The sequence below is a fragment of the Benincasa hispida genome, chromosome 6, assembly GCF_009727055.1.
Source record: "Benincasa hispida cultivar B227 chromosome 6, ASM972705v1, whole genome shotgun sequence".
NCBI classification, from domain to species: Eukaryota; Viridiplantae; Streptophyta; class Magnoliopsida; order Cucurbitales; family Cucurbitaceae; genus Benincasa; species Benincasa hispida.
The window spans coordinates 8061661-8133749 of NC_052354.1; the positions used below are offsets into that span (position 1 = coordinate 8061661).

At 32.3% G+C, this 72089-nt stretch overlaps 4 protein-coding genes across 5 annotated transcripts; 1 reads left to right on the forward strand and 3 right to left on the reverse strand.

The window, feature by feature from the left end:
* Positions 1–8054: 8054 nt before the first annotated feature.
* On the reverse strand, positions 8055–9528 carry LOC120080556. Its single transcript, XM_039035254.1, has 5 exons — positions 9266–9528; positions 9103–9186; positions 8725–8874; positions 8389–8586; positions 8055–8274 (listed from the first exon to the last, which is right to left on the reverse strand). Exons 1-5 carry the CDS (start codon positions 9494–9496, stop codon positions 8170–8172), a joined length of 768 nt encoding a protein of 255 aa, XP_038891182.1. The 5' UTR covers positions 9497–9528; the 3' UTR covers positions 8055–8169.
* Positions 9529–13586: 4058 nt separating this feature from the next.
* LOC120080578 (pectinesterase 31) lies at positions 13587–17143 on the reverse strand. The gene is made up of 6 exons (XM_039035296.1): positions 16665–17143; positions 16465–16569; positions 16212–16289; positions 15259–15446; positions 14242–14415; positions 13587–14123 (listed from the first exon to the last, which is right to left on the reverse strand). Exons 1-6 carry the CDS (start codon positions 16911–16913, stop codon positions 13961–13963), a joined length of 957 nt encoding a protein of 318 aa, XP_038891224.1. The 5' UTR covers positions 16914–17143; the 3' UTR covers positions 13587–13960.
* Positions 17144–25070: 7927 nt separating this feature from the next.
* Positions 25071–28005, reverse strand: LOC120080220 (transmembrane emp24 domain-containing protein p24delta9-like). The gene is made up of 4 exons (XM_039034800.1): positions 27715–28005; positions 27328–27537; positions 25776–25852; positions 25071–25464 (listed from the first exon to the last, which is right to left on the reverse strand). The coding sequence occupies exons 1-4, from the start codon at positions 27922–27924 to the stop codon at positions 25320–25322; spliced, it is 642 nt and encodes a 213-aa protein (XP_038890728.1). The 5' UTR covers positions 27925–28005; the 3' UTR covers positions 25071–25319.
* A 20485-nt stretch (positions 28006–48490) lies between these two features.
* LOC120079028 (phosphate transporter PHO1 homolog 9-like) lies at positions 48491–53514 on the forward strand. 2 transcript variants are annotated; one of them, XM_039033210.1, is made up of 13 exons: positions 48491–49200; positions 49614–49935; positions 50032–50080; positions 50161–50232; positions 50360–50489; positions 50739–50859; positions 50938–51196; positions 51271–51375; positions 51473–51517; positions 51659–51808; positions 52059–52337; positions 52433–52572; positions 53120–53514. In XM_039033210.1, the coding sequence occupies exons 1-13, from the start codon at positions 48696–48698 to the stop codon at positions 53220–53222; spliced, it is 2280 nt and encodes a 759-aa protein (XP_038889138.1). In that variant the 5' UTR covers positions 48491–48695; the 3' UTR covers positions 53223–53514. The 2 variants fall into 2 exon arrangements, with proteins under 2 accessions (XP_038889138.1, XP_038889137.1); XM_039033209.1 differs by having other exon boundaries at positions 48493–49260.
* Positions 53515–72089: the final 18575 nt, after the last annotated feature.

Genomic DNA, 72089 nt, shown 5'->3' on the forward strand with positions numbered 1-72089 from the left:
CAGGGTTGTGGAGAAAATCATTCGATCATTGACAAATGATTTTGAGAATGTGGTATGTGTTATCAAGGAATCAAAGAATTTGGAAGAAATGACTATTGATGATCTTGCAGGTTTCTTTGAAGCACATGAACAAAGAAAGAAGAAAAGGAAACAAGAGGTCTTGGAGGAGGCCTTACAAACAAAGATGACCATCAAAGAAGATAAGACAATGTATGTGCAACACAACCGAGGAAGAGGACGTGGTCGTGGTGGTCGTAGTTTCGGTCGCGATAGAGGTCGCAATCGTGGAAACAACAATGAAGACAAAGAAGAAACAAGCCAACTAAATTGGCGTGGACGAGGCAGAGGTCGTGGAAGAGGTGGTCGCTCAAATTGTCCAAATGTCGAGTGTTACAATTGTAGAAAATATGGACACTACGCAAAAGATTACTATGCCGAGAAGAAGGTGGAAGAAAACGCGAACTTAGTTGCAGAAGATGAGACCAAAGATGATGGTGTTCTCATGATGGCCCATGAAGGTATCACTCCGGACAGTGACATGGTGTGGTATCTTGACACCGGTGCAAGCAACCATATGTGTGGGCACAAACATCTTTTTGTTGATATGCAAGAGATAGAAGATGGATATGTGTCTTTTGAAGATGAATCAAAGGTTTAAGTTAAAGGTCGAGGAAAAATACGTTTTTCCCAAAGGAATGGAAATGAAGATACTATGGAGGAGGTTTACTATGTACTTGACTTGAAGAGTAATATTCTATGGGGTAGTTATTGGAGAAAGGATGTTCAATCTTCATGAAAGATTGAATGTTGCACTTGAAGGACAGAAATGATCGGGTGCTCACACACGTTGAGATGGGGAAGAATCGGATGTTCAAACTCAACTCGAAGAATGTACAAGAGAGGTGTTTACAAGTCAACATGGAGAAAAAAGAATTCTTATGGCACTTACGGTTTGGACACTTACACTACGACGAACTAAAAGAGTTAGCAAAGAAGGACACGGTCCATGGGCTACCAAAAATGGATTACACCAAGAAATTTTGTGAAGGTTGTGTACTTGGCTAACTAGCAAGGACGACTTTCCAAAAGAAAGTAGAATATTGTTGAAAGGGACCTCTTGAGTTGATACACATAGACATATGTGGCCTAATCACTCCAAAATCTTTCTGTGAGAAAAGGTATTTTATTGCCTTTTTTTATGACTATACAAGAAAGACTTGGGTTTATTTTTTGGAGGAAAAATCAAAATCATTTGGAGTATTCAAGAAGTTCAAGGTGATGGTAGAAAAGACAGCCAATCTTTACATCAAGACTTTATGGTCAGATAGAGGTGGAGAATACATATCAACTGCTTTCACAAATTATTGTAAGAAACAAGGTATCAAAAGATTTTTTACTGCACCATATTCACCTCAGCAAAATGGCGTTGTAGAAAGGAAAAATCGAACGATTCTTGATATGGTTCGATCAATGTTGAAGAGTAAAGACATGCCAAAAAATTATGGGCAAAAGCAGTATAATGTGCTGTGTATGTGCAAAACCGATGTCTATATACAAAATTGGCGAATCAAACACTACAAGAGGCTTGGAGTGGTCATAAACCAACCGTCTTACACCTTAAAGTGTTTGGTAGTGTGGTCTATGCGCAAGTACCAGACCAAAGAAGAACCAAACTCAATGATAAGAGTAAGGAATATGTGTTTATTAGGTATGACGAGAAGACGAAGGCTTATAAATTATTCGATCCAATTAAAAAGAAGGTGAATGTAAGTCGCGACGTTCAAGTGAATGAAGAAAGCACATAAGACTGGAAGAATCAAAAGAAGGCATTACAAGGAGAGTCATTGAGAATTGCACCAATAAACACTCCAATGACTTCTCAAATATCTGACGAAGTGGAAGAGCCAAGTCAACCTAGGATGCAGAGTCTACGAGATCTATATGACTCAATCGATGAAATACACCTAGTTTGCTTAAGCAAACTCGGAGAACATTGTTTTTGAAGAAGCCATAAGAGACAAGAAGTGGAAAGTCGCAATGGATGAAGAGATAGAAGCAATCGAAAGAAACAAAACTTGGGATTTAGTGGAATTGAGTGATGGATATAGACCCATTGGTGTAAAATGGGTATACAAGAAGAAGAATGCCCAAGGTGAGATTAAAAGGTACAAGGCACGTTTAGTTGCAAAAGGTTACAGACAAAAAATAGGAATCGATTATGACGAAGTTTTTTTCTCCAGTTGCAACAATGGAGACAATTCGACTTTTTTTATCTCTAGCTGTACAATTCAAGTGGACTATCTATCAAATGGATGTAAAATCAGAATTTTCAAATGGAGTTCTTGAAGAAGAAGTTTATATGGAGCAACCCCTTGGATACATGAAATTTGGAAAGGAAAATAAAGTATTGAAACTAAAGAAGGCGCTCTATGGGTTAAAGCAAGTACCTCGAGTAGGAACACTTGAAATGATACTTACTTCAAGAAGAACAAGTTCATATAATGCCTATATGAGTATGCATTATACGTAAAGAAAAAAAGAAGGTAATCTACTTATCGTTGCCATTTATGTTGATGATCTTATTTTCATGGGGAGCAATAAAAACTTGGTTGTGGACTTTAAAGATGCTATGATGCGGGAGTTTGAAATGATAGACTTAGGATTGGTGAAATACTTTCTTGGTCTTGAAATTAGACAAGAAAACTTTGGAATTTTTGTTTCACAGGAAGCATATACGAAGGTCATGCAGAAAAGAAATAAGATGGAAGAAGCAAGCCTGTAGCAACACCAATGGAGCTTGGCACAAAACTCTCTAGATTTGAGGGAAGAGATCAAGTAAATGCATGTGAATACCATAGTTTGGTAGGGAGTCTACGATATCTCACATGCACAAGATCGGATATTGCATATAATTTGGTGTAGTAAGTCGATACATGGAGGATCCAAGGCTCTCGCACCTCAAGGCCATTAAACGAATTCTTCGGTACATTCGAGGGATGGAATCACTTGGGCTTCTCTACACAAGGACGAGTGAATAAAAGTTGATAGGATACTCTAACAGTGATTGGTACAGAGATATAGATGATAGAAAAAGCACTGGAGGATATGTGTTCTACATGAGGAATACAACATTCACATGGCTCTTAAAAAAGCAGCCAATCGTAACTTTGACAACATGTGAAGCAGAATATATGGCAGCATCTTGGTGTGTGTGTGTCACACAATTTGGCTAAGAAACTTACTGTGTGAATTAAATCTATAATAGTATGAGGCAATCAAAATACAAGTTGCCAATAAATCAGCCATTGAGTTAGCAAAGAATCCAATCCATCATGAAAGGAGTAAGCACATTGACGCTCGGTTCATTTTATTAGAGAACATGTAAAGAATGGAGAAGTGAAAATGATTCACGTTTGAAGTCATGACCAAGTAGCTGATATTTTTACAAAGCCTACCAACAGCTTTATTTGAAAATTTGAAAAAGATGATCGGAATGAAGGACTTGAAAGATTTGAGTTTAAAGGAGGAGTTTGTTGAGCATTAAACTCAAATTGTCAGGTTTTTGGACGGTTTTTAGAAGGCATTTGGAAGGTCAAACAAAGTTCAAATTAAGTGTGTGACCTATAGATTTTGATGCCCCGGATGTGTTCTTTCTGATGGTTTAAGTTTCAAGTGTTTGGTATTTTCTATGAAAAGTTATGGCAGTTTGAGTAGTGAAGGGTCAAGAATTACTGCAACTTTTGAAATTTTGTCTTAGTTATTGTAATCTCTTTCATTTTCTTTTATTAGTTATTTATTGAATGAATTTAGGGAGACATTTTGTGAGACTATATATAGCGGTATTCTAATCTTTTCCAAAAAAAAAGGTTGAGAAAGAAATCAATAGAAGATCGAGTATTAGTGTCCATACTTTATTCTTTCTCTCTTCAATAAAAAGTTCCATCACTCAAATAGTTTTACTTTCTTTCTGTCACACCCCCTCTCAAATTACCCTTTTATTCTGAAACATGATATGGCCGTGGTAGTTACTAGCCCTACTGCCAGCACTCATCACCCAAGCCTTCTAATTTAAATACCAACCTATTCATCTCATTAGTAATATACGCAAACAGCTAACCTCCCTTAAGGTTCTACAAAGATTACATAAATACATCCATACTGCCAAGACATTACTTTTATAGAAAAAAAAATATATATTCAAAGGTGGCCCAAACATTCCTACAGAAGCCCTAGTCCCTCACAAAATATGTGTACATAAATAGATCATCAACCTAAGTCTTTTAATAAGTCGAGTCTTTTGGTGGCAAGCAGCAGCAGGATCAACCTTGAGGAAACTGACCTCTACCTGAAAAGGGAAAACATAGAAATTCTGTGAGCTAAAAGCTCAGTGAGTGACTATAGAATCGTAAAGCAACAAGCATAGCATCACTATAAACATGTAAATATACCAATAAGTAAACTCAAGCAATTGTCTCTATATGTAACTGTAAACCATTCTTAGACATCATTAAACATTATTATTCCCTAGTTGAGAACGAGCCTAAACGCTCTAGCTCCCAAATGTTTATTACCGACCAAGAGACCCATACTTCGGTCTTTCATTCATAATCGCCTACGTGCACATGGCCACACCAAGTACCATCATATTTTAGGTACTTCCGCTCAAATACCTTCTCAAATTTGTCCTTCAGTATCGAGCTACTATGATACCTTCTCATATGTTCTTCGGTATTAAATTGGCCAGATACCTTCTTAAATGTCCTTCAGTATCAAATTGGCCAGGTACCTTCTCAAATGTCCTTCGGTACCTAATTGGTTAGATAACTTCTCAACGTCCTTCGGTATCAAATGCGTATCTTGTAACATCAAATTAAGTTCCATTGCCTAGTATTTACACAAGAGTTGTTCCATTGCCACTAATTTACACAAGAATTCATTCTCTCATAGCCTTCCTCTAAGAAGCATATATCAAAATCAGAAATATAGCTTTTGTAATAGTTACATGACATACCTTGGCATGTGTTACACACATACAAGCCGGGAAACATGCATTAAGTTATTCTCCAACCATTTGTTGCTTGAGGAAGTATAAATACATCATTAATGTCACTGTGCTTTACTTAATCATATATGCATGAGTATTGGAAACCTTAAGTTTACTTAGTCACTCACCATTCGTCAGGCACTTATTGGTTTATACGTTTCCCCTAGCTCTTCTTGGCCTGAAAAGATATAATTCCCGATTAAACTCAAATAATTCATTTATTAAAGGAACTTCCATCAATACAGACAGCTTTACTAGCGAGATCCCCCAGAGCGAGGTCAGCGAGATCCCTCTAAGCAATGCTAGCGAGATCCTCTAGAGTGATGCAAGCGAGATCCTCTAGAGCGATACCAGCGAGATCCTCTAGAGCGAGATCAAGCTTTTCCTGTGAAATTCTTAGCGACATTCACCTCAATTCCTAGCAAAATTTCCCTCTAGAGCGAGATCCTCCTAACAAAATCAGTGAGATTTCCTTTATAAGCGAGATCCTCATGCCCAAATCTCGCTATAATTCTCCACAATGAACTGCTTGTTGTTCTTCACACGCAGCTGTCTGCTTATGCACCAATTCCCTATTATAACTTCAAAAATTCATAACTCAAAATCCAGAGCTCTTTTCAAGAAACTTCCTTCTACAAACTTATTTATATTCGAGTTAACTTCCTTATCTTAAAATTTCAGCTAGAATTCCTTATAGTTTAGCTTGGAACTTCCAAACTTCACCTCAGGCCCTGATTAATTAGTGGTTCTGCCTCTTCTGCAAATTCTCCACTTTTGTTCTTCTCCTCTTGCAATCTTTCTCCAGCAGGACAACCTTGAAAACTAGATTTTCCCAGCTCTCAAATGGCACCGACTTCGCTAAATTTTCTCTTGTCAATTGCCGAAACTATACTTTTGAAGTTTTACTTTCCTTTTAATCTTTATGTCGTTTCCTAAGTTCAAAGAGTAGATTGCCACGTCACCCCACACTTAGTGCCTCCAGCCAAACTAATGATTGAGTTTCTTCATTTAATATATTTCCTTCCCTTCCTTCATAATCCCTATAAACAACATGAATTTCTACTTAATAAATATGTAATATAACATCCCTTGGCTAAACATGCTTATCTAGGGAATCTAAGTTCGGGGTTTACACTTTCATATTAGCCGAATTTTCATATTATCACGTTTGTAGCTTATGCTTCTCTTGTTTTCGTTGTTTGAAGACGAAGTCGTCGTCCATTGTCGTAGTTGCAGCAAGTGTGGGTACTAGGAAGAAGCACGCGAGAGAGGCTGAATCATGATGAAAAGCTCAAATTTAGGGCTTTTTCTACCGAGGGGCAATTTCGACCTTTCATAACCTCATTTGTCCAAAAAGTCACTAAATTTAAAACTCATCCCATAACTCTTTTTAGCCCCCAAACTTTGTTTTATTTTTGGCAATTTCCTGAATTTCTTCCATAAGTTGTCTATTTTAGTTAAATACCTCCAAATCCATTTGCTAAGGAGAGATATGTATGTAATCTTTATCATTTGGGTGCCAAGACCACCTTTGTCTTTAGGTAATGAAACAATATCTCATCTGACAAGGTGTAGATCACCACCTTTCTCAGTGCATTTCCACAGAAAGTCTTTCATTAACTTCTCAACAGCTTCAAGGACATCGGTGCAAGAAATTAGGTTGATAAATAGTAAGTGGGAAGATTACTAAGTAATGCTCAAGTCAATCGGCCACCCAAAAAATGTGCTTTGGAGCCAATATATTAAGTTGTAATATATTGAAGGAAAAAAGAAGCTAAGTTTAGATTATATCATTTTGATCCACAAACTTTTCATTTTTTTTCTTTTTGTTTTTGTCCATATAATTTCAAAAGGTTCGTTCTTTCAAAATATCATTTTTGTTCATGTAATTTTAAAAAATTGGTAATTTTGATCATTATGCGTAATTTTTTTCTCTATAATACAAATTCATAGTTACATTTTCTAATATTAGTGAATGAAGTTTCATGCTAAAGCTTTTGGGACGATTCCATCAATATTGTCATAATTATCATCATTTATATAATATGGATGTTTTTCATTCCCTAACGAATGCATTTGCACTAAGATAATATGAAGTCTCACTTGGGTGGCCAGCGATATGAGGAAGAAGTTGATGGAAAGCAATAGGGAAAGGGAAGAGAGGGAAAGAGGAAAAAAAAGGTTAAGTTTAAGAATAATGTATTTTTAAAAAGAAATTACAAGTATAGGGTAGTTTTGAAAAAATGATTTTAATAATGTTGAAAAAATAAATAAATTTGCAATTCGAGGCAGGTAGCAGAAAAATCGACGATGGCATGTAGTAGAAAAACTTGACAACGGTGCGGCTGCATGCCCCTCTATTTTTGTTATTATTTATTAAAATAATATTATTTAAGAAAATTGAAAAAAAAAAGTTTTTTTTAAGTTCATTTTAAAATTTATATTTTTCTTTTAAAATTTTAGAAAAAAAATATATTTTTAATAAAGATAGACACCACGTGAGCTTTCCATTCAAAATTAATAGCAAACTTGACAGAAGGACCAAAGGTCTAACAAGGCTTTGCTAAGAGGAGGAAGATATGACCCTTCAAACATTCAACGTTAAAAAAAGAAATAAATGTTAATTATCACCGAGTTATGCGAACATGACGAAAAATTAGGACTTTTACATTAAGAAGACAATTATGTCTATAAATTTTGTTTGTCCAAAATTTGTAAGCACAATTGTATAGTTGTGCAAAGATATTGGTTACTTTTAGTACATGAACTATCGGCTAACGTTTAAAATGTAGATGTTGATGAAAATAACAAACAGAAATATAAATAAAAAATTAATAAATACAAAAAAGAAAAAAGATATTTAAATTAGTAAACAAACGTGGTATGTTTTTTTAAATAAATTAACATGTTTATTATTAATAATATATTTATACCACCGATGTTTTATTGTTTATTTTTATGTTTTATTGATTCGACATAAACATGTAGAAATATTATTGAAAATATCGACCTGTTGACGAAAATTTAATATCATATTATAAAGTATATCCCTTATGATATTCTTGACCAAGGAGAGAAGCCCAAACTTTTTCACTGAACAAAGCAATTGAATCATTTTGATGTGCTCAATATATATAATTAGTTTTGTTCTCTTTCCTAAACTCATTATAATCCTCAACTAATTTATGTATAGATTTATGCTTCAAGTCCTCAATCATTGCCTTCAAAGCCTGTTCATTAGGAAACCTTTTATCAAACTTATATATGTATAAAATCAATGAAGAGTAATTTTAACTTAATTTTCGGTTGAAAAAAGATAACAATAATTTCCATGGCGTGTTTACCGTTTTGACGATGCTCTGTAAAACGTCATTCGAAACGAAATTCAGAACGTATGGAACAAGAAAACTGAGGTTGATTAGGAGTTTAAACTTAAGATGGCTTCTTGTTCCAATCTTTTCACTGTAAATAGCTCCTCTAGAACAAACATTGGCGTAAGATGGCCTGTAGTCTTTATGGATTCCATTGATCTCCCAGTTTGTCTATCCAAAAAAAAAAAACATTGGAGTAATAATCCTCAGTTTGTGTTTGAAAGTGATGTTCAAAAGGATTAAAATCACATTGAAACAAAAGGCATGTTTTTGTGAGTGGTTTTGAACAAGAGAAAAGGTTAAATTTACCATTTCAAGTAGAAGAACTTTAGTTATATAATGGGGAACATCAGATGGATAAGCTTCTCCATTGGTTTTGCATGTTATTTTTATATCAACAGTTGGCCATATCTTGAGGAACAACAACTCAATTTTTGGCATCTCAATTCTCCATTCTTCCTGATTCAAAATATAGAAGAAAAAAAAAAATTAAAACTACACGTGTTTATTAACAAAAAAATCAGCCCAAAAAGCTTAATGGAATTAATTAGAACAAAAAATAAGAGTCTTTGAATTGAATGGAATTAATTAGAACAAAACACCAAATGGGAAATGAAAAGTCTTTGAATTGAATGGGAATGAAGTAGTAGAAGTTGAAGAAAGATGATGAAAAAGATCAAAATAAACCTGGTTGAGCTGTTGAATTTTTCCAGGAAATGTTGCTTTGACCAATCTGGGTTTATCTTCCAAGTATTCATCAAATGAAGCTTTCTAGGTCAAAGAAATTATATCAATTTTCTTTTGAAAAAATTTGATCAGAGGAGGGTAAAATGAAAGAAAGAATTATTACCCCTGGAGAGTCATAAAGTGGTAAATCACTGAAAAATGTCAAAGAAACAGATAACAAATTATGATGATGATGATGATATACTTTTTGTGTTTTGGACACTGCAAAGCACTTCCACCTCTTAATTTTCTGCTTCTTCAAATTCAAACTGCTTCTGCTGCTTTCTCTTTGCAAAAGAACACCATTTTCAACTTGCAAATTACATAATGCCAGTGTTCTTAAACACAGCATCATGCCTCTCTTTCAAAACTACTTATCTCTTCAACTTTTGTGTTATTTTTAAAAGCCTCTGTTAAGACAAGTTTGGCATTAAATACAAAAATGTGCGTGCTAGTTGTCCATAGAAATAATAATGATGCCATTTATATTTAATTTCTTGTTAATTTAATTTTAAAATCCTGAATGTTGAAGTTGAAGGGAATATAAAAAGTTCACGTTTTTTGTTTTTAATTATAGTTTGATAAACAAAGTCACATCTCTAATAACATGAGGTTACTTGCATTAATTAACTTAACGGTACTTGTAAATTTAGTCTTTATGATTTGAAGAAGGTTAGAATTTAGTCCTTTTGATTTTTAAAAGTTAGAATTTAATTCTTATGATATTTTATATGACCCTCATAAATATTTCATACTATACGATTGAGAATTTTATTAAGGAAATTGAATTTTAATTATAAATTATAGAGACTAAATTTAACTTTTTCTTTTTTTTAATAAATATATTCATTATTTGATGACTAATATTTGTCCATGTGTACTTACGTTATCTCCAAGATATCTAACGGTGGTTAACAAATTTACAACCGTCACGGAATAAAACAAAAATTTAATTTTTTATAATAGGACTCTACTTGTAATTTCCTACTGAGTTTTAAATTGATAAATAGAATAAAAAAAAATTTCATATTTATGATTTATTAGACATTTTTTTAAGTTTTCATCCATCAAGTAGACATCATTCTAAAGAGTTTAAGGACTAAATTTGTAATAATTAACTAATATAAATATATTAAAGGAAAAATATCTTTTTGTCCAAATGTTTTAAAGTCTAGTTTCTATTTGGTAGTTAAGTTTTTAAATGTTATACATGTAGTCCCTTAGTTTTAAGTTTGGTTTTTTCAAAATATTACGATTTTATTCTTGATTTTCATGTGCAACTAAACACATTAATATTTTATTTTCAACAAATTTATTATTAAAAATCATTTATTATCATTTATTAACTATTAAACCTAACATGAAACATCCTAAAATTGTCAAAATGAGGATAGTCAAGGTTTAAAATGTCAATTTTGATAGAAATATCGAGGTCTTAATTTTATAGAAATTTTGAAGAAAATATCGATAAAATGTTGATTTCGATAGAAATATCGATAAAATTGTTGATTTCAATGGATAAAAATTATAAAAATAAAAAAATAATAAATAATAATTTGAATTAGTAAATAAAAATTTTATGATTTTTAAATAAGTTAACATGTCTATTTATATTATATTTACATTTTGAGATTTTGTTGCTTATTTTTTAAGTTTCATTGATTTTCCTACGATACAATGAAAATATCAATTCACCTCTCATATCAATATCGAGACAACGGAAATGTGGAACTATTGATGAAAATAGTGACATGTCTAAGAAATTTTGTTAAAGCCACTTTTACGTTTTCTAGTATTTGGTAAAAAAAAATTAAGAACTTTCAATATTGCAAGGAGGAAGTTTGAATATAATTGAAAATAAAATAAATTAGTAATTAGTAATTAAGAAAAAAATGTAAAATTAAACCATCATGTATTGACTTAATGGTAAAAAGGAGACATAATCTCAATAAATAACTAAGAAATTAGGGTTCAATCCATGATATCCACCTAAGCTGTGCATAAGCTAGTTTGAACACTTACAAATATATAATAACAAACCAATTTTTTTAAAAGAAAAAAAAAAGTGTTGGACAGGTTATCATGGTTGATACATTATTTTCTATTTCAAATTTGTTTCAATTAACAATTAAGTATGGATTTATAAATTTAAAAAATTAAGAAGAAAAAGTTTGGTGTTAGATTATTGCAAGAAGAAGATGTAGAAGAAGGAAGTGGGAGAAGAGAAGAAGAAGGAAAAGATAAGGGAGGATAAAGTACTACAAAAATAAAATAGAATAAAAGGTAAATAAATGGCATTTGTGGGTGAAAAAGGATATGTCCCAATCGGAATTTTAGTATAGGCTGCCATGGAATTACTTTGACTTAAGATTAAGCATGTACTTATAGTCAATTAAATATAATCTTAGTTTTATTTTATAAAATATTTTATTATTAGTTATTTATTATGAGATTTCATGAAATTTATGATTATGTATGATTTAAAAATTGATCTTATTTTAATTTTAAAAATTTTTATTAAATCTCATAACAATTGATCTTATTTTATTAAAAATTAAATCTCATAACAATTGATCTTATTTTATTTTAAAAATTTTTATTTAATCATCTTTTAAAATACTTTTTTTTTTCAAAAAAAAAAAAAATGATTGCTAGGGACCTCTCGTCCGTCGCTCGCTAGCGATATAAATATATAAATATATATATATATATTTTCATTTTTCTCTTACTTTTGTCTTCTTGCTCATATTCGAAACCAAAAGCAAACACCCAATATGCATCATTCCAAATCTAGGAACGGGAAAGATAGAAGAAGGAGAAACAAAAATCGAAAAAAAATTAAAGTCAGTCTCCAGCAAATGAGGAAGAAGATGAAGTTGAACAATCGGAAATGGAAGAGATGAAGGGGATGGGTAGTAAGGGTGTTCATAGGTTGGGCTGAGTTTGATTGAAAAACTTTTTTTTTACTCAACCCAATTCTTCGGGTTGTAAAACTATGAAATATTTGAGTTGGATTAGTTCGGATTGATCGGTCATTTATTTAAAATTTTGTTCTAAACAATAAAAATGTAATTTAATTATTTTTATATATTGAATTAAGATTAACAACTCAACTTCTGGGAAAATTTTCTTTCTAAAATGCAGAAAAACTACATTAAAAATTGTTGACAAATAAATTATTCTTAAAATATTGAAATTAAATAAAATTAAAATCAATATATGTATAAATAATTATGTTATAAGTAACAAAATAAAATATTTTAAAGTTAATAATAAATTCGAGTTGGTTCTGATTAGGTTGGGTTTTTTGAACACCCTTAATGGGTAGGGAGGGAAAAAGGAGGAAAAAAAAGTTCGAATTTTTTTATTTTAAATAATTATAAAAATATTTTTTATTCTAAAAATTAAAAAAAATCTTTTTTTTTAAAGTAAAATAGGTGTTACATCAACTTGTTGTTAGAAATTCATGGAAAACTTGATAAACTCGAGAATTCAAATGCAACCATAATGTATTTTTCCTTTTACTTTCAATTGGAGGTATAGGTTCCACCATTTAGCCTTTATGACAAATGTTCAATGTATAAATTGTGTTATAAAAATGTATACATCTAAACTTTTAAAACAAATATTTAATGCGTTAACTAAGTGAGATGTAATACTTAACCTAGCTTGAAATATTCTATTTTATTTGATCCCTCAACATTCAAAATAATTTCTCACTTCCTTAAAAAAAAAAAATTAATAAGAGGTCTCGACCAAAAAATGATCGTATTTGACCGCTATACATTATTAGCATTAGAAAATGGAATAATCGAGAATCTCGAGTAATTACAAGGGGCATTCAAGGGATAGGGATAAGAATGATTTCTTTATCTCCATTTGTCTGCTTACAAAGATTATTTTCTCCTACTCCCTCTTTCATTGGAAAATAAACATCCCCAAATCTTTTATAATAATCAAACTCAAAATATTAACAAATGTAACCCAACGTAAAAGAATTTACAAATATATTAAAATTTAGATCAACTCTCACCATATTACTAAGAGTCTATCAGTGATAGAATTTATTATTTATGGATTTTGTTCTTTTCAATTCATTAAAAATATTACTCAATTATTAACTCTAAAAGTGGTACCCACTATAATTACTCTCATTGGTTAAACTATGATTTGATGACTATTTTTTTATTTTTTATTTTTTAAAAAAAAAATAAACTTCGAAATACAACTTTTACAGTTTTACTCATAAGTTTTTTTAGTGTCTTCCAAAATCCAAACTAGAATTTTAAAACATCAATTATCAAAAACAAAAAAAAATAAAAAATAATAAGTAAATAAATAATCGTTATCAAACTAACCTCTGAGTTCTAAGTTAAACTAGATGCAATACATTTAGTTTAAAACAAGCGTTGAGTTTCTCAAAAGTATATACAATAGGTATGAGATATTCGAACCACATAATACATACGTCTTCTATGTCTTCTATGTCTTCTTAGTTGTCAAAAACATACAGTTGATTTAAGCTCACTTTCTATCCAAGAAATACTTAACCATACTGAAAATGAAATTTCATGTTAAACACTGAGATTAAAATACAAATTTGATAATATAAATAAAGATAAATATAGTGCTGTGAAAAACTAGTGGATAGAAGAAGGAAACCCTATGCCACCATATAGTATCGGTTTTCCTTTCTCTAAGCCACCAGCAACCAACAAAATGTTCAGGATTTCGAGACTACTTTTCTACTGGTGGATTACTTCCAAACCTTTAGATTTTTTCTGATTTTTATTTTGAAAGCTTCAACATGATCCCATTCTCAAGCAGAAAATGGAAGCCTCAGTGCCATCCTCAGGCATAGCCAAGGCTTCTCGATGTCAGGATCGATAAATCGATGCAGAATGAACTCATCAGCTTCTTCATCTACTAATTCTCTTGCCCAACACACCCGTTTCATTGAGCAACTCCCTGGCCCAAAACACCTGCATCGGAAAACACACGTCTCCTATCACATGATCAAGGCTCTCAGCGATGTTCCCATTCATCACATAATTAATCGTTGTCGTTAATTAAGACGAAAAGGCATTAAACGCAACATACTTGTACTCGTAGAAGCAAGCAGTTCTCTCGTTTTCAGTTTTCCCCCAGTTGTCCCAGCCTGTTGGTTTGATACATGCATCCATGTATGTGTAAGCAAAGACCACCCTTGCAAACGGTCCCCATGGTCGCCCGAGATTAACATACGAAGTCTCGCCACTGCCTGTGATCACACACCTACATTAATCGAGAAAAAACAAGTCAAACATTTCCAGAGAAAAGGATATGATGAAGATGTAGCATGTCAGACAAAATTTTAAGATATCCCCAGAAAGCCTTTCAGAATGGACACTTATCATAAGGTATTGACTTTCTTTGGAACTCTAACCAATACAGTAGATTGCAATAACTCATACAAAAGCATATCTTGGTTTTTGGTGTAAAGATTGCAATTATCTCGGAGTCAGATTCATAGCAGCAAAGAACCATAAATAGGAGACTACAAGATCCAGTAATTCTAAACATTTCTCTTTATATATATATAACATGAATTGGTAATTCCTACCTAGACGGGCAACATAGAGTTTGAATCATAATCCCATTGTCACTTTATATTTCCTAATAACCTAATAAAGATACAAAATTTACAAAGTGAAAAAAAATATCTGTACTCATCCTAAGCTTCTAACATGTAAAGGCATATATAATCACAATATTCGATTGTTAAAATAACTTATGGGATTTTAATATCCGACTTACACAGTGATTACAGAGTTTGAATCTTCGAAACATAATCCCAAAGTCACTTTATATTCCTAATAATAACACAAAATTTTGTAAGAGGGCAAAAAAAAAAAAAAAAACTACCCTCGTCCTTAGCTTCTAAAATCAAAATGATATAGTTGCAACTATGAATTATCACTAAAATTAACCACACAAAAGGATAAAAGAAGTTAACCAGAAAGTTATTGTCCAAAAAGAGATGATCGATGATGCAGAGCCAAACACAAATCATTGTTTAAGTAATCTATGAGACACCAGATATTTTAAACAAGAGGAACATATTTTCCACCAACGCACCTCAAGAACACATAACCTGTCGTCTCTTGAGAAGATTTCCTGCTCTGTGCAGTAATAAAGCCTTGCGACTTGCAGTGGATATGACAATGCTCCAACAGAGCAGTGCTGTTGCCAAATATGAAGTCCACACTTCCTTCAATATAGCAATCCTTCAAATACTGTCTTCCATGATGTAGGTAAAGAGTATCCTGCATGAAATTATACGGGGAAAATGAAAATGTTCAAAGCTTTTCCAGAACATCCAAAAATATTTCAGATGAAGAAACAATAGGAGGCAATAGAAGTACATTAAAAACTATCTACTGTAATCGCAAACGGCATTGGCTGATGAACTAGCTAAAGGATAGAGCTATTGGATGACAACAATAGCATCAAACTGTAGATCCTAATAGTGTGTTATAGATAGCAAAAGCAAAGAAAACTTGACGGTATTGAGCCAATTTCACTAAAAGTTGAACACTATATATAGCTGCAAACTGCTAAGAGAGGAAATTTAGGACCACTCTCGAACTTAGCCCGAGAACAGGACCAGCTCCATAGAAGATGGTAGGGCCGAGTAAATCAAGCCGAACAACCGAAACCGGTCGAACTGATGGCGGTCGGTTGGTTTTGCTATTCAACACACCAACCGTTCACTTATTTGAATTATGAAAACCGATCAAAACCAACCGATCGGTACAGTGGTCAGTCGTTCGGCATGCCAACTTCTTGTGAGACCGATAGACACCGACTGCCAGAAACCGACTAGTAGGCGATTGGCATCGGTTTAAGCCCAAAACCAACGTCAACCTACCAATGGTTACCCCTAGATGATGGCACTCTTTAGCTTGGGAAATACCTCTTCGAATAAATATGGTGTCTTAAACATCCAACATAATAGCCCACAAGGGTCTATGGTAAAAGGCCTTTAATATTGTTTGACATCTTGAACTAACTGGACACTATAGGAATACCTGCCAGCCGAGAAACCTGCAATTGTAAAAGGCACAACGATCTGCTGTAACTCTGATAGCCACAGCTTGCCCAGAACCCTGTAGAGAAAACAAAGAAGCCACAACATAACTAAAACAATAGCAACAGAAAAACACAGGAAAGTAGATTGCACAAAGACCCTCATTGTACAATTTCAAAACTAAACTCAAACATTGAACTTAAAAGTAAAGTAAAGATAAGATTATGAAAGAGGTCCTAAAAGTAAAAGGGTACTTGAGGGGAAGAATTCTCAAACGTGATATTCTCAGCAATAAAATCCTCTCCTTCCACAATTGTAGTCCCACAACCAAAAGTCCCAGTTCCAATAACACGAGAAGCCTGATCAAAGACAGATAAATGAAAGAACATTACAATTTCCGGAAATTAAAAGCAAACCCAGATACGAAATCGATGAAATCAGATGAGAAACGGACTTGGTGGTGGCTAATTTTGGTGGCAGTATTGTCCCAAGTGAGAATAGTAGTCTCAGGGTTCAAACCGGCGAAAGTGATGAAATTCTTGGTCTTGGGAACATACAGAGGCTGCCTGTAAATCCCAGGAGACACACGGATTATAGTGCGGCAAGTATTGCTGAATGGAACCGCGTCTATTGCTTCCTGAACAGTGCGGAAATCTGCACAGCCGTCGTGCGCCACTGTGAGCAACCTGGGCGGGGCCGCCATGAAACCCTCTTCTCGAAGCTCGTGCCGGTTGGTTGTTGGGAAACGGGTTGAAGACGAAGATCAAACCAAATGTAGTAATAAAACGGAAAGGAATGGGAGAACACCCAATGACATCGGATCCATTACATTTCATGATCATCGGCACAGCTGCAACTTTTTTTTTTCCATTATTTTATTTTTTTTTTCATGTTCTGCTTTCATTGAGGTGGCATTGGGCGAGATTACGAAGTAGACGGAATCCTCTAATTAAAAAAATTAAAATAATAATAAAATGAAAAAATCCCTTTTAATTCTTAGCTTTAGAAAATATATGTGTTTGGTTTCGAGTTTTTAAAACATATTTCTTTTAGTCTCGAATTCTTTAGAATATAGCATTTAGTCTAAAAAAAAAAGAATTTTTTAGTCACTGATTTTTAGAATAGTCTTAAAATATCTCTATAATAGTATTTTTTTATTATTTTAAATTAAAAAATTAGTTTTAAAAAATGTCTTTTCTTACTAAAATTATTCTTATACTTATTTTTTAATTCAAAATGTCATATAATTATATAAAATATTATTTAAGGGACTTTTTAAACCTATAAATATAGGTATTCTAACATTTTAGTAAATTTAGAGACCAAAAATATCTATTCTTCAAAATTAGAGGTTTTTCTTAAAAAAGAAACAAAAAAAAAAAGATAAAATGATGGTTTTAATTTTTCAGTTGTCCAAAAATGTTAATTTAAGAATAGGAATTTTGGAATGAGATCCTTGCATCATTTTCTTTTCTCCTTCCTTTTTAGTAAAATTTTCTTTTAACTTTTTGGAAAATATGATTTTTTTAACTTTTTTTAAAGACATTTTCTTTGAACGTAAAACATGGTAATCTATAAGTATCGACAGAGCCACATAGGAATCAGGGGCACGTACCCTCCTTGACCTACGAAATCTTTTGAGTGTGGTGCAGTAGTAGAGAGCATAGTTCTGATAGTCAGGGTGTGGGTCTGAATCTTGCTTATGTAATTTTAATTTATAATTTATTTTAAAATCAAATTTTGGTAGTGTTGTTACCTATTGTTGTAGTACTTGTCTAAAAAATGAATTTAGTATAAAAAAATCTTTTAAGACAACATTCTATTGAAAATGTATTGTTAAGTTTTTTTTACTTAATTTTCATTTTGTATTACTTATTATATATTTATTTTAATTAATTTCAGAGTTAAATTACAAGATAATTTTCTCATTACTCATCAGGATATACGTGTCATACCATCCATAAATAACTTTCAAATTTTTCTAAATCTTTTTAATTTTCATACTTTAAAATCTATGTAATAAATCATAATACTTTTATTGATAATACTTTTGAAGGGTCTATATCAATATAAAGATATATTTTAAAAGAAAAATAACAATAGAAACCACATGGTCATCATCTTAAAAAAAAAAAAAAAAACTTACTTCTGATTCTAATATATCTTATATAGAAATCAATTTAGTAGAACTATTTGCAGATCCTGGTCTAAGAACTAAAATTTATGAACATAATGATAATATTTAAGATCAAGTTTGTAGAGCATATTTACAATAATGTCTTTATCAGTCTCATAATCATATTTTTCAATTAAAAAAAATTGGATCGATTTTAAACTTGAAAATTTGTAGAGTGGACCTTTAATATTAATATTGTTGTTTTCAAAACTTATGAGAGAAATATTGTTATTTTGAAACTTATTAGAGAAATATTGTTGTTTTGGGAGTTCGAGGGTAGAAGTCGAGGGTTGAGGATTCAATTAATGTAGAAGTCGAGGGTTGAGAACTCGACAAACAAAAAAAAACTTGGAAACAATATGTATATTAGGGTTGTCGTGTCGAAACTTCAACCTCGACAAGGAAAAGGAAATCTCGCTAATTTTGTGATGAGGATCTCACTCTAGAAGAAAATCTCGCTAATTTTATATATTAGGTTGTCGAAAGTTGAAGTTTTGACATACATATGTCGAAACTTTAACCCTCGACAAGGAAGATAAGTGGGTGAAGCTAATTTTGTGATGAGGATCTCGCTCTAGAAGGGAATCTCGCTAATTTTGTGATGGGGATCTTGCTCTAGAAGGGAATCTCGCTAGAAATGTGAGCTGAATCTCGTGAGCATCGCTAGGAAGACAGTTTGTTAAAAAATGCTTGAGGATCTCGCTCTAGAAAGAAATCTCGCTAATTTTGTGATAGGGATCTCGCTCTAGAAGGGAATCTTGCTAGAAATGTAGGCTGAATCTCGTGAGCATCGCTAGGAAGACAGTTTGTTAAAGAAATGCTTGAGGATCTCGCTCATGAGGAGGATCTCACTCATAATTGTCTTTACTTTATTTACTTTCTATAGAAATATATATATATATATATATATCATATACATGACCAATGAGAAAAAAAAGCTAATAATCATTAAAGAAAAAATAACAACAATAACAGAATTTTGAATTGTAAGAGAGAACGAGATTCTGAACGAGATTGAAAGAGCGAGATTGCGAGAGAGAACGAGATTGTAAGAGAGAGCGAGATTGAGAGTGAGATTGTAAGAGAGAGCGAGATTGAGAGGAGATTGTAAGAGAGAGCAAGATTGTGAGCGAGAGCGAGATTGAGTCTGCCACATGGATTAAACGGTCAACCAGTCAGTTGACGTGGTCTGCCACATGGAAATCACTTTCACTTTATTTACTTTCCATAGAAATATATATGTGTATATATATAATATATATATATATATATATATATATATATATATATATATATATATTGTGAGGCTCATTACTTCAATTGAGATAATGAGAAATCATTTTGGCCTTTTTAGTTGGAACTTTAGGTGGTTCGCGAAAAAAGATAGCGAAAAAAATTATTCCTAGAGTCGAGACTAAGAGGAATGTATAAACCAATGCTTCCATAGATTTGATTTTGGTTCAGCAATAGTATATTGTTCCATGGTACTAAGGTCCAAAATATGGAAGAAACTGGTATTTTTATGACTCTATCACCCAGTTAATTCTGTTCCACTTAATCCCTATTTCATGGCCACATATTTTTCCAGCTATGGAATGGGAAACCTTTCTCTTGTTACATGAATCTAATTTGCATTTCATCCGGAAAAAGCCATCTTTTTCTCAACAATGTCTTTGTCATGACCAATTAATGTTTGGATAAAAATTCTTTCCGGAATCATCCTATTTCCAAGACTCACTGAAATCCCCCGGATGGTTCCACAATCGGTTCTACGTACAACAATGTGTTGAACGTCGAAGTTTTTGGTTGTCGTCGGAAAAAGTAGAAGTCTCACTCCTATTAAGATAGGAATTAGAAGTGAGATGAACGGTATGATCCATGAATATTGATACGTATATTCCATAAAAAAAGTATATTTAATTCCTAATTAATTTTTCTGATTCACCAGCTCTTATCTCTTTTCAAAAGGATCAGTTAATACAATAAGCATATCTTGAGTTGGTACAAAAATGGGATCCCCAATAGCTGAAGACAAGAGATTCATATGAGAAAACATAAATAAACGCGCCTCATATATATATACAATAAGCATATCTTGAGTTGGTACAGAAATGGGATCCCCAATAGCTGAAGACAAGAGATTTATATGAGAAAACATAAGTAAACGCGCCTCATATATATATATACATGACCAATGAGAAAAAAAGCTAATAATCATTAATGAAAAAATAACAACAATAACAGAATTTTGTTACAACTAATAACTATAATTGAGTAAGTTTAATGAAAGTGCATATATTAAAATTGACTATAATTGAATAAGTCTGAAAAAAGGTGTGAGGTCCTATCACCATGTTGTCCCTACTCTGATTCCCTTGAACAAGTATGTAGAGACATGCATTGACCGCCTCATATTTATATTTAATTACATGAATCTCATTCATATAATTGGTATTTGAATCATATTTAAATTCCTCTCATATATAATGTATCAAATACATTATAATTAATTATAACATATATAATTAATTTGAACACTTCTAATTAATCCAAAGATTAAATCCCTGTTGAGCTACAATCGGAACCTTATGGACCTGTAGATTGAAGCTCCAACGGTACTTGGATAATTAATTAAACTCTTTAATTAAATTACCCAACATCCGTTAATTGTCGGTCACTCCACTAAAGACCGACAGTTGCATTCTTCGCACTATAGATAAATTTCTGTGTCTATAGGATATAACCAATCAACAATACGATGACCCTTCACAAATTGCTCGTAAGTACAGCTGGGCCAAAATACCATTTTGCCTCTTTAGTTACATCTAAGTTCTTAAGTGCCACTGATTCCTTTAATGAACAATAAGTCATAGTCCCACTATGACCAAGTCCTCTCGAGCCAGGAGAAGGTGTGGCTATTATGTTCAAGACCCAAAATTAGCCCTTAGGGGAACAATTTATCTATTTGCCCCTGCATCGGAGAATGAGTGAATTTCGTCTTATGCAATTGAGTTCCCAACTCCCCAGTCAGACGAATCCCCAAAATGGTAGGCTTATTGAGTTGGCAATCTGGCCACTCTCACACATAAAAATCAAAGGACCGCCTTCATGAGCAGGAGTTCACAACTCAATTAGGATTCAGGTCATGTCACATATGGTCATCCTAGTGAAATGTAAGTCTCTATTATTAACGGCGTTATATAAAGAGACTAATAATTTCGTGGTTCGGTCTTATACAAACTCTTTTTATAGGATACCCGCTCGCATGTCTCCACATGAATGATCACTATCATATCATTTGTAACACTTTACAACACTTGTAACACCTATAAAGCAAGTCGTATCCGTAGTCTCAGCAGGATAAGGTATCCAGCCTTATCCATCTACTACAAACCGTTTAGGTTATTATTTAAACAAGATTCACTTGCATGTCTCTACATACTTGTTTAAATTATATGAAATAACATCGAATCTTAGTTTAGTAGATTAAGTATATGCTTATAAAATAACACTTATTTTATTGACAACAATATGTTTATACAAAGTTTACAAACTACGATATTACAAGGAGATTTAGGACACCATTTCTAATAATTTGAACTTGATTAAGTGTCCAACAACCCAACTCTAAGCTTGTCAATTTTTACCACTATTTATTTCAAGTGCGCATGTATGTATGCTTGGATATTTCATTACCTTAAAGGAATCACTTCCTACCATTTTTTTCCATGGACCCGCCACTTACATTCCTCCACTAAACATACAGTTAACAAGCTCTTTGTCGACTTCTTTACATGATTGTCAAAATTCTTTCTTATCGCAAGCCTTGACAAGTTAACAGACAAGTCATACTTGGAAAAGAAAATCTGACTAACATTTATATTCTCATTAGACATTCGTGAGGCATTGAGATAAGTTCATCATCAGATAGGTCATCAGATGCTTTAGGTACATCTACGAATGGTTGGTATGAATACTTGGTTGTATTGGATCTAAGGGCATCACCATTGGTGAGATTAGAGTAGGTGGAATTGAACATGAATGAAAATTATTGGAAATGGTTATGGACCTAGAAATTGTCTGTATCCATAGTCAGTATAATTTACGAGGTGCATCTCATTTGGACGTTGTGACCCATCCAAGTTTCATTTTTTTCATCCCCCAAGTTACATAGTTCGATGTTCTCATCTAGTGACGACGTAGTGGGAATTTTATTTCTTGATGTAGTTGGAATGCCAAAGTTCTAACTAGTTGGAATGGTTGGAATGATCGGATTGCCCTAATGGTACATGTTCTTGGTGTACATTCTATAAATGTCATTCAGTTTAAATAGAGGCATCCGATATGCATCACTGCTTTCCAAAAAAAAAAAAAAAAAAAAAAACTAAGGTCTTCATTATCGACTATATTGAATTGGGGAAGCTTCGACCAATAGATTGTAACAACATTTGATATGTATGTCAAATTTATCCATGTCGATATTCAGTCGTTAGTGTAGAAGTCTCACTAGTTCACTACACGATATATCGTGCCTAATCTTTAGACCTTTTATGTGACTGCCAATATAGTTACTTCGGTCTGGTCCACTCCCACCATACCGTACAAAGATGCAAAGTAACGTCATTGATATGCAATACGCCAATTATAATAATAGATCAAACCTTGAAATTACATAAATAAAAAATGTGTGTGACAAACGACCGCTTACAAAAGGGTATAAGGTCGTATATATATTGGTATGCGATCGTATACCACCACATATATGATCGTATACACGATGATATACGATCTAATATCTAATAATACATAATCGTATATGTTGTGGTATACGATTATGTATCTCATGATATACGATCACATATATAATGGTACTTGGTCGAAAATATAATAGTGAACGAACTTCTAAAACTTTCGGTTAACACTTACAGTATTTGTTTCTGGGTGTGTAGAATTATCTTCTTCGAATAATGCGTGCTCTAGACCCACAACATAAATTGAATGAAGTTGAAAGTGATTTGTATTCGACTGAAAGTGATAGAGCAATGGGGAAAGTGATGGTGTTCGAGTGAAATTGAAGAGTTGAAAATGAAATTCCATTACTTGTCCCATGGTTAAGATCCAAGAGCATTGAATTCTAATGGTACAATGTTGGTTGAGAATAAATGGTTGCATTGGATTATGGTGGGTTATTCGATGGTTGGAAGAAAAGATTAAAGGATGAAGAAGAGTAGCATTTAAAATCGAGGGTAAAAATGGTATTTCACGTGTGAAAAAGGTCAATCAAAATAAAGTTTTTAGAAGTAGGTCAGTCATAGAAAAGTTTTTTATTTTTGGGTCATTTTGTACAATTTTCCACAATTTATGACCGTTAATTATCTTATGACTTAATGATAAACAATTAGAGTTCCATTAAGAGCCTATTTGTTTCATAGATATTGTCATGATTTCAGAGAGACATTTAATATCTATGTTTATTTCACAGATTTCACTTTTTAAAACCAAAATAATATTATCTAGGAAACTTTAAAATTCATCTGACAAGGGTTTTTTAATACCCTCCGTACTTCTGAGATTTTTATACCTAGGATATGGATAGAGTTTGATTAATCAATAAATTAATATAAATTAATTAGTATTATTAATTTTAATTCATTAATAAATATAAATATATTATTTAGACTTAATAAATTTCTTCTGATATATTTACCGTCTAAGAAACACAGACACAGATACGGATATGATACGACGATACGTTAATTTCTAAAAAATTAAGATACTAATATGTTAAAGATACGTTTATATATATATATATATATAATTAAAATAGATTTAAAAAGAGAATGAAAACTTGAAAAAAAAAATCCAATAACGTCGAGTCATTGTTGAGCGACTAGAGTAGACTGTAGGAAAGAAGTAGAAGATGAATATTGAAGAATGAAGTTGAAGATGAAGGAATGTGAATCATGATTTTAAAATCACTCCTAAACATGCACTAAAATAAATCTGAAAGCAAATACGCATATCTGAAAATTAAAAATAAAAATAGAAAAATCAGATATTTCAAATCACCTATCAAACACGCATCTGCACAATCAGACACGTATCTGCACAATTAGAAGTATTTGTACTTCCTAGTTTACCGTTGATATTTTATATTATGTTAACTATTTAATATTAATTATTAATTATTAATATTCTAATTAATTTATATTTATTTAATTTTTTTATTAATTAAATAAAAAATTTAAATAATATTTAAGTTTAAAATATTCACTTAAAAGATATTTTAATTGATTAAATAATTAATCAATATAACAATATATTAAATAGTTAAATTTAATTATGATTACATTACTTCCTTTGGTATTAATTATCTTATTTATCCAAACGTAGACATTAATTATCCCAACATCTAAAATCTAGCCATTTAATATTCATACTTATGAAATAATATTTATGATCCAAACGACCCCTAAAAAAAATAATTTTTAAACATAGCAGAAAATAAATATTAATAAAGTTTTATGTAAAAATAAATAATCATTCACAGAAAACCAAAAAATAATATATAAAAAAAAAAAAGGGAAATGTTATATCATCAAACAGTGGGTTTTTTTTCCCTACAAATCCTCACAAATTTAGAACAATTTTCATAACTCGAAACTTATTTAAAAGAAACACGGATTTCTAGATGGGTAGTTTATTGTGATTAATAAAACAAATTCGTCCATAAACAGTAGAAGGTAACATCATATATTTCAAAATATCATGTGAATATATTTCCCTTCAATTAGCTTGAGAACTCGCAACTGCTCTGTAAATTCAAGTCCAACATAAACTGATGCATCTAATAAAAAATAAAAAATTTAACATGGAAAAGAAAAAGACAAGGAATTTTTTTAAAAAAAAGAATATATCAGAATGTAAAAAAAGTCACAGCAATTTCTTGCGTTCAAAGAATGTCTTGAGATGCCATAACTGTAAACTAGCCACAGACAAGCAAACTCCAAGTGATAAGAGACTAAAAGTGGCCATCTTTGCATTTGTTGATCTATTCAGTTTCTGCATTTCCTCCTCTCTGAAAAACCAAAAAGATAAGACAAACAATAATAAAGAATCAATCATCAGATTCATCACAGCATCAACTCATACAGAATAAATCTACAAAGTACAGAGCCCACCAAAGATACAAAAGGCCAATGAACTAAGTTCTCTCGAGGAATATCATCACATTGTAGCAGAATAAATCATTTTAGTATATCTTTTTTATCAAATTCTGTATGGTTATGATGAATGCCATGTAAAAGAGATCATATTCCCATAAGGCAGGAGAGATTATGCAATTTCTTTATGGGCTCTTCAGAAACTCAATTCATTGTAATGTTGTACCTTTCACGGAGATAAAACATCTCATCGTGTATGGAGATGACTGTGTCGTACAACTTCTTCAACTCAAGTTCCATTACCTAGCATAAGAGATGATGAGCAATTTCATCACATGACCATCTGAAAGATTCTTCTATCAAACGAAAAAAATAAACCATTTTTACATTTAAGTAGAGAAGAGTTCGGAACAGAATCTCAAAAGATCTCTTATTTATAAATGGGCCTCTTAACATATTATTATGGGGGAAAACCTCAATGAAAAATAATATCTATGAAGAAATAATAAATACCAAAGAAATGTGGACATGGACCACAAGAAGAATAATGAGATGCACATGCAGTTTAGACAATGACACATTGGTAAAATTATACATTATTATATTTCAATCATGCCATACATTATGAGAACTACTAATGACCAGAGTAGCATATTGAGACCATATGATGAAAATATCAACATAAACTTCATAAATCAGGAGCCACTCAAACCCATAAAGAATCATTGTATATGAAAAACTTAAATTCCTTTTTTCTTTTGTCCTTTTATTTTTCTCTCTCTAATCCAGCTACTTTCATCCACAAGCATGGTCCGCTTAGTTTTGGTGGCATTGACTGAACTTTTTCCATTAAGATTTCCCTTCATTTATTTTCAGTTTCAATAGGAATTAAAATGATAATCCTGCCTCCATCATAAAATTTTATTTTACAAGAAACATTTCATTGTTTGATGAAATAGGGAAAACCTCAACGCCAATAGGCGAATTACAAGAAACATGTCCAATTAAAGAAAATAATCTCCATCGTTAAGGTAGTCCTTACTTCTAGATAAAAAGATCTGGACTTTGCATTCCTCCAGAATTTTATGGCTTGTTGGCATTTTTTGCTTGAAGGGTCCACTTCAATTTTAGCTTTCAAAAGGAATTTAAATGATGATCCACTTTCAACCAGTGGGGTAGTCCTAGTGCTACTCTTCAGAATAAAAGGATTTTGATCCTCTATTTTTTTGGTGTTTTCCTAGCGGCATCTTTCTTCTCTCTCTCTCTCTCTCTCTCTCTCTTTGTTCTTTCTTGTTTTTCCTTTATACACTTCATCTTCTCGCTTTATGGGGGCCGGTTCTTTTTGGCCAAACTCTAGAAGGTGATCCCAAAGAAAGTTAAAAAGTTCTTCACTTGGTTGTGCAAGAGAGATGATATCATTGACACTGATTCGATGTCGGTCTTCCCTTGCTTGATTCTATAGTGGTAAGTTCTTTACAAGAAAGAAAGAAGATTCTTGTTGAAAACATAATTGTTTTAATAATATTGTAAGGAAGCAAAAGGAGATAAAACCTATTATAGAAACTGAATGCATATCAAATCAAATTATGATCTAACATGAACACTTATTTCACCATGCAGCCACCACAATGCCCACAAGTTCAACACAATTATTCAAAGAATAACATAATATCATGCAAGATGAATTGTTCCAAGGATAATTAGGAAAAAGTTCCAAACATTAAGCAAATGCATATCCATGTCTAAGCCAGAAACAATTGAGAAATTTCAGTACTTACTTCAACCTGGCCTTTCTTAGCAACCTTGGACCAATCCTTAGAAGAAACACCAGACCTCCAATCAAATTCCACAGTAACCGAACCAAGGGGCTTTTGTTCGGGAGCCCAAAAGCAAGTAGTATAATCACCAGACTCGGCTGCAGTGAACGCGAAATGTCCAGATTCCACATGATCCGCATTATGATACGTGTTGCCGTGAGGCGAACTAACCTAATAAGAACCTCCACTACACAAATTACTCATCTAAACAAATAACCCAGAGAGAGAAATCAATTTGAAAACACAAATGCAGGCAAACAGAATCATAAAGATGATCATGATACAGTCCAAATGCAGATTGGAGAAGATAGATAAGCATTGAATCGGAAAAGGAAAAGTGAATGATACCCTAACAGTGAGCTTGTGGGAATCAGGGATGGGAAAACCTTCGTTGAGATTAACCACCGAATATTTCCCGACGGTCATGGCGTTGGTCTTGATGTCATCGGAAATGCATTTGGTGGCGCCGGATTGAAGATCGAACCGCATTGAATCAGCGACGGTGGAGATGAAGCCCAAAAGAACGAAAACCAAGAAACTCCATTTCGGCATCTTCATTGATATCTGGCAGATTAGGTTGAAGAGATCATCAAATTGAAAGCCAAGGGAAAAAAAAAATAGATGTTTTATTTGTAATATTTAAAATTGTAAACGGTTTGATTAAATTCTTTAGATTTATTATAAATGTATTTAAGTGATTAAATTGAATTATTATAAGAACAATTACAAATATAGTATTCAAACTCAAAAGCATTAATAGATATAATATGATACAAAAAAAAAAAGAAATTATAAATATGGCAAAAACTTAGATAGTCTATTAGTGATAAATCATATTGTCGGTAAGAGCCCATCAACAATAGAAATTTATCAAAGTTTGCTATATTTATAATTTTTTTAAAATGATGTTATACATTTGATTATTATCTCTAAAAATGCTATTAATTATCATTATCTCCATTAATATAATATTTTGTGCTAGTGCTACCATGACAGACCATATAAAATTAGAATTTGCAGCCCTTGACATTAATGGAAATTATTATTTTTCATGGGTACTCGATGACGAAATTCACCTGGATGCTATGAACTGGGAGAAACATTAAAGAAGGAAATAAAACATCTAGTCAGGACAAAACAAGAGCTATGATTTTGCTTCGTCATCATCTCCACAAGGGATTAAAAATGGGATATCTTACAATAAAAGATCTTTGTATCTTATGAAAAAATTTGAAAGAAATGTATGATCATCAAAACACGGTTATTTTAGAGTCTAGAACGTGTATGGAAAGTACAACGGATCAATAAGCACTCTAATTCATTAATTTCAGCTTTAAATTAAGCATACTCATAAACTAATAAGAGGATTTCATGACATACCTTTGTAGAACCACTTGAATCTCGATTCCAGCTACAAATCTTCTCCCAACTTGTGAGTCACCTCAAGGTCTTCCCTATCGTTCTCTTGGTGCTTTAGATTGAGTTATGGTACTCAAAATAAGCTTGAACAAAGAGAATTTAGAGAAGAAAATATTGTTGCACCAAGGAAGAAGACCTTATTCAACCTCAAGTTCTTCAGCAAAAACTTATCAAATGCATGCTTGATTCTCAGCCCAATTTTCTCCATTTATTGCAAGACCATCATGCAAAGAGGATTGCTGCTTGAAATGTACCTCATGCTTAGAAGATTGAGTCAAGAAATTGGTGGGAAATGAGTGAGCCACTATAAATGGAAAGTGGATAAATCCAACTCTTTCCATTTTCCATATTTTCTTCAATTTTGTTTTTCTAAATTGATTTCCAAAATAAATTTTATTTTCAAAATTGAAATCTTTATTAATTTTACAAAATTAATTCATTAATTAGTTTTCTAATAAAATTAATATTAATTAATTAATTCAATATCAAATATTAAATTAATTTGACACTAATTACACCATGAATCTCTATTCATGAATTTAATATTTAAATCATATTTAAATATTAATTGATTCTCCAATTTCGTTTAATTCCAAAATTAAACACGTAATTATATCACATATAATTACTAATTCCCTTAATTCTAATTTGAACGTTTTAAATTAACTTATCACGCTACTCTAAGACTAATCCATTTATGAGCTAGTAGGGGACCTCGTGGACCTACAGATCATGGGCTCCAACAATCCGAGATTAATCGGCTAAACACTTTATACCGAATTTGTTCCCATTCGTTAACTATTGGGTCACTCCACTAAAGCCCAGAGTTGCACTCTCTTCACTATAGATATATTATGTCCACTCGAAGTTAATCCTTCACAGGTTGTTCGTAATAATGCTTGGATCAAATGACTATTTTACCCCTAAGATTACCTCTTGTTCCTTAAGTCCCACTTATCCTCTAATAAACAATTGGTTTGTGATCCAATCAACAAAACAAACTGAGTTCCTCTTGAGCCAATGAGAGGGTGGGGCCCGTGTCCAAGACCTGGAATCAACACTTAAAGGAACAACCTCTCTACTATCCTTGAAAGCGGATAAGAATGATTTCCATCTTGCACCCTATGTCCCTAGCTATCTACCCGTTCTTACCCCTGAAATGGAGGTTGATTGAGCAACATTGTTGAGCCAACCCTCACCTATGCAAAACTAAGGATAATCCTAAATAAATAGGAGTTCATAGTTAGCTTAGGATTAAGGTCAATTACATAGGTAATCGCTTTGAAATAGTCAGTCTTAAACAGTAAACAAGCGTTATAAAGTAAGAGTGACTGATTTCGTGGTCCAATCTTGTACAAACCCATTGCATAGAATGCTCCCACTCCTCATGTCATAACATATACGAATTAGGATCACATCGTCTATAGCACTTTATAACTCCTTGTAACAATAACAGAGTGAGCCACATTCGATAGTGTTACCAGAATAAGGCACCCAACCTTATTCATATACTATAGATCATTTTGATTATTTACTCAAACCTAATCCACTTTTATTTCTCCACATAAAGTTCAAGTACTCCTGTAATAGTCATCGATCTTTTAGTTTATTGGATTTATTTCTAAAACGAAATAAGCAATTCATATTCAATAAAAACTTATTGAATTTTCAGAATAAGTTTTATTGTATACAAACCACGAGTTTTAGGACATAAAACCCAACAGACTCCTACTTGGACTAAAACTCCAGTGGTAACATAGATATCTGAATATATAATACTGGGTTTTTTAGCTTTGCAGAGAAATACAATAAACTAGGACATCACATATCCATGGTTTATCTTTTGGTATCCCATACCCGATTTTTCTCCCACTTACCCTAGGTTATATTCCTGGTATTCCAAGTCTTACTAGGAGATTCTCATACACTTTAGCCGAGAGAATTGTTGTAAACATACTAGTATACAATAGAATTCTTATTAAACTATATGGGGAATGCATCTTATTGTCATAACTCCTGTTTCTCAATAATGGCTAGGAAGTCATACATTCCTCCCACTACATCGAGGTACTCTCAACTCTTTGAGTAAGATGCATCTGACTTGTATAAACAACCTCTTGTTTACAGTGTCAGTTTTAATCAATAAATTTTATTGATGTATGCAAGCTTTTATGGAAACAAATAATACACGGTGATCTCGAACAATATTCCAACACTTAAGGGTTTGATATTAACACTTATATCGATCTTTTCAGATTTTTGAACTATATAAACAACTTTTACATATCATAAACAGCTTTCATAAGTTCTCTATATCTCATATAGAAGTTCAAAAATACATTAAAATTGGAATGATGTTAAAAAAACTAATTAAGGCAACTAGGTGTAGAAAGCTTTTAGTGGATTTCATGTTCTATCAAATAGTCCTAGAAATCTAAAACTTTTTATACTTTGATCCAATCAAAGTATTTCAATTTTATTTTACCTAATAAGTTCTGTACACTTTGAATTTTTCAAGTGTTTTAAACTTATCACTTAGGTTAAATAATTACTTGCCTTTATCGATTTTTAGCTGTTTTAAATATTTAAATATTTGTAAATGGCTTTTAACTAGGTTGGTTCTAACAAAAGTTGCTTTGCAATAGAACAAACATAACTTTCGCTAATGAACATTTCATTTACAAAAATATATACAATTTGTTCTTTTACAACAAGATAAACTAACTCTTATTACAATAACAAAAGTAAATAAGATCATCTTCAGACAGCAACATCTCCCACTGGTCATCATGAAAACAACAAGCAATCTTCAAGAACTAGTTTGCACTGTTTTGCTTTCTTTACTCTCTTCTCAGTAAGGTACTGCGGGCAGTTTCTCTTCCAGTGCACTTCTTCGTTGCAATGGAAATATTTTCCTTTATCTGCAACTTAGTCTTGTGAAGAGGAAGCAATATCAGGCTTTTTGGAGGACGTTTCTTTCTTCTCAGCAATAGCAACATTTACTTCTGGTTTCAGACCTTTAGCCCTTATCATAGTCTAGTAAGCTTGTAGCTCATTGAGTAGAGTAGTCAAGTTATACTCTATTTTATTCATGAGCGCGTTCGTACAGAACTGCAGAAAACTCTTCGGAAGAGATTTTAGAATAAAACAACTTGACTTTTCTCGTCAACGACAACCCCATTTACTTCTGCCACATTGAAATGGACCACCATATCCAGGACAGGTTCTCTAACAAAGGTCCCTTCTTTCATACAGTAGTTGTAAACGTATTTAATAGCCATGCCTCAAGGAGAAGAACGATTGTCCAAATATCCCACAGAGAGATTCCATAATCTCTTTGACAATACCTATACTCCCGTGTTTCTTTGCTAAGACATCAAATATGCTGGCAAGGATATAGGTACAGGCTTTGTCATTAGCCCTAATTCATTCTGTTGTATGTATCCCGAATAGTTCGGTTGCATTTGATCTAGGAATGGGAGGATACTCCTCTATTAAAACGAACCATAGATCATCTATCACCAATATAGTATTCAGGTTTGTTTTTCAAGTGGCATAATTATTCCCAATAAGTTTATCAAACGCCAACAATTGTACTAATGAACTCGTCATTCTAAAAAATATAAACAAATTTTATCAGTGAACTGCTTTTTAAACTCAATCAAGTTTTGACAAAGTAACAATATACCCAATATTATTTTTTTACAACGATATTACAACAAGACATTCTTGACTAGTACTATATCCAGAATAACTCATATTCTGATAGTCATTCAGCTACCGATTTTTGTCAGAGATTAATAACTCTTTAGTAATTCTGTAAGTGTAACCCTCTGTTTTCAGACCCCAGAAGTCAGCCTCAACAATGCTCCCGAATTGGAAAGTCAAAGTTGAAAACGACTTTAGAAATCCTATCCATTTCTGGAGTTTGATTTGTTCTGAATCCTATATTAAAACCCTCCAAGGGGATAGTAGTCGTTAAATGACTAACGAGGCCGACTTAAAGACAACAAGCAAGCACAACATAGGAATTTCATGGTCCAAACCAACAGAAGAGACCATAGGATATGTTGACACATATCCTTCACCCACTTACTATGAACCACTTCCCCTATTCGCTTTGATCTTGATCTCATAACGAACACTTTTTGAGGTCACTCCCAGGGTGACACGAAGTGTTGTACGAATCTCACGATGGGAATTATCTAGGGACATGAGAATTGAAATCAATATATCATATATTTGATTTTCTATTGAACAACTTCCCCTCATTCACCTCGATTAATTCTCGCAAACACTTTCCGAATGGAGGTCACTCCCAGGATGACACGAAGTGCCGCATGAACCTCTCGGTGTGAACATCTTGAGAACGTGAAAATTAAAATCAAAACATCACATTTGATTTTAAGGTGAACAATTTTCCCCATTCACCAAAATCTTGATTCATGTAAACATTTTCGAATGGAGCTCACTCCCAGGGTGACATGAAGTGAAACATGAATTTCGATCATGAACTCTTAGGGAGTGAGAGCTAAAAATAATCATATCATATATGTTTATTAATCTCCACTGAAGTGTTCTAACATATCATATATGTTATTTATTTTCACTGAAGTGTTCTAATAGTATATCATATATGTTATTAAACTTCCACTGAAGTGTTCTAACATTGAACAAGGTATACATTTCCTTAGGCTTATTCCGGCTAATTAAAAAACCTAAGTCTAGGTGTTTATCCAAGTATAATGTTTATATTTGGATTTAACCTATGATATCTATGTGATAAACTAGTTTTTAAACCTCACATCGCTCACGTATTGCTCATAAACTGGTTAACAATGCTCAATTATTCGACCATAATTCCCAGGTATGAGGTATTCCCTAGACCGTCAACTTAAATACCTCCAGCCTTAGACAAGATTATATATCGGTTGAATTTGTAACCCTAGTTTTACAAGTTTAACTACCTATTTTAATTATTAAAACAAGTGGTTAACCTACGTGAGCATGCAACTATTCTTTGTTATGGATTTTAAATGTAACCCAATTTTATAACAACTTACAAAATTTTTAGACATGCTAAACATCCACAATATACATCAAAGGCATTTAATATTTAATATAACACTTATATTAGATAAAAGAAACCTTAAACATGCATACTACATATTATAACACTTTATAACATACTTTCAAGGTGAGATTTTAAATCTACATGGCATACTTTATGTATAAATAATTAAACACGTACTGATATGGTTTTAATTTTGGCATTTTCAATCAAACAAAGGACTAATTATTACAAAAAAAGCAAGAAACAGCTCGAAAATACTTTCGGACTGCTCGAACCGCCCCAAACGGAACTCGAACAGCTTGAACCAAACCAGAATTGATTGAATTGGACAAGTCAAAACCCATTTGAGGCTGAATCGGACCAGACAATAAGAAAACTGGTAAAAAAAAGTCAAAGCTCACTCATCCTCGCCTGGTCAAATCGGTTCAAACTCGATTCTTCGTTCAATCAATGGTTCAAACTCGATCGCTCGGTCAAAACTGGTTCAAACTCGATCCTTGTTGCTGGTTGGTTGAAAACTCGCTCCTCATTCCTCGATGAAACTCGATTCTCGCTCGAATATGAACAACGTAGCAATGCTCAAGGGCAGCATTGCAATGCTGCCTGGACAGAAGCTCACGAATAGTTTTCTACAACTCGACCTTCTTCACTTATTTCTTCAATTACAACTTAATTTCAACACTAATGACTCCAAATAAATTACAGACTCTTGAGCACACATATAAGCTCATCAATCAAGAGCCAATTACAAATTTAACAAAGGAATAAAAAAGAATTTAAATGCCAAATCTCAGAAAACCATATCAGTGCACCATTTTCATATAACTCATGAAAAAACATCCACAAGCCAAAATTAAACCAGGATATGGATCTTGTATAAACCTATTGCATAAGACGCTTCCACTCCTCATGTCATAACATGTACGAATTAGAATCACATCGTCTATAGCACTTTACAACTCCTTGTAACAATTACAGAATGGGTCACATCCGATAGTATTACCAGAATAAGGCACCCAATCTTATCCATATAGTTTAGATCATTTTGGCTATTTACTCGAACATAATCCACTTTTATGTCTTCACATAAAGTTCAAGCACTCATGTAATAGTCATGGATATTTTAGTTTATTGGATTTATTTCTAAAACAAAATAAGCAATTCATATATTCAATAACAACTTATTGAATTTTCAGAATAAGTTTTATTGTTTACAAACCACAAATTTTAAGACATAAAATCTTACAAGTTATTCTTCCTAAAGCCCGTTATGAGTGGATGCATTTGAGGCTACAATATTTTAGATCAGTAAATGATTACAATTCCGCATTATTTAAAATCAATTCAAAATTGTTGTTATGCGAAGAAAAAATTAATGATACTAATATATTAGAGAAGACATTTTCTACATTTCATGTCTCGAATATGCTCATGCAATAGCAATATTGAGAGAAAGGTTTTAAACAATATTCTGAACTAATTTCATGTTTTCTTGTAGCCAAACAAAATAACGAGTTCTTGATGAAGAACCACAAATCTCGACCAACTGGAACAACACCATTCCTTGAAGTGAATATTGTGAATATTAATAATCGTGGTCGAGGTCATAACCATGATAAAGGAAGAAATAATTATTATTTTCGTGATGGTCGTTCTAATCATTTAAATTGGAAAAGAATTACACAAAATGATGATCACAAAGGAAAAGCTCCACAAGATAAAAGTTCAAAGAGTGTTGAAAGTGCTTCCGATGGGGAATGACTGAACATTGATCACGTACCTGTCATACATCAAAACACTTAGTAGACCTCTATCAAACTTCCCTAAAGGAAAAAGGAAAAAAATGCAAAAGCAAATTTTGCATATCAAGATAATGACATATTTGACCTATCCCACATGACAAATTTGGATATGGTGGACTTCTTTAAATCTTTTAAAGAGAAGATTGACATAGTTGGTAGAACAACAAGTGTTTCTTTTGACTTTGAGAATATCTAGACTTAATGTTGTTTTCTTTTATCTATCTTCATATTTATTTTAGTAACTTTTGTATATTTTAAGTGTTGTTTTTCTTATTATAATTATTTTCTTTTAATGAAGAAACATGGACCATTTTCATATGTTGGGTGTTTAAAAAATGAGTAAAGAAGATCTGTTTCTGGCAAATGGTCCAACTACACTCACAATACTTACAAATAAAAAATACTTTTCCAAATTGACAATGCTAAAAGCAAAAGTAAATACAATATCAGGTTTTGCAAACTTGATCGAAAGTTTTGGAAAAACAAATATTATTTTTCCTAAAGAAACAAAATTTACAATCGACAATGCATTGTTCTCTAGTCAATAAAAAAGAAATCTTATAAGTTTAAAGATATACATTACAATGGTTATTGTCTTGAGATTGATAGTAAGAATAATAGGAAATATCTATATATTATCTTTACTATCTCAAATGAAAAATGTATATTGGAAAAATTGTCTGTTTTATCTTCTGGATTTTATTATACTTATATTCGAGTAATTGAAACATATGCAACAATGAACCTGAAGTTCATGAATTCAGACATATTTACAATTTGGCATGACCGATTGAGTCATCCAGGATCTATAATGATGAGGAGAATTATTGAGAATTCAAATGGACACCAATTGAAGAATCAGATAATTCTTCAATTCTAATGAATTATCATGTAATGTTTGCTCTCAAGGCAAATTAATAATTAGATCATCATTGGTTAAAATAGTGATATATGTAGACCTATTAAGCCACCAAGTAGACCATTTAGATATTTTATGGTATTAATAGATGCATCTAGTAAATGGTCACACGTGTGCTTATTATCAAATTAAAATCTTGCATTTGCAAGATTACTTGCTCAAATAATTAAGTTAAGAACACAATCTCCTGATTATACAATTAAGATCTTTCGTCTTGAAAATACTGGTGAATTTATATCCCAAGTTTTTTTATAATTATTGGATGTCAATTGGGATAAGTGTTGAACATCCTGTAGCTCATATTTACACACAAAATAGTTTAGCAGAATCATTCATGAAACATTTGCAATTAATTGCAAGATCATTACTTATGAGAGCTAAGTTTCTTTCATTTGTATGGGGCATGCTATTTTGCATGCAGCATCGTTTATACGCATTAGGTCAATAGCTTATCTTAAGTACTCACATTACAATTAGTTTATGGTCGTGAGCTAAATATTTTCCATCGAAGAATTTTTGGGTGCAGTATATATTCCAAGTGCTCCACCACAACGCATTAAGATGCGTCCTCAGAGGAGGTTCAGAATATATATTGGATGCGATTCCCCATCAATTATTAAACATCTTGAACCCCTGACGGGTGATGCATTTACTGCACGATTTTTTTTATTGTCATTCTAATGAGACAAATTTTTCAACATTAGTGGGAGGAACTAAGGAATTGGAAAAAAAATTACATGGAATGCATCGTTATTGTCTCATTTAGATCTCCGTATAGATCAATGTGAACTTGAAGTTCAGAAAATAACTCATTTGCAAAATATAGTAAATCAATTGCCAGATGCATTTATAGATGCAAAAAAGTAACTAAATCACATATACCAATTGCAAATGTTCTATAAAAAATTGATATCCCAAAACAACAAGTTATCGCTAATGAGTCTGGGACATGCCATAAGCGTGGTAGACCAGTGTGTTCCAATGATAAAAATCCTTGAAAACGAAAAAATAACTAATAGTAAAAAAGATTTGGTTGAGAATGTAAATACCCATGAAGAAATCTTCAACATGACTAGTGAGAAAAGTGAAATAGTAAAAAAGACTTGGTTGATAATGTAAATACCCATAAAGAAATCTTCAACATGACTAGTGAGAAAAGTGAAATACCTAAAGATAATAATAAGATTTCAATAAACTATATCATGACAGGAAAAAGATGAAATCGAACTAATGTAGTTATTGACAATATTTTTGTGTATAATGTTGCACTTGATATTATATCTGAAAATGAGAATCCTGAACCAAAATCTATTGAAGAATGTCGACATGGAAAAGATTGGCTTCAGTGGAAAGAAGTAATCGAGGTAGAACTAAACTCACTTTCAAAAGAGTAGGTTTTTGGACCAGTAATCTGAACACTAGAGGTATCAAACCTATGGGATATAAATGAGTATTTGTGAGAAAATAAAATGAAAATAATGAGGTCACAAGATACAAAGAAAGACTAGTTGCACAAAATTTTTCACAAAGACCTGGTATTGATTATGAGGAGACATATTCTCCAGTGATAGATGCAATTACGTTATGATATTTAATTCGCTTGACTGTGTATAAAAGTCGAGATATGCATCTTATGGATATAGTCACAACATATTTATATGGATCTTTTGATAATGATATTTATATGAGAATCCCAGAAGGATTTAGGGTACCTGAAACATATACATCAAATTCCCGGGAATAGTATTCAATAAAGTTACAAAGATCACTATATGAATTGAAACAATCAGGACAGATGTGGTACAATCGCCTGAGTGGATATTTATTGAATGAAGGATATCAAAATAATTCAATATGTCAGTGTGTTTTTATAAAGAAATCACAATCAGGATTTGCTATTATAACTGTATATGTTGATGGCTTGAATATAATTAGAATTCATGAAAACCTTTCAAAGGCAATAGAATATCTTAAGAAAGAATTTGAGATGAATGATCTTGAAAAAAATAAAAACATTTGCCTTGGTTTGCAAATTAAGCATTTAACAGATGGAAAATTTATTCATCAATCAACTCAAGAAAATTTTTAGATTTTATATGGACAAATGACATCGATTAAATATCCAATGGAAGTCAGTTCATTGGCTATAAAGAAATATATATTTCAACCTCGAGAAGATAATGAAGAACTTCTTGGTCCTGAAGTACCATATCTTAGTGCAATTGGTGCACTTATGTATCTTGCTAATTATAAGACCAGATATTGCATTTTCAGTAAATTTATTAGCTAAATATAGTTCTTCTTCTACAAAAAGACATTAGAACAAAATTAAGCATATACTCCGTTATCTCTAAGGAACAATCGATATGGGTTTTTTTAGTTTATTCAAATAAATCAAATTTTTTATGTAGTTGGTTATGCAGATTCTGGATATTTATCTGATCCACACAAATCTAGATCTCAAACAGGTTATTTGTACACATGTGGAGGAATTGTTATATCGGTGATCGGTGAAACTTGATGTAGTTGGTTATGCAGATTATGGATATTTATCTGATCCACACAAAGCTAGATCTCAAACTGGTTATTTGTTCACATGTGGAGGAATCGACGATCTGTGAAACATACCATAACGGTCACTTCTTCAAATCATGCTGAAATTCTTGTAATTCACGTGGCTAGTTGAGAATGTGTATAGCTAAGGTCAATGACTCATCACATTCGTAAAACAATATTACATGAAGACAACACAACTTGCATGACCCAAATCAAAGGAGAATATATTAAAGAAGTTAGAACAAAACATATTTCACCGAAGCTTTTCTACACTCATGATCTTGAAAAAAATGGCAACATTACTGTACAACAAATTTTTTCGAAGGATAACCTGGCAAATTTATTTACAAATGCATTACCAACTGCAACTTTTCAAAAATTGGTACACAACATTGGAATGCAGTGACTCAGAGACCTTAAGTAATGTTTTTGTGAAGGATAATAAATATATTGTATTCTTTTAAGAGTATGTATTATACGAAATATGTATTATACGAAATATGTATTATTTTTTCTTCAGTCGGATTTTTTCCCATTGGGTTTTAAGGAGACATATTTCATATATATATAGAGAGAGAATTATAAATATCATATAAATAGATGTTCAATGCTTAGTATCCTAAAAGCCATGTGTCATTTTTCATATTGTCCATGTGTCTTGTAATAATTCATGTTTGGTGTCCATGTAAGTTCACATCCTACTTGCCACTTTGCCTATAAATAGTGATTTTGGTGGATCTCAAAAGAATGCACATTTGTGAGAAATCCACTTCAAAATTTCATTAGTTTTCAAATTATCCAATTTTATAATTTTAGTTATATTATATTATATTTATTATTATATTATATTTTCTCCGTATCTCAATTTCACAATATAAGTAATTACACAACTCACACTAATATATTTATTAATGGGCACATACAAGAATATATTGATTATTATTGTTTTATTTATTTTTGATAAAATTCCAATAGGTTTATGCCACAGCTAGCACAATTGATTTTTGTCTTCATGAAATTTGAACAACTTTCCAAGAGAATGCTCCATTTTTCATGAGTACTTTTGAAAAATTTACTTCTCCAAGGCGAGTTTAGTATAATTAAGGTCTCGTTTGATAATTATTTTTTTTTTTAAATTAAGCCCATAGTAATATAGGCACTATTTTCACCTCTAAATTTCTTTATTTATTATTTACTTTTTGTTAATGGATTAAAAAGTCAAACTAAATTTTGAAAATTAAAAAAATAGCTTTTAAAAATTTATTTTTATTTTTGGAACTTGGTTAAGAATTAAATTATTGTATTTAAGAAAGATGGCGTTGATGGATTAAAAAGTCAAACCAAATTTTGAGCTGGCTTGCACATACTTGGACTATATTCAAGATCCTTATTAACTCCAAGACTAATTGATAATTGATATATGTTAAGATAGACTTTATAGTGACTCACTCAAAATTCGCTAAATATCCAACGAGAAAAAGATATTCATAATCAATACAACTACTTTTAATCCAATAAATATTTTATTTAAGATGATTTTATAGCGTAGCTCAACTGGTACATAATTAACGTATCTATCTAGTTAGATTCTTTATTTGTTGCTTGATTATTGGATTTATATAAAATTTTCTCACAATGAAAAAAAAAAAACCAATTGGAGCATTAGCAAACAACACGAACTCAAAACCCAGAAGAAAATGAAAAAATTGCAAGATTTTCATTCCTTCGGCGTCTCTATTCACATTCCGATTCCGATTCCTATTCCGATCGTTATAGAGATTTCCATTCCTTCAACGTCACCAAGGTTTGAAGTAAACTAAACCCAAGAATTACAGGAGGCTAGAAGAAAATTGCTTATGCTCTTATCACTTACCTCTAAAGCGTTAATTGAAGCTTCAGTAAAAAAGAAAATGTAGGTGGTTGAATGTAGAATGAACAGAAGGGTGATCCAGACTTAAAAGAAATTAGGTTGTTGGTGATCAATATTCGCTTGGACAATGGATAACGATGAATATTGATCTTCTTCTACTCGCCATTGATCAAAATCAACTGGTGGTTCAAGTTTCGCTATTAGGTTTGAATAATCCTTTTTTTTCCCTTGTGTTCGTTATAATTAAATTTATTTTTATTCATTAACTTAAATTTTTTGGTGATTAGTGATTTAAGATAATATCAGAACATAGCTATTATATTTGAAAATAAATAAAATTAATTTAGTAAAGGTAATTGTTTTAAGTGATAAACTGCTGAAAATATTTTCAAGCAGGGAAATTGCCAATTTTGACCTGAAAAGTTTTTTTCTAATTCAAAAGTAACCTCATTTTTAAAATCTACTTTTTTTAACCTCTTTTCCATCTTTTCAGTCTTTAAGTGGAGGGATCCACCCTGTGAAAATACCATTTTGCTCCTCAATATATGGTCGTTCAATTGTCTTGAATATGAAATCACCTAACTTACCCAACTCACATATCTTAAATTAGCTTAAATTAGCTTCAACATTCAGTTTCACATGTGATGAAATGAACACATGCGCAGTGGAAGAAATAATAGATCTAAAGTACTCTAATTAGGTTAATTTCAAAGGATAAACATGCAATTAAAACAAGTATAAAGGGAAAGAAGATATACAACCTTTGTAGACTCAAAACTTCTCCAAATTAGCTTCAATCTCCTCACAATGGTTCGTAGACCACCACGAGAGACTATTCTCTGGCCTTAGAACGTGATGGTGGGATCCAGTGAGTGATTAATTTGGAGAAGAAAATGATAAGTATTTGAGAGAAAATAAGGGTTGAGATTATCATATAATCTCATAAAATTCCACTTAGCCAAAAGTTTTAAAAAACATTAACTCTTGCTTTTAAAGATCATTTCATGCTAAACATGTAATTTTGAATTTGATGAGAATTTGACACTAAAAAATTCACTAACTCAAAGTGCGATTAGTGGGATAAGTGTCTTCAATTGAAGACAACATTTAGCAATGCAAAAGTTGGAATTTTCCACTAAAAAATGTTGGATTTTTCCACCAACTTGGTCAAAGGTCAAAGTTTGACTCTCATTGTCCAAAGTCAACAATTTTGACTTTTTGACTTTCATTGCATTTTTTACCTAGTTAACAATTTTGACTTTTAATGCAATTTTGACCAATTTCTTTTAATTTCAAAATTAGTTCTAATAATTAGTTTTAAAATTACATTAATCTTAAATAATTAATTAAATAATTTAATTAATTTAATTTAATATTAAATCCAACACTAATCCCAATCAATTTGAATCCCTATTCATAATTCTCATATTTAAATGTTATTTAAATATCTCCTATTCTCTCTTTTTAGGTTTAATTCACAATTAAACATTAGGTTAAATATATTGTATATATTTAACACTTTACTCCAAAAACTGAATTTGAACACTTCAAATTCGATCGTCACATTGTTCTAAGGTTTATTCCGATATGAGCTAGTAGGGGAACCTCGTAGACCTATAGATCATGGGCTCCAACGCTTCTTAGATTAACCGGCTAAACTCTTTAACTTAATTAACCACCATTCGTTAACTATCGGGTCACTCCACTAAAGTCCAGTAGTTATACTCCCCTTACCGTAGATATATTGTGTCCACTCGATATAACCATGATTAGTAAGTTAACCCTTCACAAGTTGTTTGTAATAACGACTAGCTCAAAAGCCGTTTTACCCCCGAGATTACATCTTTCTCCTTAAGTCCCACTGATCAATTAATAAAATAATTGGTTTGCGATCCAATCACTAAACCGAGCCCCTCTTTGGGCTAATGAGAGAGTGAGACCCCTTGTTCAAGACTTGGAGTTAGCACTTAAAGGAACAACCTTTCTACTATCCCTAAAAGCAGGTAGAAGTGAATTTTGTTTTACACCCTATGTCTCCAACTATCTACTCGATCTTACCCTTGAAATGAAAGGCTTATTGAGCTGCGCTGTTGAGTCAACCCTCACCCATGCAAATCTAAGGATAATCCTGAATAAATAAGAGTTCATAGTTAGCTCGAGATTAAGGTCAAGTTACCTAGGTCATCATTTTGAAATAGTCAGTCTTAAACAGTAAACAACGTTATAAAGTAAGAGTGACTTATTTCTTGGTCTAATATTATGCAAACTCATTGCAAGGACACTCCCGCTTCTCATGTCACTACATGAATGAATCAGGATCACTTCGTTTGTAGCACTTTACAATAAATCGTAACAACTACAGAGTGGGTCGCATCCGGTAGTGTTACTAGAATAAGGCATCTAACCTTATTCATATATTATAGACCGTTTTGGCTATCTGCTCGAATTTGATCCATCTTTATGTCGCCCCATAAAGTTCAAGTATTCATATAATAGCCATGAATTTTTAGTTTATTGGATTTAGGTTCTTTCTAAAATGAAATGAGCAATTCATTTATTCAATAACAACTTTATTGAATAAAACCTTAATAACATCTTTATTAATAACATAATAAGTTTATTATTTATAAACCACAAGGTTTAGGACATAAAACCCAACATTTTGTTTTCAAGATAGAAATGCTTTATGTGAGAGTCCCAACTTCAAAGGAATGATCCTTTTCAGAGGGTTCCAAGTTTAGATGAACAATTTCTTTCATTTTTTAGAGTTCCAAAAGAGGCAGGTATGTTGAAACATAGTCTTTTATTTTTCTTTTGTGTTGAAAAGTAGTCCTTTGTCTCGTAAAGTTGAGTTAGTAATAAGTCTTTTGTCTCGTGAAGTAACTTCATAAGATGAACTTATAACTTTACGAGACAAACGACAGAGAGCTTTCAAGCTATTTTACAAACTTCCCACTATTGCAAATACTTTCATGAGACAAATATTTTCAATAACTTCACAGAGATATTTATCTCGTGAAGTTCAATGCACCCCAGAAAATGTGAAATCAAACTCAGACGAACATTTACCCTTTACCCCACATAGGATATTTGTGTCATGAAATTCTTTTAAATTCGTTAAAGTTAAAAGGTTGAAAAAGGGTTTGGGTTTTTCACTACACATTGCTACCAGAAATCACACAAACTCCCCCTATAAAAAATATAATCGATTAATCATTTAGAAAGATAGGAAATGGGAAAGGTACTTGCATACCTTTTGTTAAAATCCGAATCGGGTGAAGGAAAAACAGAATACGTCCAACGACCACAAAAGATGGATCTTCTTTGAGAGAAGGGAGTCCAACAATGGTTGAAGTTTTCACGGGAAGATAAATAGATTAAACTAAATGAGAAGAAGAAGAGAAGTAGAAAAACCCTAGCTTCCATGAAAAGATGAATATATTGATTTAAATTGAGGGCAAAATGGTATTTTTAAGTGGTAGATCTCCCCACTTAAAGTCTGAAAAGATGGAAAAGATGTTAAAAAAAATTAGATTTTTAAAATGAGGTTACCCTTGAATTGGAAAAAATGTTTTGGGCCAAAATCGGTAATTTCCATTTCAAGCATAGCAAAATATCATTGTCTATTAGTGATAGACAATGATAGACCACGATAGACATCTAACAATGGGTGTGTTAAAGTTAGCATGCAATTAACAGAAGCAAACAAAATCATTAAATACTCTAATTAATCAATTTTAGCAACTAAGAAAGTATGTTCATAAGAATAGAAAAGAGGGTTTCTGATAATATACTTTTGAAGACCTTCTTCAATCCACAAATTCAGCTCCAATCTTCACTCCAAAAGGATCTAGACCACCACTTAATATTCTCTACTATTCTCTTGGACCTTAGATTAGATTGTGGGATCCAAAATGAGTTATAATCTGAGGAATCTTGGAGAAAAAGAACTGATTTTTTCAGCTTCAAAGTTGAAGAACACTTCTTCAAAAAAAATCAGAAAACAAATTCATTTGCATGTTATTTTCTCAACCAACAACCACTGGTTTTGTTTAGTTTGATAGTGCAATCAAATTGCATAACAAATTGACACCAAATCCACATCAAGTGAGTGGATTAGAATGGAATCTTGAATATCAATTGTTGGAAAAACCCACTTATTTGAAATTTCCAAATTTCAAATTTTAAAAAATAATTTTATTTAAAAATAATTTAAAATCAATTTACCGATTTATTAAAATTTAGTTCTAATTTAATTTTTCAAAAATTAAATTAAAATAAATTTTGATTTTCTAAATTTAAATTTCCATAAAATTCAAATTTTCAATTTTTAAATAAAATTAATTGATTTAATTAATTAAAATAATTTAATATCCAATATTAAATTATTAAAATACCAATTCCACAATTATGAATTATTATTCATGTAATTAATATTTAAATCAAATTTAAATATTATCTAATTCTCCAATTTCATTTAATTCGATAACTATACGTGTAATTATATCACATATAATTAATGATTTCCTCAATTCAAATTTGAACATTTCAAATTGTCTCATCACGTTATTCGAAGGTTTATCCGTTTGTGAGCTAGTAAGCGGATCTAATAGACCTACAGATCATGGGCTCTAACAATCCGAGATTAACTGGCTAAATTTTTTAACTTAATTAACCAATATTTATTAACTACCCAGTCACTCCTGTAAAGCCCAGTTGTTGCACTCTCCTCATTGGAGATATAATTGTGTCCACTCGATATAACCATAATCAGTCAATCTTTCATAGGTTTTTCATAATAACGGTTGGTCAAAAGTTGTTTTATCCCCAAGATTACTTCTTGTTCCTTAAGTCCCACTGATACTTTAATGAACAATTGGTTTGTGATCCAATCACTAAACCGAATCCCTCTTGAGCTAATGAGAGGGTGGGCCCTGTTATTCAAGACCTGGAATCAGCAATTAAGGGAACAACCTCTCTACTATCCTTAATGCGGGTAGAAATGAATTCCATCTTGCACCATATATCCCCAACTATCTATCTGGTCTTACCTCTGAAATGGGAGACTTATTGAGCTGATGTTGTTGAACTAACCCTCACTCATGAAAATCTAAGGATATTTCTGAATAAACAGAAGTTCATAGTTAGCTCAAGATTAAGGACAAGTTACGTAGGTTATCGTTTTGGAATAGTCAGTCTTAAACAGTAAACGGTGTTATAAAGTAAGAGTGACTAATTTCTTGGTCCGATCTTATACAAACTCTTTCCATAGAACGCCTTCACTCGCATGTCTCCACATGAATGAATCAGGCCACTTCGTTTGTAACACTTTACAATAATTGTAACATCTACAAAGTGGGCCGCATCCGATAGTGTCCCCAAAATAAGGTACCCAACCTTATTCATATACTATAAACCATTTTGACTATTTACTTGAACTTGATCCACTCTTATGTCTCCACAAAGTTCAAGTACTCGTATAATAGTCGTGGATCTTAGTTTATTAGATTTGGGTTATTTCTAAAACAAAATAAGTAATTTAAACATTTAATAATAATTTTATTGAATCAAATTTCAATACACATCTATATTGATTAATAGAATAATTTTATTGTTTACAAACCACGAATTTTAAGAAATAAAACCCAGGCGATAGATCACGATAGACATTAGCAAAATAAAAGTCATTGCAATTTAATCAAGATTGATAATTATTTTTAGTTAATTAAGATTCATATACATACATCAACTATGGATACAATTCTCAAAGTTTAGAAATATATATATATATATATATATATATATATATATATTGTTGACATTTACATAATTATAAATATCATGAAAGAGTTTTTTTTTTAAAAAAAAAAAAAATTGAGAGATACTATTAATACCTTAGGCCACGTTTACTAATTAAATCATGGGTATAATTGTATTCGAATTTTATTGACAGATCAATCATAGTGAGTCTCAATCACAAGTGCAATTAGATCGTTTTTTATCGTATTTCCTTAAAATTTAGAATTTTGTCAAATTTACCGTTACTATTATAATTACCTTAAACTTTGAGAGCCAAATCGTAACCGTAATGGAAATGTAACAATAAATGTGTCGAAATTCATAATATTTTCGTTAAAACCGTAACAATAATGATAATTATAACCATAACTATAACAGTAATGATACGACGAAAATTTCAGATGCAATTCAATGATCACCTCACGTTCGTCATTCAAATTATATTACTTGATTATGGATTTTCAACTGGGGTCCATCTTTCCGTACAAATGCAGAACGATGGTAAACACTAATAAACGTAAAAATAAAAGGATCCTACTTTTCAAATTTCCTTTCATTTATTGTGATATACCTTCTATAAAGGTGACATTGACTCTATTTCAACACAAACGTTTGAAAAGTATAGGCCATAGCATGTGTATCAATAATTATTGTTGAATTAGTCAGCCAATAATGGGGCTATCCCATTCATAATAATTATCTTCAACAACTTCAATCCTTGAACTTTTCTCCCTATAATTTTCATGGGGGAGAAATAGTTTAGGTCATGCTTGTATTTTCCAATTTCTCTCATGTTCTTAGAAAATAAATTTTCTTTAAAAACAACACCGCAGTTGACGCGCGGTCAAAAACTCGAATGCAAAGTTAATCGATACAAAATATTTGTATGCATCTTAGATTGTACCTATTATAAAAAAATTACTATTTCTTACTTTCTAAACAACAATTCTGATTTTTTTTTCCTATTGTGTAGTTGGGGTGGGTTAAAAAAAAACAAGAAGAATGCAATCGAGAATACATCTAAGTATTGTTTAATTGGTGTTAAAAAATCACTTTTGGTCTTTAAGTTTTGATAAAAAGTAACAATTTAGTTCTTGAATTTTAACAAGTAACAATTTATTCTCTATATTTCGAAATTTTTAATAATTTAGTCTCTATCATAACAAAAATCTCATCAAAATTAAGCGTCAACTTTTATTGCATAACCTAGTTTTTATAACTTACAAATAAAGTTGATTTTCAATCAATTTATCGATCTACATGTGTGAAAATTTTCATTAGATCTTAATGATATTTTTTACAAGAAGAATTAAATCATTACCAATTGTCAAGTATAATGATTAAGTTATTACTTGTATAACAGAGACTAAATCATTAGTAATTATAAAGTATAAGGATTAAATTATTATTTACTAAAGTTTTAAGACTAAATTATTATATATTCGAAAGTACGTATTTTGATGGACTAAATTATTACTTTACAATCAAAAGTGTTGCTAATGAGCAATGATGGGTGAGCTTAGTACTCTCCACATTTTTACCAAAAAAAAGTTAGGAATTTTTTTGGGAAAAAAATATTTTTTTATTGGCAATTTTATATTAGGTGGTGCTGCACCTAAATATTTTCCCTTACTAATTTAAAAGCAGGACCAAGTTGTGTGCTTGATAATTAAGGTAGGACATCCTCATGTCAAATACTAAAAGTCTCCAAACTTTTCTCAACATGAACAAGAACAAAAATCTATAAATTTAGTTTTTGTCTTTCACTGAATACCATTCAAAAGATAATACAAAAAACAAAGAGAAGGGAAATTCCTAGCTAGAATCATCATCAAATGCCATTCATTTCCAACAGCAAAAGGCAGAGAATTTCATTTCATTGAACAAAACATGAAGTTTGGGAAAGAGTTTTTATCACAAATGGTACCAGAATGGCAAGAAGCATACCTGGATTATAATCAACTCAAAACATTGTTGAAAGAAGTGAGCCAAGTGAGACAAGTAGAAGCATCAGACAAGCAACCAAGCAAATTTAACAGAAGAGGATCTCTATACAGAGCTTTTAGTGGACTAACAGGAGGAAGAAGCTTTCAAAAGCTGCAAGAAGATGCAATACATACAAACATAATTCAAAGAGGGTCTGAAGGAGAATGTTATCAAAGCATGTTGTTTACTTCATCTTTGGAAAAAGGGAGTGAAATTGAGGTAGATTTCTTCAGGAAACTTGATGATGAGTTGAATAAAGTTGTGGGGTTTTACAAGAAGGAAGTGGGGGAGTTAATGGAGGAAGCTGAGGAATTGAGCAAACAAATGGATATTTTTATTGCTCTGAGGATAAAGGTAGAGAAACCAGATTGTTCTTTTGAAGATTCTAATGAACATATCAGTCTTACAGGTATTATACCTTCCTCAACTTCTACTTCAACTGTCAAGTCCACCTTTGCTAGGACTCCTGGTAAGTTATCAATACCTATGCTTATATCTAGTCTATGTCTATAGTTAAACTATGTTAGTGTCACTAAACTAAACTTTATAAGAGACTTTTTTTAAGTATGGGAACTAAATAAACATGATTTTCCAAGAGGGAATAGGTTCGGTTCAATCTATGGTAGCCACCTACCAAGGATATAATATCTTTCGAGTTTTCTTGACACCCAATTGTTGTAAGGTCAGGCGGGTTATCCTATTAGATTAGTTGAGGTGCGCGTAAGCTGGCCTCTCATGGAGTGTTTGAATCAAAGCATACATCTAATTTAGCCTTAGACATAAAATCAGTAAGAGTTGACTGTTTAGATCATGTTTTTGAAGGACGGTCGCGAAAGGAGGTAACTCAAGAAGTTGAGATGGCTGAGGAAACATCTTTGGAAGATGCAAAGAGTTATCGCAGGAAGGCTAGTAAAGAAATAGTTCAACCTACCATTCAAAAACTCAAACCAGTTTCATTAGAATTGTTGCCTCAAGTAAGGATTAATGTCCAGCCTGAAACACCAATATCAACTTTAAAGTGCATGGTCATGAGTTCCACATCTCAATTGTCTTATAGTAAGACAGAGTTGAGGAAGGCAGAAGAGCTCATGACTCGTGCTCTCATCGAATTCTACCAAAAGCTTCGATTTCTGAAAGGCTACAGGTAATATATGAATCTTGATATCATATTCAAGATTATGTTACTCCATTTTTAAATTTTGTAAAACTATAAATGGAGTTATTCCTTATGAATCTGCAGTTTCTTGAATAAACTGGCTGTTTTGAAGATCATGAAGAAATATGATAAGGTCTCAACAATCACCAATGTTTATATTTCAAGAACACAATCCTTTTTCCCTTTAGTAATTTTGATCTTGTGTCCATACAGATTACATCACGTAAAGCATCAAAGGCCTACTTAGAAATGGTGGAAAAATCTCCTCTTGGCAGCACTGTTGAGGTCTGCAACAATTCAAAGTCCCTTTTCTTTCTTTTTTCCAAAATGTTTCGGTTATATTGGATGATATAATATTATATTTGTCTTTATCTATCAGCTTAAAATTTGAGGTCAATCGGTGATTTAACAGGTTACAAGGCTCGTAGAAAGGGTGGAGGCTGTTTTCATTAAACACTTTGCAAATGGAAACCGTAGAAGAGGGATGGACATTTTGAAAAGAAAAATCAGAAGGGAAAGACAAGGAATTACCTTCTTCTCTGGTAAGAAGACTGATTATATCCAAAGCTAATGTCTTTATTGCTTTATTTTTCAAGAATAATTTAACGGGTAGCACTTTTAAGGCTAATAATTAAGTGTAAAGCAATATTTTTTACCGAATTGCAAATATAGCCAATTATATCAATGATCGACTCATTGATAGACTCCGAGAGTTAGATTTAAATTTTGCTATCTGTAAATTCTTGTGTAGTGTGCTATATTTGCTAATACTTTAAGTTTGATTGCTATAGGTTTTCTCTTTGGCTGCTCGATTGCACTTGTAGTGGCCATCATTCTTGTCATACATCTAAGAAACATCTTTAAGAGTCCAGGGCGTGTCCAATACATGGATAACATATTTCCTCTCTATAGGTAATTCAAGATGCTTACTTTGAAGTAACAACCATTAGAAATTGAGATAATTGTTGATACTAATGTTTCCTTTTTCAGCCTTTTCGGATTCATCGTCTTGCACATGCTGATGTACTCTGCAAATATATACTTTTGGAGGCGTTACCATGTCAATTACACCTTTATGTTTGGCTTCAAGCAAGGGACAGAGTTGGGTTACTGGGAAGTCTTTTTTCTTAGTTCAGGTCTTGCTGTGATCACATTGGCTTGTGTCCTCTCCAATTTGGATATGGAGGCAGACCCCAGAACTAGAACCTTTGCAGCCATAACTGAATCAATCCCTTTGGCTCTACTCATTGTAAGCAGTGCACATTTCATATATTTCTGTCTTCATGATCCAGCTATTACATTAAAACTAAACTCATTCTGCAGGCCCTTCTTTGTATAATATTTTGTCCTTTTGACATCATATATCGTTCGAGCCGCTTCTTCCTCGTTCGTAGTGCATTTCATTTGGTTTGTGCTCCTTTCTACAAGGTACTTGGAGGAAGGAGAAGGTTTACACATATGTAATTCTATTGTCAAATCCAAAGTGTGCAATAAGGACTAATTTAAATCTATATTTTGTCTTCAGGTTAGCCTCCAAGACTTTTTCTTGGCAGATCAGCTCACTAGCCAGGTCTGAAATTAAGCTTCTCTAAAGTTTAAGAACTTCAAAGTCTAGTTTAGATGACTGAAATCATATTTTTTTTCCAAAGATCTCAAATTGGCTGTCTAAAGTTTGTACACCAAAGCTAAACCAGATACGATTTCACATCAGGTTCAAGCCTACAGAAGTTTACAATTCTACATCTGCTACTATATGTGGGGGGACTTTATAAGAAGATCAAATAGGTGCTTCCAGAGCAAAATTTTTGAAGCCTTTTTCTTTGTTGTTGCAATTATTCCATACTGGATCCGTACTCTTCAGGTAATCTACTAGTTTAGCATATCTATTGAAATGCATACAATTTTGACCCTAGCTCACTAGCAATGCTTGAACTATTCTCCCTCTGATTATGGACGTAGCTAACATACTCTCAGTGTACCATGTAAATCTCTGTGTTGATTCTTTACTATTTACACTTTTCTATTTATCTTTATTTGTCGATTTCATAACAAGATCAAACTATAACGATATTGTATGCATTCATCAGAGATAAATTGTTCAATGCTTGCAGTGCCTTCGACGTTTGGTCGAAGAGAAAGATGTAGAACATGTGTTTAATGGACTGAAATACTTCTCAACCATAGTTGCAATTGCAATGAGAACAGGTCATGATTTGAATATGGGGATGATTTGGAGAATTCTGGCTGCAATTAGTTCTGCTATTGCAACAATTTTAGGCACATATTGGGATATAGTCGAAGACTGGGGACTTCTCCAACGAAACTCGAAAAATCCATGGTTGAGAGACAAACTATTGATTTCTAACAAAAGTGTTTACTTTGTAGCAATTGTAAGGATAACCAGCTTTCTGATTTCATTTAGCTTGGAAGAGGAAACATTATGGTGTCCCTTAGCTGATAATCATGTTTCAAATATGGGTTGTAGGTACTGAATATCTTGCTAAGACTTGCTTGGATGCAATCAGTACTAGGTTTAAGAGAAGCTCCATTTATCCATAGACAAACCTTAATTGCCATTGTTGCTGTGTTGGAAATCATTCGACGAGGAATCTGGAATTTCTTCAGGTATGTCCTACTTTCCATGATTACCCAACAAAAGGGAAAATTTTACTTAGGCCATGAATAGATCGATCATAATGAGTCTCAATCGCAAACGTAATTGACTTGCTTTTGATTATGTTTACTTGGACATTTTGCAAATGTAATCTGCTTACGATTGAGGTTGTTCATTTTGTACTGTCTGGTATCATTTACTATTTCTGTTACCGTTTAGGGTCCATCGAAAACAGTAAAAGTAATGGTGTCATATTCATAATTCTCTTATAGTAACAATAAGAGTAACGTAACAGTATCAGCTAGTAGGTCTCATGTAATTTCCAAATGCAATCAAATTGACAACCCTCCACTCTGCCATCAAATTGCTTTGTTGATTACAATTTTGGCAGTAGGCCACATTTCATTACGATTACGAAGCATAATGAAACAACAAGAGCATACTCAAATGGGAAAAGAACATGATATAAACAAAGTTTGATGCTTGGTTTATTGTAAAGTTCTGTGATCAACTTCATGCAGTGATTGAGTTAAAAGAAAATTTGTTTGCTTTTATCAGGATGGAGAATGAGCATCTAAACAATGTGGGGAAGTTCAGGGCATTCAACTCTGTTCCTCTTCCTTTCGAATACGACAAGAACGAAATGAGAACACGATTTTGACGTATGAACAACAAACAAATACTGTTTTGAGTGATGTTTTTACTGTTATACATGGCTTGGTTTTCTCTGTGTGAAGTGAAAAGGTAGAAGAAAATATATCGTTGTTCCATTGGTTTCATTATAGTGAAATAGAGAAATGAGAGACCAGTCTTTGTGAAAAAAAGAAAAATAAATAAAGGTGTGCAGTTATGTTCTTTCCCCAAACAAATGGAGTGGATCTTTCCAAGTAGAAACAGATAAACTTATTTGATAACTCAGGTTTATATGCAATGAAGATGTAACATCAGATCAAGTCATAAGATCATATCAAATATTCACACACATTAATGGAATATTGAACTTATATCAGCCTACAGATTCCACATTTTGAATTCTATACATTGACTCTGCAAAATTAGATATCACTCATCCAAATACAATTACAGTACAGAGTTGAAAGAGGACTCTTAACATAACAACCAAGATAGCTTTTGGAGCTATATCATAATCATAAAGTTTTTTTAATTTCTTCATTTCATATAAGAAACTGAGTTTTGTTGATAAATATGAAAAATGTATAAGAACATAAAAAAAAAAAAAAAAACCATAAAAACATAGAATGGAAAGAAAGAATGAAAGTAATCTAATGCAGTATGACAAGAGTATTCTTGAGTTGGACATAAGCTTACAACTCTCTTCCTAAGCGAGGAAAATGTATGATAATAATAATAATGTGGCTAAAATTTAAAGATTCATCAAGTGATTACCTCCCAAATACCATTTATCTAAGAAATTCAGGGAACTAAAGTTTTTCAGAAGCGTCGTTCATCCCCGAACCCTTGCTCATTAATCATTTCTTCGCCCTAAGCCCAAAATGAGTCCAAGAGAGAAGGTTAATTCGTGTCAGGCCCTAAATTTATGTATTCGGCCGATCCCTAGCAAAACAGCTAATGGGGCATATTCCACATATACCTCGACTCAAAACATCACCTAAAGAACATTTTCGGCCTAGGGGAGATGCTCAGTCACGGTCGACACCAACTCTAGCCAAACATGAAATTGGGCACATCCTTCGACCTTATAGGTTTCTCATTTGATAAATGGATATGAGTTATTGGGTTGGATGGATATTTATTACTCATGTTTGTTAAGTCCATAAAGAAACCTATAGGTTATTAAAACCCATTTTTTATCCACTCAAAACTCCTTTTTTATCTCATCAAAACTAACCCTAAAAATCAATATATTTTTATTTATTTCTCTATTCCCTCATCTTTGCTGTTTGGATTCAGATTTTTTTTTTTTAATCTTATTAAAACTCATTTTTTACCCATTCAAAACTCTCTTTTTTATCCTTCAAAACTAACCCTAAAAATCAATATATTTTCATTTCTCTCTCTTCCATCATCTTTGCCGTTTGGATCCAAATCTGATTTTTTTTTTTTTTTTTTTTATCATCAAACCTTTGGATTCTATTTTCATTTTTTTTTTCTCTCTTCCCTCATCTTTGCCGTTTGGATACCCAAATATACTATCCATATCATATAAAAATAAACTGTATTATATGTGAAATAATAAAGTTAAGTTAGCAAGATTCAATATATATACATACAATATACCAATTAGTAATTGGGATAATTACCTTCAATATATACATACATTCAATATATATACATACAATATACAATATAACAATTAATTAAGCAGCAATATGAAATATATTTTGTTAGTATGTTTTATCGATTGAAGAGAATTAGAATTTTTACAATTTTTTAAAAGAATATATGAAAAATAATATAGTGTTCTACAAATTGAGAAAAAAAAATTGAGATTCTTCAATTTATGTCATAAATGATTTGAGAAAATACGTGTATATTTGAAAATTAATCAACAATAGCAAAGCATAAAACTAAAAAATAAAAGAATGAAATAAAAAAAACAAACAGAAAAAAATAGAACTAATCTCATTCACAAAAAAAACTGCATCAGATCCTCCAATTCAACTCAACTCTGCAAACAAACACAGACAATTTAACTTCCTAGATAATTTAACTCTCCAGATAATAATTACCAACTCAACTCAACTCTGTACTTTTATCACATATCAAACACACCCTTAATTATTCCGAGTCACTTTGAAACCCCAAGGAACAAATTTAGTCAACTTTCTCTATAAATACATCATTATAACATGTAAATAGAGTCCTACTATCAAATTTTCTAGCTTCCACTCCACACTGTGTGGTGCACGAATGTACAAGTTTTCTTTTTTGGAGGCTACAGTTTCTCCTTGTTGATGTCACATGAAGACCAGGTGCATTTTTCTTGTCCAAATTTTGGCATCAACAAATTTTTTAGGGTATTAGTCCAAAATACCTTGAATGATTTTTACGTTGATAAAGAGAAAGTATTTGTTGTTCTTTTTTTGTCATTGAGATTTGAGGTTTTTCTTCATTAAATTTTAATTTTTAAGTTTTTTAACTTTATTGTTATATTTAATTTTCAGTTTGATGTCTATGTTAGATCTAAGATTTAAGTTGTTTGTTATTTTTAAGTTTTTAATGTTTCGTGAGTTTCTCTTTTTAATATTGTTTTAAATTATAAGTTAATAATGTTAATTATGTTTATATCATTTTTTTCGTCAATTTCATTTTCTCAATGGTAAATATAAGGGATAATTTGATTTTTTCAACAATCATCTACTCTGATTTTTCAACTGTAGTAATTTTGATTTTTTTCAACAATTATTATTTCGGTAATTTCTTATTTCATCTGCATGTTTGCAGTTTTAATAAATATGCCATTAGGATGGATTCAAATTTATAATCATCTACATTTATTTTTCTTATTCAATGATTAATAATATAATAGCTAAAACTGAACAGAGTCAAAGAACCATCACCAGAATGGCAGCACCAATGAATTGATTCCAAGGACGTACCAACCCTGGAATCGTCGAACCAAGCGGCCGCTACAAACAAGATTTTTGTATGAATCATCTAAATTTTGTAGAAATGTCATTTGGCCTAACTTTTGAACATTAGGTCTATAATTGCGTCACTCTCTTGGGTTCAACTCCTCCACTTGCATTCAACTGATTTTGTTATGTGATATATAATTAAATTTATATTCACTCATCAGTTTAAGAGTCAATCGATAATTTAAGATGATATCAAAGTAGGTAATCCAGAGAGATCTTGTGCTCAAACTCCTACATTGTTCGAATTTTCCTACCCCTAATTATACTAAAAAAATTCATGTCGAATGTAAAAAAACAAAAAAATAGTAATGAAATCGTTACCAAACGAGATCTTGATAATTATTATTAAACTCATACCTAAGACATTTCATTTCAATCACTTTTTTTTTTTAATCTTTTATCACTATTGTGTGCACTATTTTTTGCCACTATGAATAATTTGGTAATTGATATTGACTTCTAACTTCTTCTTTTGAACTTTGAGACTCAAATTCTCAAACTATATATTTGTTACTAAAAAAAATTATTATGGTTGAGGGCTACATAGGTATTTTCTTCGATAATTAAAAATGGAGAGAATCACCTAGTTTTAACCCTAACATTTTTCAAAACCTTCCTAGTCAGCTCCTAGTAAGTAATAACATGCTTCATAATTTTGCAAGGTGTCTTTAGTAGATAGAACAATTTCGAAGAAGATCATTTCTTATTATTATTACATTTTTTTTTTTTGCACGAGAGAGTGTGTAAGGATATACTGTTGAAATTGAATGTCGATCGTTGTGCCATGGATAAACCCACTGTCTTGAAATTAAAATTAGTGCGACCTCAGTGCTAAATCGCCAAAGTTGGTTGCTCCCCATGGTTAACACAACTTTCAATCTTTAATGTGCACTCATCGGAGATCGGGTTGGAATCGATGAAAATTTGTTCATAAAGTAGTAGATTTAGAGAGGAAAACATGAGGAAGAAGAAAAGGTGAAATACAGAGGAAAACATGAGGAAGAAGAAAAGGTGAAATCTTTTCCATTTCTTTTTTTCATAAACTAAGAACCTTTGGAAAATAATTGAAGAATAGAAACCGTTTTGCGATTAATTAAAGAATTAATTTTTCATTAATTAATTTTTAGAATTAATTTAAATAGAGGGTTACTGTTCACACAAGGTTTCTGAAGAAACTTGCTTCGTGAAATTTGAACTTTTGTATTTGTATAGCTTGTATAGCAAATACAGTCTCTAACATATAATTCTTTTATCCGTTTAAAATAAAATTTAATCTTTAAGGTAGTTTATCTTCTTAAGGGACCAGTCTTTGGATTTATTGGTCTTCTTGAATGATCGACCTTTGCGCTTGATGATCGTCTTGGATGATCGGCATTTGGGCTTGTTGATCTTCTTGGATGATCGGCTTTTGGGCTTGTTGATCTTTTTGGATGATCGACCTTTGGGCTTAATGATCTTCTTGGATGATCGGGCTTTGGGCTTAGGATAATCGATCTTTGGGCTTAATGATCTTCTTGGATGATCGGCCTTTTGGTTCATTGATCTTCTATCGGCCCTTTGGCTTGTTGATCTTCTTAAATGATCGACTTTTGGGCTTGATGATCTTCTTGGTGGATTAATGTTCGACGAGACTTCCGAAGAAACTTGTTTCATGGGGTTTAACTTGTGTTGATGTTGATGTTGATGTGATGTGGTTCGATTTTTAGTACTTGATCCTCTGATTCTCTCTCAGTTGAATGCGTACACTTACTTGAAGAAGCGGAGCACATGATTTTCTTGAAGTTGAAGCTTCAGGAGACTTGTGTCTTCAAGGAGTGTGCAGCTTCAAGAGTCTAATACTCGATCCTCTGATTCTCTTTGGGCTCTCTAAATTGTAGAATTATTGACCCATATATATATATATATATATCAAATTGAGTCAAATTAATCTTATTTGATTCAACAGTATGATGAAACCACGTGGCTTCATCTGTCTTCAACTTCAATTTGAAACACATGTCAACTTCTAACTAGTCCCAAATTTGATGTCATAAATGACGTGATAATTTGTAATTGGTCCAAATTTTGTCATTCAATGAATGTCCCTTTTAGAGATTTATGCACATATATGGGTGGATGAATCTTGAAAAATATAAAGTTGGAATTGAAATTCAATTATATTTGTTCTTGAATTTGATCTCAGTTGATGTGTTAGTCAAACTATGAAAATTTAATACATAAGTTTAACCGGAATTTGGGATAAAATTTGGAATATGGCCAAATTTTAATTTGAGGTTTTACCCCAATTTGATTTGAAAATAGGATAAAAGCTAAACTTGATTTGAATTTGTGATAAAATTTGGAATATGACCAAATTTTATTTTGAGATAAAATTGAAACTTTATCCCTAATTTAATTTTTCTTCGAGGAAAAAGGCTAAATTTGATTGATTTGAACTTGACATAAAATTTGGAATATGACCAAATTTTAGCTTGACATTTTATTCACAATTTAATCTCAAAGTCGAACAATTTGAGTTTGGATAAAATGTTAATATGCCCAAATTTTAATTTGAAACAAATTTGAGATTTTACCCTCAATTTGATTTGGATCGAGGATAAAAGCTAAATTTTGATTTGAATATTAAATAAAATTTGGAATATGACCAAATTTTAATTTGGGATTTTATATACAATTTAATCTCAAAGTTGAACAATTTGATTTTTTTTAATAAAATTTGGACTATGGTCAAATTTTAATTTGAGATTTTATCACCATTTGATTTAGAAATAGGATAAAAGTTGAACTTCATTTGAATTTGCGATAAAATTTGGAATTGACCAAATTTTATTTTGGGATAAATTTGATATTTTATTCTCAATTTGATTTGGATTGAGAATAAAATCTAAATTTGATTTGAATATGAGATAAAATTTGGAATATGGCTAAATTTTAGTTTGAGAAGAATTTGAGATAAAATTTGGAATATGCCTAAATTTAAAATTTATGTAAATGGATTTTGATATCATTTTTTTATTTAAGGCTAATCGGGTCAAATCCACAAAGAATCTTAAATTCAAATTTAAAAGATAAGATATTTTAACTCAAAACTTTTCAAAATCTTTTAGAAAGATAAGATTTTAGTAGGAAATCCAAATTAAATTAGGAATTTGAGTCCATCTTGGCCTCTATAAATAGGGCTCACCACACAATCTTTCTCATTTTTATCTTTCTCTCCTACTCTATTCTCCTCTTTCTTTTCTTCCTTCTCTTTTTTCTTCTTCATCTTTTTATTTCTTTCTTTCCCTCCTTTCTTTTATTCTTCTTGTTTTTTTAATCTTTTTTGTTTCATTCTTTTTTTTTTTCCTTTCTTTTCTTCTTCTTGTTTATTTTAATCTTTTTTGTTTCATTTTTTTTGTTTTTATTCTTTTTTAATCCTTTTTTTTTTTTTGCAGCAATGCCCCGTAATCGTCTCCTTGACACATATAGGGATGGCTCCAGAAAGATCGAAATAACCTATTATACAATCACTTCTCGATCAACATGAGGACGACCTCGGAAAGGTCTAACAACCCCAATTTGATAAACATAGGGATGACCCCAGAAAGGTCTACCCTATCGCCACTTCCCTATAAACATAGGGATGTCCCCGAAAAGGTCTAACAACCCCTATTTGATTAATACATGGATGTCCCCAGAAAAGTCTACCATATTATATCGTCGTTTTTCAATCAACATAAGGAAGACCCTAGAAAGGTCTAACAACCCCATTTGATCAATATGGGGATGACCCCAGAAAGGTCTAACAATCCTCATTTGATTCACATAGACCCAGGAAAGATCTACCCCATTATATCGCCACCTGATCAACATAGGGATGACTTTGGAAAGGTCTAACAACCCTATTTGATCAACATAGGAATGACCCCAGAAAGATCTAACAATCCCTATTTGATCAACATATAAATGACCCCGAAAAAGTCTAAACAACCCATCACATCGTCACTTCTTGATCAACATAGGGATGACCTCAGAAAGGTTTAAACAACCCTATTATATCACTTCTTGATCCGACTTTTAAAATAAGGGAAATATGCCATCGAGTTTTAAAGATGAGGCGAATATGCCATCAAGCTTTAAAGATGGGGAGAATATGTCATCAAGCTTTTGAGCGGAGTTGGTATTGGGTTTTATGTTCTAAAACTCGTGGTTTGTAAACAATAAAGCTTGTTCTGAAAATTCAATATGATGTTATTGAATATATGTATTGCTTATTAGAAATCCAATAAACCTAAAAGACCATTGACTATTACATGAGTACTTAAACTTTATGTGGAGACATAAAAGTGGATCAGGTTCGGGTAAATAGTCAAAATGATCTATAGTATATGAATACGGTTGTTTGCCTTATTCTGCTAACACTATAGGATGCGGCCTACTCTGTAGTTGTTACAAAGAGTTGTAAAGTGCTACAAACGAAATGATCCTAATTTGTACATGTTATGACTGAGGAGTGAGGGCGTCCTGTGCAAATGGGTTTGTACAAGATCGAACCACGAAATCAGTCACTCTTACTGTTGTTTACTGTTTAAGACTGATCATCTCAAAGCGATGACCTATGTAACTTGACCTTAATCCTGAGCTAAATATGAACTCCTGTTTATTCGGGATTATCCTTAGATTTGCACAGGTGAGGGTTGGCTCAACAGCGCTGGCTTAATAAACCTCTATTTCAGGGGTAAGACCGGGTAGATAGCTAGGGACATAGGGTGCAAGAAGGAATTCACTCCTACCTAACTCTTAGGGATAGTAGAGAGGTTGTTCCTTAAGTGCTGATTCTGGGTCTTGAATAAGGGGCCCACCCTCTCATTGGCCTGAGAGGGACTTTGTTTGTTGATTGGATCACAAATCAATTGTTCATTAGAGGATCAGTGGGACTTAAGGAACAAAAGGAAGAGGTAATCTCAGGGTAAAACAGACTTTTGACCCAACCGTTATTACGAAATGAGTTTAGCCAATTAATGTCGGATCGTTGGAGCCCATGATCTATAGGTCCGCGAGGTCCCTACTAGCTTGTAAATGGATTAGCTTTAGACTCCGTGATAAGTTAATTTGAAACGTTCAAATTAGAATTAAAGGAATTAGTAATATATGAGATATAATTACACGTTTAATTTTAAGAATTAAACGGAATTAGAGAATTAATATTTAAATATAATTTAAATATATGAATGTGGATTCGTGTAAAATTAATTTAATATTTGATATTAAATTAATTAGAATTATTTAAATTGTTTAAATAATTATTTATTAAATTTATTAAGAAAATTATTTTATGAAATTAATTTTGTAAAATTAATAATATTTTCAATTTTAGAAATCAAATTAATTTTTGAAATCAATTGAAAAAGATTGAAAAACACAAAAATGGAATTTGGTATTTTCTAATACCACCTTTCAACTTGTTCACACAAAACCCACTTCTTTTGGCTTCAATAACTCCAAGCATGAGCTGCACCTCATGCAGCCATCTTCTTTGCATGAAGGTCCTGCAATATATTGAGAAGATTGGAGTGGAATTGAGGCATGTAACTATAGAATTTTTGCTAGAAAATTCGTGTTGAAGAAGGTATTCTTCAAGTGGGTTGCTGCTGTGAGTTCTTCTCCAAGATCCCTTCATTCAAGCTTATTTTGAGTCCTATAACTCAATCTAAAGCTCCAAGAAAATAGTGGGGAAGATCTTGAGGTGGTCTACAACAAGATATGGAGAAGTTTGCAGCTGAAAATCAATATTTGAAGAAGTTCTACAAAGGTATAGCTTGAAACTCTCATGATATTGTATTAGCATGCTTTAGTTACTACCAAAATTAATGAATTAGAGTGCTTATTGATCTTTGTTGCTTCCGTTGGTTGTTGATATACTCCAATAGTCAAGTAGACTGGACCGTATATGAGGCAAAGCCAAGTGGACTAGAGATGTTCTCGCGTATGAGGCGGAGCTAAGTGGACCAAACTTGATTTCGCATAGGAGGCGAAGCCATACCAACATTTTTGGAGAGAGAGCGAAGCTCACCAACATTTTAGGAGGGAGTGAAGTTGCACTCGAAACAAGATTCCAAGGATAATTTAGAGCAAATCATTTTCCAATGGAAATGCGGTGCTCCTAAACCTAGGACGCACGTGCATGCCCACGTCCTTCGCATGTGTCATACCACGTTGCTGCAAGGAGTGCTGCCTAGCTACGCCTAGCTAGCACGCTGACTGTCGTCCATGCCCACTAGGCTACCTAAATAATCTCAAAATCAGGATCCATAAGCATTCTAATTCATTAATTTTGGTCCTGAAGTGGCGTAAAATACCTTTACAGCCTCTCCATAACTCAATAGGTGTTTCAGAAACACTTTTCGAGGGAACGTTGTTTAGAATATAACATGCAATCTACACTGCATAACCCCAAAAAGCATTTTGAAGAAGGAGCGAAGCCTCATCAAAAAATTTTTGGGGGGAAGAAGCAAAACTGCACCAACAATTTGGAGAAGGAAGGAAGTTGCACCAATATTTTGAAGAGGGAACGAAGCATCCAAATTTGACTTCAAAGAGAAAGTGGTGAAGCCTTCAAACTTGAAAATGGAAGAGCATTGACGAAGCCTCTGAACTTGAAGATGGATGAGCATCGACAGAGCCTCTGAACTTGAAGATGGAGGAGCATCAACGAAATCTCTAAACTTGAAGATGGAGGAACATCAACAGAGCCTCTAAACTTGAAGATGGAGAAGCATTAATGAACCTTCGCACTCGAGCTTGAGAAAGCATCGACAAACCTCCGCAGTTGAGTTTGACGAAGCATCGACGAATCCTCCACATTTGAGAGTTTGACGAAGCATCAATGAATCTTCAGCATCTGAGCTTGACAAAGCATCGGCAAATCCTTTGCACTTGAGCTTGAAGTATCGGCGAATCCTCCATACTTGAGTTTGACAAAGTATCGACAAATCTTCCGCATTTGAGTTTGACGAAGCACCAAGGAATTTTCCGCATTAAGCTTGACTTTGTGACTTTAAGCATGAAGATGATATTTACAAAGTCTCCAAACTTGAGCATGAAGATGGAACATTAATGAAACCTTTAAACTTGAAGATGAAGGAGCATCGATGAAGTCTTTGAACTTGAAGATGGAGAAGCATTGATGGAGCCTCTGAACTTGAAGATGGGGGAGCATCAACGAAGCCTTTGAATTTAATGATGGAGGAGCATCGACAAAGCCTCTAAACTTGAAGATGGAGAGGCGCCAACAAAGCCTCTAAATTAAACGTGAAGAAGCATCGACGAAGCTTCTGAACTTGAAGATAAAGGGGCATCAACGAAGCCTTTGAACTTGAAGATGGAGGGAAATCAACAAAACCTCTAAACTTGAAGATAGAAGGGCATCGATGAAGCCTCTAAGCTTGAAGATGGAGGGGCACCGACAAAGCCTCTAAACTTGAAGATGGAGAAGCATCGACGAAACCTCTGAACTAAAAGAGAATCTAACATGCAGAGGAACAAATCAAAATCAATAAGCACTCTAACTTCTCTTAATTTGAGTTTTAAACATGCTATTCAAGTGAAATTCATAGAAGGTTTAAAGCAATTATTACCTTTGAAGACTTAATCCACGAATTCAACAGTAATACTTCAAGATTGAGCTTGAAACTTTAATAAGACCACCACCAAGATCTTCTCTACAAAGCTCGGGAAGGAATATGTGGTGGAAACACTCAAATCTAGCTGAAATGGAGAGGGATTTTGATGGGTTTATGAGGGTTTTCAATTTTCCAACCCTTCAGTCAATTTTCCAGAAAAACCTTCCCATTTCTCTGCATGAAGCATGTATATATACACTAAAAACATGCAGGATAATAGGGCTGCATGGAAGGCAGCTTCTACTTGAAGTATTTGATGGAAATTGGTGAATTACCACTTAAAGAAATGGGAAGGTTTTAAAATCAATTTTCCTAAAATTGATTCTTGTTTTAAATAAAACTATTTTATTTAAATTTTGTTTTTATAAAATTAATTTATATAATACTAATTTTATTTTAATTAATAGAAAATTAATTTAATATCTTAATATTAAAGTAATAAAACACCAATTCCACCAATATGATTTAATTTCATATTTAAATCATAATTTAAATATTAATTGATTCTCCAATTTCGTTTAATTTCATCTAAATTAAACGCTTTTTTAATTATATCAAATACAATAAATTGAAAACCCTAATAATTGAATTTGAATATTTCAAGTTCATAATCTTAATTCTAAAATTTATCCAATTTAATACTCAATTTGTTATTCCAATTTAGGAGTCAGTAGAGGGACCTAATGGACCTACAAATCATGAGCTCCAACAATTTGTAATTAATCAGTTAAACTCTTTAAATCGAATTAATTACTATTCGTAAACTATCAAGATACACCATTAGCTTGATAGTTGTACTCTCCTCACTGTAGATATCTTTCTATCCATTTCGACTATAATCAGTAAGTCGATCCTTCACAAGTCATTCATATTTACAGCTAGGTCAAAATTATCGTTTTACCTCTGTAAATACATCTTGCACCTTAAAGTCCCACTGACCCTCTATTGAACAACTGATTTGTAATACCATTTATAAATCATATCCTTCTCTACCAAGAGAGGGCGGGGACCTCGTTGTTTAAAACTAGACATCAGCACTTAAGAGAATAACCTATCTGCTAACCTTAAGTCGGGTAGAAGTGAATTCCATCTTGCATAGCTATGTCCCCAGATATCTACCCGATCTTATCCCCAAAATGAGAGGCTTATTGAGCAGTGTTATTGGACTACTCTCACCTATGCAGATCAAAGGATAATCCCGAAATAAACAGGAGTTCATAGTTAGCTCAGGATTAAGATTGTGTTATCCTAGGTCATATTAGTTTGAAATAGTTAGTTATAACAGTAAACAGTTGTTATAAAGAAAAGTAACTATTTTGAGGTCCAGTCTTATGCAAACTCATTGTATATAATGCTTCCACTCACATGTCTCTACATGATTTGTAAATCACATCATTTTTATCAATATACAAAATAGGTTGCATCCAATAGTGTTATCAGGATGAAATACCCAACCTCATCCATATACTTATAGACCATTTACATTATATACTATAACTTGATCCTGTTTATATCACCACATAAAGTTAAAGTATTCATACTATAGCCATGGATTTGTTTATTGGATTTTCATAATAGAATGCAATATCAATGACTTTATTGAATAAAAGTACTCAATAATATTTTATTGATAAATAGAATGTTTAACACAAAATTTATGAACTGTGAGTTCTAAGACATTCCCAAAATGAACTTGAAGATAGAGGAGCATCAACGAAGTCTCTGAGCTTTAAATTTGATGAAGCATTAAAAAATCCTTCAAACTTGAATATTAAGAAGCATTGGTGAAGCCTCCGAACCTGAATTTAAATAAGCATCAGCAAAACTTCTGAACTTGATATTGAAGGGCATATATAGCTGAAGATGAAGATTCAAACTATAGATGAGTGATGCTTCGAACTTGAAGTAAGCAATGCCTAACACTGCTTCTTTGTTTTTTTTTTTTTTTTTTTTTGTATCGCCATAAGTAAGGTGACTGTGCCACTTCTTGATGGATTGAACTTAAATTTCTCTAAGTTGCTTACATATCCTTGAAGAAAAGGATCAAGTCATGAAGTTTATGAAGGATATTTTTCTACCTTTTTTTTTTTTCTTTTTTCTAGACTAAGCTTAAAGTTTCCTTCAAGTTGCCCACGTACCTTTTACAATGACAGGGATCAAGTCATAACGTAGTTCAATTTTTTTTCTTCTAATCGTTCATCTTTTAAGCTCATATGGTCTAAGAAGTAACATGAAGTTTAGACTCTTGCGGTAAGAAGCTTCTACATTTAAACTTCAGAAGCTCTTATTTCATAATGACTTTGATCATCCTCTTCATTCGTAGGATTCGTCAATATGATGAGTTTTGGCTTCACTATCAAGGAACCTTCTATTTTATATCAATAGACAATTTCCTCTTCATGCGTGAAGCGACACGATTGTAAATCTTTTCGTCATTGTTTTCTTCATGGAATAGTCTTTCCTTCAACGTTTTCATCTTCTTTTTTTTATGTTGATCTATTGTCATCTTGAGACAATCAAAAGTAGAAGTTGAAGGTCAATCTTACTTTGAGTGGAGATATTTAGCCTTTTGAAGGCTGAAGATTGAATGGAAGTAGATGTTGGACATTAGTTTTCTTCTTCCATCATAGCCATACTCAATCTTTGAAAGACTGAAGATTGAGTGGTTGAAGGCTTGCTATGATCAAATACAGAAATTCTTTACTCAGTTTCTCTTGAATCGTCAACTTCTTCAGTAGTTATATGATTGTTGTTGACTTCCGTTATACTAATAGTGTGACATGCAATAACCTTTGATACTTCCTCTAGACAATTATCGAGGAAGTTTCTTAGGCAGAATTCAGCCAAAGTCACAGTCATTGAAGTTGAAGGTCTTCGTCTTCTTCCTTACCAGGCTTAGGCTTCCATGTCATTTTTCTTCTTTTCTATTTCTTAGTTTTACTTCCTCTTTCTGTAATTTTGATGGAAGCACAACATCTTTACTGTGGAATTGGACTTTCCTCTCTTTTGAATAGTCACGAGGATCGACCCTTTGTCGTTATCTTTAAAAGGCTCATCTTTCTTTTGGGAGTCTATCGCTTGAATCTCTCGTTGAAATCGAATAACTATAGGTTCGAATGTTTCAAACTAGATCAGACATTCTCTTTAATCACAAAATGATGTTGATGGAAAGATATTTGAGGCCATTGTCACCGTCGTATGATTTTTCTGAGCTACATCATCACCATTCAGCTTAATCTTCTTTTCACAAGCTAACTTTAAAATAAGCTCCTTCAGCAAGAAACACTTTTCAACTTGGTGACTAACGATCCGATGATACTTGTTGTAGTTAGGATTGCCTACCTTTCCTAATTGCTCTGGTCGCTTGCATTCTGGCAATTGAATGAGTTGTTTCTTTAGCAGTTGTTTCAGCATGTCCACAACGTCAAAGTTAGGGAATGGATAAACCTTTTTCTATCTTTCTTTGAGAGTTGGGCAATGCTTCTGGCCACCATCATGTTTTCTTTGAAAAAAATTTTCTTTTCTTTTGGAGGAAAATTTCAGCACGGTCACATGAATGACTATAGATTCTTTTGTGGCACTACTCACGATTTTTTCAATGCTCTTGATTTCGTCCTCACCCTTTCTCTCTTCAGGAACTAGGAAATATTTAACACCCCATTGGCGATGCTCAGCTCCATATCATGAGCATATGTCGCCAATTTCTCAAATGTACGAGGATTTATCCCTTGTAGAATGTAGAGAAGTTTCTAGTACATGCATTAAGTGCACATCTCCACTACATATAATTCAGTGAGTTTATCTTTGCAATCCAGACTCAGAGCTCTCCATCAGTTAATGTAGTCGAATGACTGTCTCTCCTTTCTATTGCTTGGTGCTTGTCAGCTCCATCATGCTAACAATGCGTCTTGTGCTGTAGAAGTGGTTCAAGAACTCCCTTTCTAGTTGTTTCCAATTGTCAGTCACTTTTGGCCCAAATCAGTGTACCAGTCAAAAGCATTCTCTTTTAAGGTTCTAACAAATTGCTTGACTAGCAAGTTTCCTTTGGCACCTACATTTTCATAGTTTTCAATGTGTTGGGAATGTCCTAGAACTCGCATTTCGTGTTAAACATACTATTTTATCAATAACAATGACATGTTGATTTTGCATCTTATTATGAAAATCCAATAAACACATCCTTGGCTATAATCTGAATGTTGTAACTTTATGTAGTGACATAAACAAGATCAAGTTGACAGTATATAGTCTAAATGGTCTAATAAGTATATGGATGAAATTGGATATCTCATCCTGGTAACACTATTGGATGCGGCCCACTCTGTAGTTGTTACAAGAAGTTGTAAGGTGCTACAAACGATGTGATCCACAAATCGTTCATGTTGAGATATGAGAGTGGGGGCATCCTATGCAATGAGTTTGCATATAGACTAGACCACGAATATAGTCACTTTTCTTTATAATGATCGTTTACTGTTAAAACTGACTATTTCATTTATTATATAACCTAGGTTAACTCGATCTTAATCCTGAGCTAACTGTGAACTTCTATTTGTTTGGGATTATCCTTTGATCTACAAACGGGGAGAGTGGTCCAACAACACTGTTCAATAAGTTTACCATTTTGGGGATAAGATCGGATGAATAGCTGGGGACATAGCCTTGCAAGATGGAATTCACTTCTACCCTATTTAGGGTTAGCAGATAGATTGTTCTCTTTAGTACTGACTCTAGGTCTTGAACAATCGGGGCCCCGCCTTCTCATGATAGAGAAAGAATTTGATTCATAGAGATTACGAATCAAAATTGTTCATTAGAGGATCAGTAGGAACTTAAGGAACAAGATGTAGTCACAGGGGTAAAATGGTATTTTTGACCTAGCTGTGATTACGAACAACCTGTGAAGGATTAACTTACTAATTATGGTTAATAAGTGGACATAATATATCTACAGTGAGGGGAGTTCAACTATGGGCTATAATGGAGTGTCCCATTAGTTAACAAATGGAGGTTAGATCGGACTAATGAGTTTAGCCGATTAATCTCGAATCGTTAGAGCCCATGATCTGTAGGTCCGCGAGGTCCCCTTACTAACTCGTAAATGGATAAGCTTTAGGGTAGCTTGAGAGATTAATTTGAAACGTTCAAATTAAATGGAACAACGGAATAAATATTTAAATATGATTTAAATATATAAAGATGATTATTGTGCAAAAATTAATTTAATATTTGATATTAAATTAATTTTTTTTTAAATTAANAAATATTTAAATATGATTTAAATATATAAAGATGATTATTGTGCAAAAATTAATTTAATATTTGATATTAAATTAATTTTTTTTTAAATTAATTTAAGAAAATAAAATTTTGAATTAAAATGATTTAATATCATTTTTTTCTTTTAAAAAGAAAATGGAAAATCGTTTGCATGTTACACAAAAATGGAAAATGGGATTTTTCCATTACCATCATCTTTATGCTCACACAAAATGCATTATCTTCTTTACTTTGATTCTTCAAGGATGAGCTGCAAGTCATGCACTCCATCTCTTTGCATGTTCATCTATTATATATAAAGAAGAGTGGAGTTGTTGGAGAAAGAGGATAATACAGAATTTTGAGAGAAATTTTTCTGAAGAATAAGCTGTCTTCTTCAGTCAGGCTACTGTGAGTTTCTCTGGTTTCTTCACATCTTCAAGCTGTTCTTGAGTCTCATAACTCTACCTAAAGCTCCAAGAGCATAGTAAGGAAGGCTTTGAGGTTATTTACGTTGATAACAAGTGAAGACAACAACTGAAAAGAGCATGCTTTAGTTTTTTTTAAAATTAATGAATTAGAAAGCTTATGGATCCTTGATACTTCCGCTACATGTTGTTTTACTCTTTCACAATGAAATGAGAAACATGTTGTTTTGGATTTCCTTTTCCATCGAACTGTTGAAACTTTGGAGGTCGGTACCCAGCTGGCATTCTCAAGTTATCGATTCTTTTGGTGTACAACTTGGAGTACATAAAAGAAGTTTGCAACGGTCCTCTATACTGAGCTCTTATAGAGTTTGTGATCATATCCTGCAGCTGTTGAACTAACATGGAGGCAATAGAAGTAAATTGTGGTGGCTGACTTCCCTGTAAGACAGTCTTTCCTTTATCATTGACTCTGACAGCAGAAGTTTGACTTGTCTCAGAAATTTCTCGAGCCTGCATTTTATCTCTTAAGTCGGCGATTTCTTGATCTCGCTCCTCAATAACTTTTATTAGGAGATATATTTTCCTTTCCATCTCTGCCATGGCCGATTCAACCGTTATGTCAATCATCATGACAGACACTACATCAAAGTGTAATTCTTTCTCTGATGGATCAGAAGTAAAAGCATAGTTGTCGAACAAGGGATTTTCTCTGATGACAATCCCGCCTTTGGGAGATTCTATTGACTGTTCTTATATTTTCTCTATGATGACAAAGCCTATGCAAGTGTCACTTGTTGTTAAGGTTGATGCCCTAAATCTCGTAGGGTCCTATATTTTATAATTGTAATGTATAAACATTTTATTTATGTAATAAAATATTTGTTGTTTTATTTCAAAATTAGTTGTATTAACTACAAACCAATAAACTAACATCCAAGATTATCTTATAGCTTAAACATGTACGTAGAGACATATGGGTGGATCATATTTTAAGTGATAACCTAAATGGTTTGTAGTAGATGAATAAGGCTGGATACCTTATCCTGGTGACACTACGAATATGGCCAGTGTTGTAGGTGTTACAATTTTTGTAAAGTGCTACAAATGACCTGATCCTGATTATTCATGTGGAGACATGTGAATGGGGATATTTTATACAAAGAAGTTTGTATAAGACTGGGCCATGAAATGTTTAGTCTTATTACATAACGTCGTCCATAATAGAGACTTACATTTCACCAAGATGACCATAGGTAACATGACCTGAATCCTGAATGAGTTGTGAACTCCTACCTATGAGGGCAGTCCTTTGATTTGTATGGGTGAGAGTGGCCAGACCGCCGACTCAACAAGCCTACCATTTTGGAGATTCGTCTGATTGGGGAGTTGGGAACACAACAACACAAGAAGGAATTCACTCTTTCCCCAATGTTGGGGCAAGTAGATAAATTGCTCTCTTAAGGGCTAATTCTGGGGCTTGAGTAATGTGGCGTTACACCCTCTCTTGGCCCGAGAGGGATTTGGTCATAGTTGGACTATGATTTGTTGTTCATTAGAGGTATCAGTAGTACTTAGGGAGTTAGATGTAATTACAGGGGGAAAATGATAATTTTGGTATAGTTGTACTTACGAGCAATTTGTGAAGGGTCATCGTACTATTGATTGGTTATATCCAATGGACACAGAAATATATATGTAGTGCAAAGAGTGCAACTGATAGTCTTTAATGGAGTGCCCAATAGTTAACGAATGGTAAATAATTTAATTAAAGAGTTTAATTAATTATTCACGTACCATTGATGCTTTAAGCTACAAGTCCATGAGGTCCCTTCGGTAGCTCAATGGGATTTAATAAGAATCGGTTTTTGGATTAATTTGAATTGTTCAAATTAATTGAGGGAATTAATTATATGTGATATAATCAAGTTAAATTAATTGTATATGATATAATTATTATAATGTATTTGATACACTATAATATAAAGTTTATATGAGAGGAAATAAATATTTGAATATGATTGGATTCATATTATTAAATTTAATATAAATGTGATTTATATTAAATATCATTAGTGATAGAAAAGAAACTATAGGTTATATTGTATATGATACAATATTAAAACTATAGTTTATATATTATATGATAAGGTAGTGATTATATATATATATATATATATAATTATATTTCTAATTATATGATAAGGTAGTAATTATATTTCTAATTATATATATATTTCTAATTATATTTAATTATTAATGTAACTCCCTCCTCCTCTTTTTTCTCTCCCTACTTTTACATAAGTGGAAATAGGGTTTTCTAATTTGGTTGGTCTTCCTCCTACAAACAACTTGGAAAAATATAGAGAAGTGTGTGATTCTTTTAACCTTTTGTCTTCCTCCCAGTTTTTGTTCTCCTTCCCTCAAACCTTCAACATCATCAGAGCTCTCACTTCTCCTGGATTCTCACCAGATAATACTGAGGTCATTGTCGTGGTAGTGTTCGAATGATTCATTGAAGATCGTCTTCAAAGGTAAGAGTTTATGAAACCCTAATCTA

Excerpts from the sequence above, each read along its gene's own strand:
- LOC120079028 (XM_039033209.1), top strand. The coding sequence starts at position 48,696 with ATGAAGTTTGGGAAAGAGTTTTTATCACAAATGGTACCAGAATGGCAA. Across the intron at positions 50,860-50,937 it reads AACATATTTCCTCTCTATAG|CCTTTTCGGATTCATCGTCT; the intron begins GTAATTCAAGAT and ends TTCCTTTTTCAG. Across the intron at positions 51,809-52,058 it reads ACTGGATCCGTACTCTTCAG|TGCCTTCGACGTTTGGTCGA; the intron begins GTAATCTACTAG and ends CAATGCTTGCAG.
- LOC120080220 (XM_039034800.1), bottom strand. The coding sequence starts at position 27,924 with ATGAAGATGCCGAAATGGAGTTTCTTGGTTTTCGTTCTTTTGGGCTTC. Across the intron at positions 25,853-27,327 it reads CTAAGAAAGGCCAGGTTGAA|GTAATGGAACTTGAGTTGAA; the intron begins GTAAGTACTGAA and ends CTCTTATGCTAG. Across the intron at positions 25,465-25,775 it reads ATGTTTTATCTCCGTGAAAG|AGAGGAGGAAATGCAGAAAC; the intron begins GTACAACATTAC and ends TTGGTTTTTCAG.
- LOC120080556 (XM_039035254.1), bottom strand. The coding sequence starts at position 9,496 with ATGATGCTGTGTTTAAGAACACTGGCATTATGTAATTTGCAAGTTGAA. Across the intron at positions 9,187-9,265 it reads CACTTTATGACTCTCCAGGG|AAAGCTTCATTTGATGAATA; the intron begins GTAATAATTCTT and ends TCTTTGACCTAG. Across the intron at positions 8,587-8,724 it reads AAGTTCTTCTACTTGAAATG|ACAAACTGGGAGATCAATGG; the intron begins GTAAATTTAACC and ends TTTTTTGGATAG.
- LOC120080578 (XM_039035296.1), bottom strand. The coding sequence starts at position 16,913 with ATGGCGGCCCCGCCCAGGTTGCTCACAGTGGCGCACGACGGCTGTGCA. Across the intron at positions 16,290-16,464 it reads TTGAGAATTCTTCCCCTCAA|GGTTCTGGGCAAGCTGTGGC; the intron begins GTACCCTTTTAC and ends TTTTCTCTACAG. Across the intron at positions 14,416-15,258 it reads ACAGGTTATGTGTTCTTGAG|GTGTGTGATCACAGGCAGTG; the intron begins GTGCGTTGGTGG and ends CGATTAATGTAG.